Here is a 72,089-nt window from a genome sequence, read left to right as displayed (position 1 = left end):
CTCTACACCAAAGGAGATTCATAAGTCCACGTTGTTATGTGTGGCTTAGTGCCATCAATAATGTACTGATGCGAATGTATGAAGATGCACTTCCATGCCAATTCATGTCTAAGTTTAGGGGAAAAAGCTCCTTTCTTGATCTACCTGTGTTCCTGGGATTTGGGCTAATTAACCCCAAATGACCAACTGAAGTGACTCAGTGCTGACCTGTACTGATGATTGCAATTCCACCTTCTTTCCACACTGGGAACAACAATGCCATTGCTTCACGGAGAGTGCCTGAATGGATGGGGCAACAAATATCATTAGTGGGATTCTGGACAGAGGCACAATCTCTACAAGTCACCCTCTTTTGTCCCAAGGTACTCGCGCTGTCTCACAATTTGTTACATTCATTTATTAGGATGCGCAATTACTGACAAGGCTAGTGTTCATTCCAGTCTCCCCTTGAGAAGGCAATTCCTTTGCTAGTCTGTCCCCTGCTTACTTGCTCATCAATTCCATGTTTAAGTGTATATAGATGCACACTTTAAGAGCTGTGATGTGACGTGAATCGTTACATTTATTTTTATTTTTGTTAATAAGTTACAGATAATTTGTCATGTAAGTTTTGTATAGTTTATGTTAATTTGAGTTTATATAATTTGTCTTGCTTATAATGTATTGTACTACCTAAAGCTAATTTTTCATGGGGTATGCCCATGACAATAAACCTGAGCTTGAATCATTGTTGAATTAGTCACTGATGTGAACTGAGAGCTCCAACAAGGCATATAATAAAATTGCAGTTCTCTCCTTGTTACTTGCGTGACTATACTAGTACCTCAGTTAGAAAGCAGAATGTGTTCCTTCAAATGAGAGACAGATAGAATCAGTTCTAAATGGGTCATTGCAACATTACTGGGCTTCATGAGAACAGACACCAGTCCTTACTGAGAGGGCTAGTGGTGCCACTTCAAGTTCCTGGGCATCAACATCTCATAGGGTCTATCCTGGGCCCAACACATTAACGCAAGCACAAAGGCGGCTTGCCAGCTTCATTAGGAGTTTTTGGAGATTTGGTATGCCACCAAAGGCTGTGGCAGTGCAGACCGTTCAGACTATTTGCATCATTGCTTGGTATGAAGGATCAGAAGAGACTGCAGAGGCTCGTAGGTTTAGCCAGCTCCATCACAAGCATAACCCTCCCCATTATCGAGGATTTCTTCAAAAGGCGGTGCATCAAGAAGACGGCATCCATCATTAAAGATCCTTACCATCTGAGTAAGGCCCTTTTCTCGTTACTACCATTAGGGAGGCGTACCGGAGCCTGAAGACTTAGACCCAACAGCTTAGGAACAGCTTCTTCCTCTCCGCCATCAGATTTATCCGACAGTCCATGAGCACCAGCTTGCCACCTTTTTATTCTGGCGTCTTCCCCTACCCTTCTCAGTCCTGACAGAGGTCTTCCCCTACCCTTCTCAGTCCTGACAGAGGACTTCCCCTACCCTTCTCAGTCCTGACAGAGGTCTTCCCCTACCCTTCTCAGTCCTGACAGAGGACTTCCCCTACCCTTCTCAGTCCTGACAGAGGGTCTCGGACTGAAATGTTGATCTTGAATAAACATTGTTTATTCATTTCTATAGATGCAGCTGAGGTCCTCCAGCATTTTGTGTGTTTTGTTTCGGATTTTCAGCATCTGCAGACTTTCTCAAGTTGATGATCTTACTATTCCTCTTTTATCTATTAAACTGTTATAAATTATCATAATTCTTACTTCTTGTACTATATCACCACTGCAAGACAACAGATTTCGTGATATATGTCGATGATAATGAAACTGATTATGATTATACACTCAGTGGCCACTTTATTAGGTACACCTGAACACCTGCTCGTTAATGCAAATATCTAAACAGCCAATCATATGGCAGCAACTCAATGCATAAAAACATGCAGACGTGGTCAAAGCGTTCAGTTGTTGTTCAGACCAAACATCAGAATGGGGAAGAAATCTGATCTAAGTGACTTTGACCATGGAATGATTGTTGGTGTCAGAAAGGGTGGTTTGAGTATCTCAGACACGGCTGATCTCCTGGGGATTTCACACACAACTATCTCTAGAGTTTGCAGTGAGTGGATAGTCTCTGGGTGAAAATGCCTTGCTAATGAGAGAGTTCAGAGGAAAATGACTGGTTCAAGCTGACAGGAAGGCAACAATAACTCAAGTAAGTATATATTACAACAGTGGTGTGCAGAAAAGCATCTCTGAAGGCACAACACGTCGAACCTTGAGGTGTATGGACTACAGGAGCAGAAGATCACAAACATTTGCTCAGTGGCCACTTTATTAGGTACACTTTATAAAGTGGCCGCTGATCCTATACAGACTGATGCGCCATTGTTAGTGTTGGGAAGTCACTGTAGACCCCGGTCCTTCCCTGTTGTGCGCTGCTATACCTGGTGCGAGAAGTTAAGCAATTTTCTATTCTGCCTGGAATTTGGCACAAGTCCGTCAGTGAATTGCTCCACCCTTGGTGTAGGGAGGCTGCCTGTGAATGCTGGCGTTGGGCAGGCTGTGGCGAACGGTGTGCTAGTTTAGTGCTGAGAAATGGAGCTCAGGACATCACTCCAGCCAACATGGTGATCGCGGGCCACTGCTGGGGAATGGAGCCAGTACACTTCTGTCTGTGGTTGGTTGTCAGGGAAAAGACTGCATCCTTGCTCAGCTGCATAGCTCACTTTGGCTCATACTTCTATCTTTAGTATTAATTTACTTATTTAAAGATACAGTGCAGAATCTTAGCGGCTGCCACCACGGCAACCCCTGACAACCCTGATTTAACTCTAATTACAGGACAATTTTATCATGACCGATTAACCTACCTAGTGTATCTTTGGACTGTGGGAGGAAACTGGAGCACCAGGCATGCATTCCACAGCGACGATGTAGAGAGACGCCTTATAGGCGGCGCCAGAATTGAACTCTGAACTCTGACTCCCCGAGCTGCCTTTGCATTGCGCCAACCGCTACAGTACCATGGAGTAAACGCAGTGGTGGGCACCGGCCCCTGAGGACATTGCCTGGCTGTGAGTGAATGTGGCCAAGTCCATGAGACAGTCAGTACTGGTGGGACAGCTCTGGTTTCATACATTGCGTGTTGGTACCATTCTGTCTGAATGAGTCTAACAAACTGCTCTTTGGTGACCTTCTCTTCTCCTGCACTGGAATGGGTAGAGGTCATGCAGTGAAATGTCTGAGACCCAGCTAATGGCATTGAACTTCACTCTTTCTAGAGGATGTCAGCACAACTCTAACATTGTATAATTATAATGCTGTGCTACTTTGTTGCTGTATCTCGATTAGTCACTTGGATACTGCACATCAAATCAGAATGTCACTGTGGATACACTCTAGCTGCCTTCTAGCAGGCGATAGTTGTATGGGAATAGGGAATTGGAGATGATTCTCCAGCCACAGTTGACGAGATTGTCAGAGCTACTCTTGCTGATGTCTCATTCATGCATGCGCATACCACCTTGAGGTGGAGTGGATGACGAGATCGGGCCCTTCTGGAAAGGGAGGCACAAGCAGATGGTGAGCCAACACTGCCTGAAGAGTGGAGCCACGGTCTAGAGGCTCGGAGGATATTGGAAGCACACATATGGAAGGGTAACAAGGGTAACACACAGGAGTTGCAGGTATGGTGGTGAACGATCAGTACATGGTGGATCTGATGTTGCCCTGCTTGGTGTGTTGCAGGCCACACCACTGGTGTAAATGTTTATACTTTCCATCAGGTGCACCATGAATTCTTCCAGAGAGGGGCAGATGGTTTCCCTTTGCTGGTTGACTTCACCCAGGTGAAGTGTTTGAATTGTGCACCCACACAGAATGGGCCACCAAGACTCTCAAGGAACTGGTATCTGTTAATGGTTCACAATCCTCCACTCCAATGGAATTCAGCACGGTTTAACCTTACCACGGCATTCAATGTCTAATGGGGAAGATGAACACTCTGTCTACAACAAAGGGGTCTGAGCATTGACAGGCATATTCTCTTTCAGCCCCATTCTCCTTTATTCTCTCTGTAACCTTTGACACTTTTACTAATCAAGAACCTTATCAACTTCTGCTTTAAATAGTTCTAATGCCTTGACCTCCATAGCCACTTGTGGCAATGAGTCCCACAGGTTCGCCACCCTTGGACTAAAGAAATTCCTCTTCATCTCTATTATAAGGGGACATCTTTCTATTCTGAGGCTCTGCCCTTTGGTCCTGGATTCTACCACTATTTGAAACATGTCCACTTTATCAATATTCTGTAAGTTTCAATTAGATTCCACCCCCCGCCCCACCCCATTCATCCAGCAAGTACAGGCACAGAGCCATCAAACACTTCTCGTACATTAAACTTTTCATTACTGAGATCACTCTAGTGAGCCTCCTCTGAATACTCTCCAATACCAGAACAGTCTTTTGTAGATATGGAGACCAAAACTGTTCACAATGCCCCGGAAGACTGTCTTGATAGCTGAGGTTAGTGGAGCCCAAGCTAGGAGGACAGATGGAGGGTAAAATAAGGAGCAAGAATGGGTAACACAGGTCAGAACTTCAGGAGAGATTGTTCTGCAGTTGAAGGGAGTGCATAGCGGTACTGGGAGTCAAGGACTGTATGAGGATGATGGGTGAGGATGTTGATGTGCACTTTTTGCTAGGCCTTTTAACAAAGAACCAGAAAAAAATATAGAGTGGATCTGTTTATAAGCATGTTTATTACTTGCAAGAAGAAGAACCCTTCCACTCCTTATGGATGGCAGGAAGGCACTGATTTACAGCTTGCAAAGTTCAATTTTTATACAAGTTTTCAGGCTACTCTTTGGCTGTTATTCATTCTGAGCGTCAACTCCTCCACTTAGCAGTCATAGTACTCAAGGCCACAAGTATATCAACTTCCCCTTAGATATAAAATGACCAATGACCTGGACTTTACATGCTTCCTGCCATCTACACACTTAGCTTATAGTAAAACACTATGGGATTGTACAGGTTCCATTTTGTCACATTACAAGATATAATAAATTTTTAAAATCTCGAAGTTTTAAATATATTTCCACAGTGCCAAAAGCGGTATGTCAACAAATGGCACATACACATGATATCCCCTATCTGCTGCTAAATAGGATTAAGAAAGGCATGAATTTGTATCTGATATTGTTATATATTTAATATTTCAGTAATAGTAGAGTAATATTGTAAATATATTGTTTGATTAAATATTTGTTGTTTTCTTTAATAATACATTATGGGTTATATGTAAAAGTACATGAATGGCAGATGATTTTACACCAACACGTCATAAATGCATGCCTGACTAAAGTACACATGTTTATCCCTGGCTCTATGTTTTTCTTTCAATCAGTTTTATGTTTTAGTGTTAAAAAATTTGACAGTGGAAACAAGAACATTTTAAAATGAACCCAAGATGAGTATTGATGTAGCCATTGAAGCACAACACGTTCTTTCTTCACAATGGGGAGAGTAAGAGACGTTCGAGTTAAAAAGAAGTGCAGCACATTTTTGTTGTTTAGAAGTGCAGCAAGACAATCAAGTTAAAATAAAGGAAGAAAATAGATGAAAATTATGGATTCATAAATATTGTGTACAGGGCGATACTAATAATAAATTTTTTAAAAGTTGAAATGGCAGGCTACATCAGAAAGATAGACACGTTCATTTGCAAGAACGATAACTGGCTTTTGTTTACTGAATGAGTTGAAAAGCATTTTGAAGCAAATGACGTAGGCAGTGAGAAATGAGTGCCTGTTTTGCTAAGTCTAATTGGTGGAAGAGCATACAGTTTGCCTCCCAGTCTGACTGCTCCAATCATACTAGCTGAAATGAGCTTTGCTCATATGGTGAAAGTAATGCAGGAACATTTAGAACCAAAAATCTTGTTGATTGCAAAATGCTTTAGGTTTCATAAGTGGAATCAAAGGGAAGGGAAGTTCATTTCAGCTTACAAGGTTGTATTGAAGAAATTGTCTAGCATTGATGGGCTTAATAATGCACTGAGCGTTCATTTACATCTAGGACCAGAGGGCAAAGCCTCACAATGGAAAGGTGTAAATGAACTGAGATGACTACACAATGTTCTGCACCATTCTTTACTCCTCAGATAGTGAAGCACTTCATACCCAAAGGACCTGGACAATATTCAGGCTTGGGCTGACACGTGGCAAGGTACATTTGAGCCACACAAGTGCCAGGCAATGACCATCTCCAACAAAAGAGGCTCTAACCATCATCCCTTGATATTCAGTGGCATCACCATCACCGAATCCCCTAGTATCAACATCCTGGGGGCTTGCCATTGACAGGCAACTGAACTGGTATAGCCATATAAACACTGTGGCTACCAGAGCAGTCTAAGGCTAGGAATCCTGCGGCGTGTAACTCACTTTCTGACTCCCCAAAGCCTGTCCACCATTTACAAGGCTCAGGTCAGCAGTGTCTTGGAATATTTGGCACTCGCCTGGATGAGTATAGCTCCATCAACACTCAAGAAGCTTGACACCATCCAGTACAAGGCAACCCACTTGATTGGCACCCCTTCACAAGCATCCAAGCCATCCACCATCGATGAACAGTTGTAGCAGTGTGTAGTATCGACAAGATGCACTGCAACAACACACCAAAGTTCCTAAGGCTACACCTTCCAGACCCAGGACCACTATCATCTCAAAGGATGAGAACAGCAGATACCTGGAAACATCACCACTTGGAAACTTCCCCTCCAAGTCAATCACCATCCTGACTTGGAAACATATCACCGGTCCTTCATTGGCGCTGGGTCACATACATGGAATTCCCTCCCTAACTGCACTGTGGGTGTACCTACACCTCAGGGACTTCAGCAGTTCAAGAAGGCAGCTCATCACCACCTCCTCAGGAAGCACTTCACATTTAAATGAGCAGGTGAAATCACTACACCAATGGAAGTGGCAGCCAGAACTGCACAGGAATGAAAGTGAAAATGAACCAAATTACAATATCTAAACAGAAAGCTGCCTGGCCAAACAAATTGTGTTACTGTTGTGGCAGGGGCTCACATACACCAGACCAATGCAAGTTTCATGACGAAGCTTGCAGTAAATGCCACAAAGTAGGACACAGACAAAGAGCAAGTCGGGCAGACAGAAATAAAAAGATGGTATGGGGAAGAGAAAATAAAAAGTCGAGTTGAAGTTTCAATTAGAACATGATAATGATGAAAAACATGATAATGATGAGAGTGACACAGACTAGGTAGCCTTGAGATTTACAATGTGAAAACTAACAAGAGATAAGTAATATGGCTTACACAAGAAGTGAATGGCAAATAAACTAAAATAGAATTGAGACACTCGCTTGGCTGGTTCAGTCTTTTCACAAAGTGATTCTGAACAGCATTTTAAAGATACTGAAGCCTACAAATATCCAACTAAGAATTTATACTGAAATAATATCAGTATATTCCTGTGGGAAATACAACTACCAACAAGCCACATTGGGCTTGTATGTGGAAAAACAGGAGGGCTGGCATTGTGGGCTCATGATTGGCTAAGACAACTACAAATCAATTGGAAATCCTTCAGAATTTGCATGCCACATTCCCTGCAATAGAGTCAGCTGAAAGCAAATTAGGAAAGGTTCTGGATGATTCCACAGAAGTGTTCAAGGACAGCATTGGTGTTCTCAAATATATCGAGGGTATAATAATGTTAAATGAAAATGCCACATCCAAGTCTTACGAAGCCTGCCCATCCATGATAAAGTAGCCAGTGAGCTAGGTTTCATGGGGGCTGAAGGAATTAGTTCAAAGGTGGAGTGGAGCCCATAGGCAACACCAGTGTTCCAATGAAGGATGGGCTTATTTTAGGGTCACCATCAACTCAGTAGATCAATACTGTCTGCCCAGGATAGAGGATATATTTACAAACTTTTCTTAAAAGAAATTGGACTTAGCTGAGGCCTAGCTGCAGATGGAGATGGAAGAAAAGTCCCAAGTGTTTCTTACCATCAACACTCACAAAAGGATTTATCGCTATAATAGGCTTAACTTTGGAGTTGCATCTGCATCTGCATTCTGGCAGAAAGCTATGGATCAGATACAGCAAGGCTGCCCAGATGCTTAGTGTTACCTGGATGACATTACTTTATGGCTAAGGCTGACAAGGAAGATCTCAAAAATCATAAGACAGTGTTAAAAGGATTATAAGGTTATGGACTCAGAGCATGATGCAACATATGTGAATTCTTTAAACCAAGCATCACTTACTGTGATCACACCATTTACACCCAAGGTTTTCACAAGTGTGCTGAGAAAATTCATGCAGTGGTGGATGCCACAAGGGCCAAAGAACATGTCCTAGTTGTGGTCCCTTTTAGGATTTGTCAATTACTATAATAAGTTCCTGTCAAACTTGGCTACTTTGTTACACTCCTTGAACTCATTAGTACAGATCGGGAAGAAACGGCAATGCACAAAGCAGTGTGACATGGCTTTCAAAATGATATGGAAAGGGGTGACGTCAGACATTCACACATTGTCTTCACACATCGTCCAGTGAACCTTGCCTGTGACTCTACACCTATGGTTATAGGTACAGGCATGTCACGTGTTATGAGTGATGGAAGTGAACACCCCATTGCCTTTGCATCACATTCCCTTACCACCACAAAGGAAAATTATGCACAGATAGATAGAGTGGCCTTAAGGTTGATTTGGAGTATTAAGCCTTTCAGTCAGTTCTTGTAGGGGAGAGAGAACCCTCATTACTGATCATCAACCTCTAGTGTCCATTTTCAATCCAGCTGAAGGGTATTCCACCAACAGCAGCAGCACAAATGTAGGGATGGGCTCTGTTTCTTGGACAGCACAATTATAAGATCAAATTCAAGAGGACAATTAATCATGGAAATGCTGAAGGATTGTCTCATTTATTGTTGGAAAAGAAAGTACCTGAAAAAAATTGCAGAAGGAAAAATGTCCTCTTGACATATTCTCCCTATCACAGCAGAAACGATGGAAAAGAAAACTAGAAAAGACCCCACTTTGTGTTACGTCTACATGCAAGTCAAAATGGCTGGAATGTGCAGCAGAAAGTCCAGTTCTCCCATTTTTATCAAGACTGGCTTGATAGGGGTTGCCTTATGTGGAGATTAAGAGCTGCTGTACCATTCAAGCTGAGAGCTGAAGTATTGGAGGAGCTACATATCAGACATCTAGGCATGATCAAAATGAAAGCATTGGCTTGCAGTTTTGTTTGGTGGTTGGGATAGATCAGGAGATTGAGCAGCTTGCCATACACTGTTCAGGAGCCAACGCATCCAGAAGATGCCAAGAGCAGCACCTCTCCATCCCTTGGAATGGCCTGCATCGGGAACACTCTTTGTACAGGGGCACAACTGAGAGCATCCTGACTGGCTGCATCGCTGCCTGGTATGGGAACTGTACTTCCCTCAATTGCAGGACTCTGCAGAGAGTGGTGTGGACAGCCCAGCACATCTGTAGTTGTGAACTTCCCATGATTCAGGAAATTTTTGTAAAGACAGGTGTGAGAAAAGGGCCGGAAGGATCATTGGGGACCCAAGTCACCCCAACCACAATCTATTGCAGCTGGTACCATTCGGGAAATGGTACCACAGCATAAAAGCCAGGACCAACAGGCTCTGGGACAACTTCTTCCACCAGGCCATCAGACTGATTAACTTATGCTGATGTGAGTTTATCTCTGTGTTCCATTGATTGTTCTATTTATTATAAATCATTATAAATTACTATAATTGCACAATGCACATTTAGACAGAGATGTAATGTAAAAACTTTTATACCTCGGGTATGTGAAGGATGTAAGAAATAAAGTCAATTCAATTCATTGCTCTGTCAGAAGTTTCATGTGGATTTTGCTGGACCATTCATGGGCACAAATTTCTTGGCATTAGTGGATGCAGCCACAAAGTGGCCAGGAGTGTTCCCAATAGCCTTCATTACAGCCTTGCACACGATTGATGTGTTGAGAAGCTTCTTCTCAAGAGCTGCCATTCTAGAACACTTAGCTAGTGACAATGGACCACAGTTTGTTGTGGAACGGCTTCAGTCATTCCTGAAATTGAATGGAGTACCTCATATTACATCTGCACTGTACCATCCAGCTACAAATGGCTTGGCGGACAGGTTTGTCCGGAGTCTAAAAATGTACTGCAAGCAATGTCAGCAGAACACACTACACTAACACTTCACCAGAAGATCACCATTTCCCTCCTTGCCTAATACAAGGCAGTACACTCCACAACCAACAACTCACCCACTATGTTGTTCCTGGGTCGTCCATGGCATTCGTGCTCGCATCTCCTCAAACCCAATCTCAGAAGGAGTATGTAGGACAAATATCTGAGACAAAATGAGTGCTCCTCAAACAAGCATGTTCTATGTTCCACTCCTGAGCAAGCAGTTCTAACACAGGACTATAGTGGTGATCAAAAGTGGGTACTTGGAAAGATTGAGGTATAGAACTGGACCACTCTCCTATGCAGTGAAGATTGTGTCTGATGTCATTAAATCGATCATCTAAGGAGAGCAGAATCAATTGTTGAAGAAGCAAGGTTTTCAGACCTGTCAGAACCACTTCCTGCAGTCTCAGAGTCAGTTCCTACAACCACCACAGAGGAGGCCCCCAATATCTGAGATTGTTTCACAGCCACAAGTCTCACCCGCCAAGCAGAGTAACTCATCTTGTCAGGAAAGATGTTATCCCACAAGAGTAAGAAATCCTTCACAATGACTAAATTTTTAGGCCTGAATGGGACAATTTAAAATTTACTGTGCTGTGTAAAAATACGTGAATGACATACATCATTACACCACTGCGTCATAATTGCACGCTTCACTAAAGTAAAAACAAAGCACACAAGTTTATTCCCGGCTCCGTGTTTTGCTCTCAATTAATTTTATACCTAGGAGTTACAAAACATAACCGAAATGGAGTTGATGGACCTCCAGTGCTGTATGAGTTTATGATTGGAAGCTGGTATTTGAAAGTACAGATGCTTAGGATGAGTCTATGCAATAGTCATGGGATTGGTTCCATGGGGAGCAGATGTGGGGCCTGACATAGGCATGGGGGCATAAAAGGCCACAAATCGAGTAGGTGGCAAACAACTTCCAGGAAGTGTAACTGATCAGAACCAAGTGCACTTGGGTGGATTATATTTTGTCAGAGAAAAGCACTTGCAAATCCTCCCTGGAAAATATAGAATCATCACTGACTCACCGGAATCTCTGGCTCAAGACTGTGCAACATGCTGAAGTAGAGAAACATCTCAGAAATCACTTTGTCCTTTTTCAGCCTCTCAGATGAGATCATGTGGAAGGCTGGGGTAAAGGGTGGAATAAGCCCAGTGACTTCTCTCATCAAACTCTATTTATTCCCCTTGTGTCAGAGGCTTTGAATTCCACATAACAGTCATCAGTCACCTCAGAACCTGTGCACCCGTACAGGAGCAAGCCTTCTCTTTTCCAAGAGACGATCTGAGACGACAAAGAAGGACTCTACAAGCCTTTCTTTCTTGTGGACTTTGATTTATTTTTTACACTGCAGAGAATCTGGGCAGTGTTCGGATCAATTAAAGACTTGTATGGGTTAGCTAAACATTTTTGTCTGATCATTTCCTCAGCCGGTAGACATGGAGATTCATAATGGCTCTAACCTCTCACACCTTGAGTCACAGGACGGCCCACCACCATCTCAAAGGGGAGTGAATGGTATCTATTGTGGTCAAATGATCTGGCAATTATAATCCAAAAGGTAAATTAATGGATTAATACTTGTTAAGATTCAATATATTGGCATTGCAAAGGTGGATGAAAGGGTTACATACCTATAGAGATCTTCACATCAGCTTTTCTAGGAGGTGAATGAGAAGTTTCAGATAGGAAGAAACATGCTGATTGAAATCCTGTTGATAAACTGACCTCAGGGATCCAACAAGCAGCCAGACCCCCATTAAAAAAAACAATATTGTCAGGTCCCCTTTTATCTTGGTAAAAGAAGATTTGATATTAAAAATCTAACTTCATGAATGCCTACAGGATTCAATTCACCGGTATTACAAAAGATATACTCACAACAAAAGTGAATACAGCTTCAAAAATTACAGCATTTTATCGGCGACTTGCAAAAGGTTACAAGGCCCAGGTGAATATGTATGTGACTGAAATTCTCATCCCAGCTCACAGAGCACGAAACTAATGCAAAGCTTAACTTCATCTATGCTTGCATACAGGTCTTATGAAGCTATTCTATTTCTGTGTGGCATATGATCTTTGCTGGGAGTAGAGTTTATGGCAATTAGTATGAAAAGGAAGCTACTATCTTGAAATTCAGAGAAACACACACACACGCACGCACGCACGCACACACGCACACACACACACACACACACAATTTAAGAAGAAACGAAAGTCTTGTTGATCTGATTGATGCATGGTCATATTAAGGACTTACTTCTCCTAACAGGAAGTGAAATGTCCTGGTGCAAAGATTTCCTGCTCTGTGAATCTTTGACAAAACAATTTGTCTTTCTGACCTTGGCATTTTTTTATGTCAGTCTCCTCCCTGGAGTAGAGAGAGGAACAGTGCCCTGAGCTGCTTTTCCAGATAGCTGTCAGTTCTCCTTGAATGAGACACAGGTGTATGTGGGGTTGTTAGGCAAGGACAAATTCTGCTTCAGTAATATAGAGTCATAGAGTCATATAATACTACAGCACAGAACAGGCCCTTTGGCCCATCTAGTCCTTGCCAAACTGTTATTCTGCCTAGTCCAATCGCCTTGCACTTGGACCATTGCCCTCCATACCACTCCCATCCATGTACCTAACTTTTAAATGTTGAAATTGATCCCGCATTCACCACTTACACTGGCAGCTCGTTCCACACTGTCACCATGCTCTGAGTGAAGAAGATCTTCCCCCGCCCCCCATGTTCGCCTTAAACATTTCACCTTTCACCCTTAACTCATGACTTCTAGTTCTAGTCTCACCCAACCTCAGTGGAAAAAGCCTGCTTGTGTTTATCCTTCATAAGATAAAATACCTCATGCTCCTACACGCCAATGAATAAAATTGTCTACATCTTAAAGCAGCAAGACATTATTAAAACTCACATGCAATAATCCTGATACAGAGTTTCAACCCAAAATGTCAGCAATTCCTTTCCTCCCACAGATACTGCTTAGTCTCCAGATGGTTTGTTGCCCCATATTCCAGCATCTGCATTCTCTTGTGTCCCACATATAATGATAGCTATTTGCATAATCAATTAAAAATGACCATAATGGAAAGATTAGAATTATTTTCATCAGCAACATTTTGTACTTTTCTGTCCTTCCAGTCTTCCTCTTCTCCAAGGATGTCATAGTGGTGCAAAGTTCAAAATTCAAAGTGAATATATTATCATTGGTATATAATCCAATTATATGCTTGTAGGTCAAATATGATGGCAGAATATAGTATTAATGGTAAGACTCTTGGCAGAGCAGGGTCCAAGTCCATAGGACGCTCAAAGCAGCTGCGCAGGTTGACTCTGTGGTTAAGAAGGCATACGGTGTGTATTGGCCTTCATTAATCATAGGTTTGAGTTTAAGAGCCGAGAGGTAATGTTGCAGCTATATAGGACTGTGGTCAGACCCCACTTGGAGTACTGTGCTCAGTTCTGGTCACCTCATTACAGGAAGGATGTGGAAACGATAGAAAGGGTGCAGAAGAGATTTGGAAGGATGTTGCCTGGATTGGGGAGCATGCCTTATGAGAATAGGTTGAGTGAACTTGGCCTTTTTTCCTTGGAGTGACGGAGGATGAGAGGTGACATCATAGAGGTGTGTAAGATGATGAGAGGCATTGATCGTGTGTATAGTCAGAGGCTTTTTCCCAGGGCTGAAATGGCTAGAGAGGGCACAGTTTTAAGGTGCTTGGAAGCAGGTACAGAGGAAACGTCAGGTGTAAGTTTTTTTATGCAGCAAGTGGTGAGTGCATGGAATGGGCTGCCGGCGACGGTGGTGGATTCAGACACGATAGAGTCTTTTAAGAGACTCCTGGATAGGTACATGGAGCACAGAAAAATAGAGGGCTATGGGTAACCCTAGGCAATTTCTAAGGTAAGGACATGTTCGGCACAGCTTTGTGGGTTGAAGGGCTTGTATTGTGCTGTAGGCTTTCTATGTTTCTAAGAAAGAGACAGATACATTTCTGGGTATAAAATGGATCAGGTAAGTTGAGAGGAGAGAGGTGGATGGTACTGAAATAAAGGATCAGCCATTATCATCCCGTTTGTTCCAACAGGCTCAAGGGGCTGAATCGCCTCGTCCTGTTCCTATTTTATGTAGTTCTATATCTGCACTGAAAAGTTATTGTACCAGGAATTGTAGTCCAAGACCACAATCTTGAAGTTTCAAGAATAATTCAGTAGCCAGTGATTACAGTGACTTTCCAACCCCACTTTAGGAAAAGGTTCAAGTATCTTGCAAAATTACTTAGCTGGATGAAACAATAGAGGCTCGCTAGTTATAATTCCACATTGGACAGGATCAGTTCAGGAATAATCCTGTGTTTGGCAATCCTGTTATATTTGCCCTTCCTGGGGGATTGGCCACACAGCACCAAGCATGCAACCCAGTGAGATACCAGCTTCAGTGATGCTGCCATAGGTAATGTCAGCCAGCATAGCAGGGGGTATGACACCAAGTAAACAGATGGAAGGCCGTGAGGGAACAAAGTTTGGAAAAAGCAGCGAAGGTTGCCTTCAATACTGTGTAATTCTTGGGACAATAGCTAGGGTGCCTAAGACATTTGCACAATACTATATTTGTCAAGGTGGAGTGCTGAGTGAGCTTGTAAATCTGGAAGGAGCACCTTGGGAGCAGTATGGGACAGGTGGCAGAGAAGGAGTGCCAGGGGTGGGGGGGCGGGGGGTGGCACAGGTGCAGACACACCCAGCCCTGAGACACCAGGCAAGGTCATATGATTCCAGGTCACTGAGCATTACCGAGTGTCTCTCTGGTGCTTTCCACTCCCTCCCCTTTCCCTTCCCCTTTTCCCAACCATGATACCCCTCCCCAGTCCCTTTCCCACTCTCAATCATAATAGAGTCCCATATCAGAATCAGTTTTATCATCACTCACATACATCATGAAATGTTTTTTTGTGGCAGCAGAACAAGCATTACGTAAAGTTACTACAATACCGTGCACCCTAACTGAATGTAGTATGTGCCTAAGACATTTGCACAGTACTGCAGTAAGAACAAAAGGATAGCAATGGACAAAGTTATTCCTCTGGAAGATCAGAGTGGTGATCTATGCTTAGAGTTAAAAGAGGTGGGGGAAATCTTAAAATCGCATCTGTCTCAAGAGGAACACAGAGTCTATAGAAGTGAAGTGAAGAAGCCGTGAGGTCATGGACCCTATACGGATTACAGAAGAGGAGATGTTTCCTGTCTTGAGGCAAATTAGGGTCAATAAATCCCCATGGCTGGCTTTATGTTTCCTTGGACCCTGTGGTCCAAGGGAACACTACTGTACCATGCAAAAGTCTTAGGCACCTTAGCTTTATTCAGTGCCTCTAAAAAGTATTCACCTCCCTTGGAAGTTTTCATGTTTTATTGCTTTACAACATTGAATCACAGTGGATTCAATTCGGCGTGTTTGACACTGATCAACAGAAAAGACTCTTTCCTGTCATTGTGAAACCAAATTTCTACAAATTGGTCAAAATTTATTACAGTTATTAAACACAAAATAATCGATTGTATAATTCCTCAACCCCTTCAAGTCAATATTTAGTAGATGCATGTTTGGCAGCAATTACAGCCTTGTGGATAAGTCCCTATCAGCTTTGCACATCTGGACATTGCAATTTTTCCCATTCTTCATTACAAAACTGCTCAAGCTTTGACAGATTGCATGGGGATTGTGAGTGAACAGATTTTTTCAAGTCCAGCCACAAATTCTCAATTGAATTGAGGTCTGGACTCTGGCTTGGACACTCCAGGACATTAACTTTGTTGTTTTTAAGCCATTCCTTTATAGCTTTGGCTTTATACTTGAGGTCGATGTCTTGCTGAAAAACAAATCTTCTCCCAAGTCGTAGTTCTCTTGCAGACTGCATCTGGTTTTCTTCCAGGATTTCCCTGTATTTTGCTAATTCATTTTACCCTCTACCCTCACAAACCTTCCAGTTTCTGGTGCAGTGAAGCATCCCCACAGCATGATGCAGCCACTACTATGCTTTAGGATAGGGATGGTATGTGTTTCATGATGGGCAGTGTTTGGCTTATGCCAAACATAGTGTTTAGTCTGATGGCCAAAAGTTCAATTTTGGGTTCATCATACCATAGAACCTTCTTCCAGCTGACTTCAGAGTCTCCCACATGCCTTTTGGCAAACTCTAGCCGAGATTTCATGTGTGTTTTTTTTCAACAGTGACTTTCTCTTTGCCACTCTCCCATAAAGCTGCGAATGGTGAAGCACCCAGGTAACAGTTGTTGTATGCACAGTCTCTCCCATCTCAGCCACTGAAGCTTGTAACTTCTCCAGAGTTGTCATTGGTCTCTTGGTGGCCTCCCTCCCTCACTAGTCCCCTTCTTGCACGATCACTTCAGTTTTCAATGACATCCTACTCTAGGCAGATTTACAGCGGTGTCATATTCTTTCCATTGCTTGATGATTGACTTAACTGTACTCCAAAGGATATTCAGTGACTTGGAAATTTTCTTGTATCCATCTTCTGGCTTGTGCTTTTCAATAACCTTTTTGCAGAGTTGCTTGGAGTGTTCTTTTGTCATCATGGTGTAGTTTTTTACAGGGTACTGACTCAAAAGCAATTGGACCATCCAGATACAGGTGTACTTTTACTACAATCAATTGAAACACCTTGACTGCACACAGGTGTCCAAAAACAGATCTCTATTTAACTATTTATGTGCCTTCTAAAACCAATTTGCTTCACCAGTGATGATTTGGTGCGTCATATTAAAGGGGGGGGGGTGAATACTTATGCAATCAATTATTTCATGTTTTATATTTGTAATTAATTTAAATCTCTTTGTAGTTTTCTCCTTGACACGAAAAAGTATTTTTCTGTTGATCAGTGTCAAAAAAAGCCAAATTAAATCCACTGTGATTCAATGTTGTGAAACAATAAAACATGATAACCTACAAGGGGGTGGTGAATAATTTTATTGGCACTGTATATGTGCCTAAGACTTTTGCACAGTGCTGTAGATGCCCAAAAATGCATAGGGCATTGCTGTCAGCAGTAACCAGTCCTAATGCTCATTTGTCATATTCATGCCTTTAAAAATTGTCATCTGTTATTTGTCCTTGGACTAGAGAAATCCATGGAAGTGAAGGGGAACAATTCCAGGAGTACCAGGAAGAAAATAGAGGGAATGAGATAATTTTTATAATAATCATTTTTCTCCCATTAGTTTTGACTCCCTCTCTTCCAAGATGTGCATCATCTATTTCATTTCGGGTAGTTCTCTTACATCTTGCCTAAATCTAAGTCTGAAGTTTGATTAATAAGCTATTCAACTCGAAAGTTTTCACAAATAAGTTGGATCAGAGATCTCCCCGCAGAGACAGCAACATACAAAAGTTTATTCCAAAGTTTGCTGGAAAGTGATCAGGGTCTGAAATATTCAAGAGTTTCATAATCCCTCCCATTCTGAGAACTTAGCACTGACCCAAGATAATGACGTTTCAGAAGCGGAGCCCAGCGTTCAATCCTGACATTAGGAGCTGTCTGTGGGGAGTTTCCATGTTCTCCTTGTGACTGTCAATCACCTTGAATCAGAATCAGAACCAAATTTATCAACACTGATATGACATTTGTTGCTTTGCTGCAGCAGTGTAGTGCCAAGACATAAAACTACAATAAACTACAAAAATAGATAAACTGTATAAAAATTAGCTACTGTTCATGGGTTTCAAAATCAGATGATGGAGGGGAAGAGTATCCGTGTTGTGGTTCTTGCACCTCCTTCCTGATGATCACAATGAGAAGAGGGCATTTTCATGATGGTGAGGGTCTTCAGTGATGGATTCCACACTCCTGAGGCACCACCTCTTGATCAAGAAACCCTGTTCTTTTAGAGATATCATATTTAACACCAGAGATTCTAACTGGGTGAATCTGAGCGATACTCAGAAAAAAACCTGAAGTAACAATCAAAAAACTAATGGGGTTCATTTCTAAATCTGTACTGGGTATTTGAGAACTGTGAGGAATTCTATCTGTTATTCTAAAAGATCAGAAACACTGACAAAGCTGCAAGATCAATTTACTCCAATGATACTGGAACTGAGGGCTTGATTTCATCAGGGAAAGTTGGGTAGGCACATGCTCTTTACTAAAGACTTGAGAGATGATCTGATTCAAAATTCAAGTTTCAAGATTGTTTAATGTCATTTCCAGTACACAATTGGTGGCATCCGTTAGTCTCACGAGACCATGGATCTGCGCCTGGAATGGATTCCAGGGCGTAGGCCTGGGCAGGGTTGTACGGAAGACCAGCAGTTGCCCATGCGGCAAGTCTCCCCTCTCCACGACACCAATGTTATCCAAGGGAAGGGCAAGGGCTGATACAGCTTGGCACCAGCGTCGTCGCAGAAGTTGCCAGAATGAGGTTGAAGGCAACGTCGGACTGCCTTAGGGACTCCAGCTCCGGATTTGTCCTCAGGGTTTACTCCCGAAGCCTTTCCCATGACTGGGTATGACCGCAAGGCAGCGGAGGTTTGAAATCAGAGTTTTCCCTCTCTTAGATGGACTGCCTTCCCAGGCTGATGAGCTCCGTCTACCTGAAGTATACAATTGTAAAGAACAAAATAGTTGTTTATTTCAAAATAGAAATAATGTCTTATAAAATTACGAAATAGTTTATTAGGGTAGAAAGCCATTGAAACCAGACCAAAGGTCATACTATAGGCGAATCAGCAACATATCCTTCAGGGAATACAGGAATAAGAACTTAGGAAGTGATTACAATGTAGCACTTGCCACTTAAGTAGGTGACAGAGAGGAGTCAAAAGCTGAATTATTGCAGAGGCTGAAGAAAACCTGCCAGGACATGCATTGAAGATGATGTTGAATGGCTTGGTTTGAACAAAGATGGATGGAAGTTTTGGTCTGAAAAGCTTGTTTTAGGTTTTATACTCCAGATACTTTTACGTTTGATTACATTTTTACTCAGAGCTGCATTTACTTTCCCGGACCATTGGGGGAGCCATGCCCTGCTCTTGCCGCACATGGCTTGGCAGAAGGTATGGCCAACAAAAGTGTTTTTTTGCATCTAGTGACAGTAACGCAGGTGGGGATGAGGTAAAGTTATCTGCTTTATATACAGCCACTCCCTAGTTACATAATTTCCTGCAAAGACATAAAACATAAAATCCACTGACAACAATGAGCCCAAGGGCTTTCAGATTCAAGCCAAAACATAGAGAGAAGAAATCAGAGACACTAGAGACACTCACCTTTTTATTTATCACCGTCCAAATGAAACTCATTTTACATCTTGTGTTATATTTTTCAGCTGAGATGAATTACATATTAAGTCTGTTGCCTGGTAGAGCAGGGACATTTATTTCTTGTCGGTTTTCCAGCTTGGTGGTGTGCTCTCAATGGGTAAGGACTCTGACTAACACTAGGCCTTGCAGTGACTTACTGAAAACTCCCAGTTCACAAACTCTGTGAGTAAGCTGGGAGACAATCATCGTGGAACTCTGAAGGAGGATTTCAGACAGCAAACTCTGTTTCTGCTGGAGACGGGAAAACTTTTTTTCTCTCTCTGACCTTGGAAGTAAAATTGGACAGTTACCATTATTATGCCATTGTCAATTGCGCGTTTGTCATCACACTGATTGTTGTGCTAATGTAAAATAAATCTATCAATAATTGAAAATAAACAATGAGCTGGAGCAGGTGGGTGGAAAGGAAGGAGCTTAACGACTATAACCTTTTGTTCTAATCAGGCACATACAGACACGTTGCACAAATCCTGTGGATAAAATGAATTTTACCTTTGGAAATGGGCAACAGCTGTGACTGACGGAATAGGGAAATGTGGTGTATCATATAGATGGCCGATAGCAGGGACAGAGGAGGAGGAGAAGAGCCAGCAGCCATGGTGGGTGTGGTTTATACCATCGCCAACTCTGTGCATAAATCATGAATGTTAAGGAGGCTGCATTTTGGATCAGAAACAACATTTTAAACACATTAGAACTGTGACTTTGCAATACCAGTCCACCTTGAACTGCTATCCAACCCAGACACAGGGGGCAAAGTAGGCCAATCAGCTAACCAAACATGTGGAACCTACAATGTGATTTTAATTTATTTACCCATAAATTAGAGCACTAAAACAGAGGAAATGGCATTATAACAGGACCTCTGGACACAGGACAGACTCTATATTTTCTTCTGATTGATTATGCAGACACTGGGTTCTTAACGACCTCCTCATTAACAAAAAAAAAGATTCCAGGCATGATTTTGGAGTCCAGTGCATTCCCTGACCAACACTGTAAATTAACGTTTTCTTTTGAAATCCTGGCTTGCCCCTTGTGCTGACCCCAGATGACTGGTGTCTGCCATTGTGACCCTGCCTTCAGTCCGCAGGCCAAGCAGCAGGTTGTTACGGGATGGGAATTCTGATGATTTCAAGCCATCCAAAACCAAGAGCACAGTCTTTGGGGTGCAGACAGCGAGGAGTGGGTGAGCAAGTGGGTTGGAGGAAACAGAGAAGTGGAGAAAACGCCTACAAGGTCAGCTGTGATTTGTGTGTTGCATTTCCCAGAAAGCAACATAGAACATTTTTTATCATGCAAATACGCTGCTGGCAAGATTGCTGCAAATGTTTTGTTCAGCAGATTTATTCACTTTACCTCCTCTTAAATTGGTGACTTCCATTAACTCACCGTTCTGAACAATCATCAACTTAGAACAAACTGTGATGGTTACAATTGAAAATACACTCTTCCCTCTATTAAGATTATATCTGTTTGTCACACGTACATTGAAATACCAAAGCACACGGTGGAATATGTCGTTTGCGTCAACAACCAGCAGAGTCCGAGGATGTGCTGGGGGCAGCCTGCAAGTGTCGCCATGCTTCTGGCGCCAAAGTCGTAGTATTCCCACAATTTATTCCACACATCTTATGGATTAAAATCGTAACTGGGCCTCTTGCAGTTTACTTGGTCGCCGGACCTAAACGCCACTAATCTGGCCCTTAGCAGATTGTGGATCTCGTGGCTCATCTGGGGCATCGGGTTGGGGAAAACTCTGAATGATCTTGTGGGGACCCACTCGTCTACAACTGTCTTTATGAAGTCCATGACAAGTGAGGTGTATTCGTTCAGATCCTCTGATGAACATGGCCAAGTCCACTGACTCAAAGCAATCCTGTAGCTGCTTCTCTGTTGTATTGGCTACATCCTTTCCCATACAGAGTCTTAGTATAACTTCTCATCTAAAATATGGCACCATCAACAACGCAGCATTCTCCAGGACTTCTGAATATATCATCCAGGCCATGCTGTCTCATCAACAATCAGTTGATGTTGTGTACTTGCATTTTCTGAGGGCCTTTGCCAAGGTTGCTCACATGAAACTGTTTAACAAGCCTCGTGGTATTACAGGGAAGATTGTAGCATGGATAAAGCGATGGCTGATTGGCAGGAGGCAAAGAGTGGGAATAAAGGGAGCCTTTTCTGGCTGGCTGCCGGTGACTAATGGTTTTCGACAGGGGTCTGTTGTGGGATTGATTCTTTTTGCCTTATATGCCAATGACTTGGATGATGGAATTGATAGATTTGTTGCAAAGTTTGCAGACAATATGAAGATAGGTGGAGGGGCAGGTAGTTTTGAGGAATTAGAGAGGCTGCAGAAGGACAGACACATTAAGAGAATGGGCAAAGAAATGGCAGATGGAAGACAGCATCAGGAAGTGTATGGTAGAAGTGTATGTACTTTGGTAGAAGAAATAAAAGGGTTGACTATTTTCTAAATGAAGAGAAAATACAAAAAACTAAGGTGCATCAGGGACGTTGTGCAGGATTCCCGAAAGGTTAATTTGCAGTTGGAGTCTGTGGTAAAGAAGGCAAATGTGATGTTAGCATTCATTTCAAGAGGACAAGATATAAAAGCAAGGATGTAATGTTGAGACTTTATAAAGCATTCGTGATGCCTCACTTGGAGTATTGTGAGCAGTTTTGGACCTCATAGAAAGGATATGCAGAAGCTGGAAAGGGCTTAAAGGAGCTTCACAAGAATGATTCCAGGATTGAATGGCTTGTCACGTGAAGAGTGCTTGATAGCTCTGGGGCTGTATTTGCTGGAATTCAGAAGAATAAGGGGTGACCTCATTGAAACCTATCAAATGCTGAAAGGATGCTTCCTATGATGGGAGAGTCTAAGGCCGGAGGACACAGCCTCAGAATAGAGGGGTGTCCTTTTGAAATGGAGGTGAGGAGGAATTTCTTTCGCCGGAGTGTGGTAAAACTGTGGAATTCATTGCCACTGGCAGCTGTGGAGGCCAAGTTTTTCTGCATATTTAAGGCAGAGGTTGATAGATTCTTGATTGATATGACTATGAAGGATATGGGAAGAAGCCAGGAGATTAGGGCGGAGAGGAAAAGTGGATTAGCCATGATGAAATGGTGGAGCAGACTCAATGGGCTAAATGGCCTAATTCTGCTGCTATATCTTTTGATCTTATGGTCTCTTCTCACTGCTGCCATCTGGATGGGAGATACAGGAGCCTTAGGTTCCACACCACCAGGTTCAAGAACAATTATTAGCCTTCATCCATCAGTCTCATGAACTGGCGAGGATAATTTCACTCACCACAACACTGAAATAATTCCACAACTTATCGACTCACTTTCAACTGGTGTTCTCGATATTACTTATTTGCTTACTTTTTTCTATTTGCACAGTTTCTGTACCTTTGTACATTGGTTGCTTGTCGGTCTTTGTGTGTATTTTTTCTTTGATTCTTTTATATTCCTTTATTCTACTGTGAATGCCCACAAGACAATGAATCTGATAGTAGTATATGGTAACATACACAAATGTTGATAATAGATTTATTTTGAACTTTGAACTTCAAATTTCTCAGTCAGGTTTGCTACACATTTTCAATAAAATGTTTGCAGAAATGAGTGCCAATTAGCCTTTTATCCTCATAAAAAGATTATTATTTTGGAATGTCAGCTACCAGGCAGTATTGTAAATCCGCACGCTTCCATTTCTACTTGAAGTAACTCCAAGTGCTGCCCCATGCCTTTTATGCAATATACAGTATATCCATTTGGATTTAGCTCCCTTCAGTTTCAGTTTAAACTGATCCGAAACAGAAATTGAATGGAATATCTTTCTCTGTACTTCTCATCCCCTTAAATGAAAAGACTAAATTCTTGTAAAGGAATGATACAATTTATTGCACAAGATGCTTGGCAGGGAAAGCCTCTTGAGACAACCTGAGAAATGAATGCACTAGTCGGGAATCCGCCTTTTGGTGAAGAGAAAACAGATGCCTTGGATAGATAGTGTTCCCTTCTGACCACCAGGGAAATAGATGCATAAATCAGTCCACAGAAACTGTGCTTCTGAGCTTGGATTATTAGCTTATCTCGGACCCAAAATGACACCCGAAGTACATGAACAACCATGGCACTGTCAGTCCAGTTAGAAGTCCACTGCAGTCCAAGAGAGACAAAGGAGACAATGGAAGCTAATTGTCCAATCAAACGTGGGAAGGTAGGAGAAAGGGAAGAAAATTACCAGTCATATATTAAGCATTTAGAACAGGTGTTCCTTAGACGTAAAGACACCAGACACCACAAGAAATAAAACTGACATGTCCCAGGAAAGCACACGTGAATAATTTCTGTGCCAGTGACTCCTTTTAGGCTGCAGCCAATCTAAGCCAATAAATTGAGGGTACTTGAATGCATCAACACAGCATTACACATCTGTAGAATACACAAGGCAAAAACTTGCTGAGACTGTGCATTCCATTTCCATTTTCTTAAAAGCTGATCCAATCTTCCCAAAATTTCTTATTTGAACATATGAGAGTACTGTTCCAATTTAGACAGTCTATAAATTCACTTCAGATTTTAGCATATATGGACCGTTTTGTTATATTGTTGATTCAAGCAAGTAAAAAGGATAGAACAGCTAATAAAACATCTTTTATTGAAGGCAGTCAACACTCAACTGACAGCAATTGCTGGTACAACAATGCATCAAAGGTCATACCACATGCTATACACTATTCTTAAAGGCGCACTCACATTCATACCACATGATGACTTCCCGAAAATATATATGAAACTCGTGCACTTTTTGCAATTATCAAATGGTTCAACTGGTTCAATTTAATATCAGAGAACGTATATAGTATACAGCCTGAAGCTCTTACTCTTCACAAAGACATTCGTGAAACCAGAAGACCCAAAGAATGAATGATAGTAACATCAGAACTCCAAAGCCACCCCTCCCACTCCCACACACAAACAGCAGTATTAGCATCGACTCCCTCGCCACTTACACCAGCAGAAGCATTGGCCCCCCCCCCACCCCACCACCACCACCCCCCACCATGCAAGCGATAGCGAAAACGTCAACAACTACAGTCCATAACCCAGCACTTTGATAACTCAGGCAGACTCCCTCACCAGTGAGGGAGAAGGAGGCTGCTCCTGCAACAATGAGAGCGGAGACCAGCAACTCACTGTTCCGATGCTGCAACCTTCCATCAAGTAGCTATTTACACAAGAGGAAGTGTATAATAAAGCATCCCTACAAGGGACTTACTTAAACGCAGTCATACTTTACACTCAGTCAAACTTAAACCTTACCCTTTCTTTATTTCTCAACTATAAACTCTGTGTTATAAGCTGACTTAACATCACAGTTGTATCCCACAATAATTCTCACAGATCACTTTTCAAACAAATTTCACACATAACAAAGATTATATTCTGGCTGTAATTGTTACTTAACTTTGTGTAGCCATAAATGCATTGATTATATATGTCTAATTATCTATAATACTAAATATATTTTATAATTTATACATATTTATTTACTAATATGGTGATAATTTCACTCAGTAGCCACTTTATTAAGTTCACCTGTACACCAATCATCACTAAGACAAAGGAGATGGTGATGGACTTTAGGAAGACTAAGCCTGCACTGCTGCCTGTTACTATTGATGGTGAGGACATTGATGTGGTGAGGGCCTATAAGTTCTTGGGGGTGCACCTGGATGACAGAGAGACAGAGGCTGTGTACAAGAAAGGCCAGAGTTGCCTCTACTTCCTGAGGAGACCAGGTCCTTTGCAGTATGCAGGCCTCTTCTTCACGTGTTCTACCAGTCTGTTGTTGCCAGTACAATCTTCTGTGCGGTTGTGTGTTGGGGCAATGGCATTAACATGGGTGATTGGAGGCTGTGGTAGAACAAAAGACCCTACGAAAATTCTGGTAATTCTGAACGATGTTTCTCACCCTCTGCATGCCAACTTGGCCGAAGAGAGGAGCACTTTTAGTAATAGAGTAAGACAACTGTGCTGCCCTAAAGAGCACTACATGAGGTCTTTCTTACCCTCGGTCATTAGGCTCTATAATGAATCAACCTATAGCCAGGAAAGTGATGACCCGCTCGTTAAACTGTTTGAGGGAATTTATTTTCTATTCTTTCTTACTTCTCTTACAATCTTTGTATATCTGACACTGTAATTTCCTTTAGGATCAATAAAGTATCTATCTATCTTTCTAATACAAATATCTAAAAACCCAATCACGTGGCAGCAACTCAATGCATAAGAGCATGCAGAGATGGTCAAGAGGTTCAGTTGTTGTTCAGACCAAACATCCAAATGGGGAAGATATGTGATTTAAGTGACTTTGACTGTGGAATGATTCTTGGTGCCAGATGGGGTGGTTTGAGTATTTCAGAAACTGCTGATCTCCTTGGATTTTCACACACAACGGTCTCTATAGTACACAGAAAATGGTGCAAAAAAACCCACAAAAAAATCCTCAGAGTGGCAGGCCTGTGGGAGAATACTCCTTGTTAACACAAGAGGTCAGAGGAGAATGACCAAAATGGTTCACACTGACAGGAAGGTAATAGTGACTCAACGGCGATGTGCAGAAAAGCATTTCTGAATACACAACATGTCAAATCTTGAAGTGGATGGACTGAAGAAGAAGACCACAACCATACACTCAGTGGCCACACTATTACGATTGGGACTTTATTAAGCACTTAATAAAGTAGTCACTGAGGGTATATGTTGTATTTAGTTTTGTACTAAATGCCATAAACTCAATAATATTAATACTTAATTTTAGCCCTTCTGGGACTTTTCTCTTTGGAGCGTAGAAGAATGAGATGGGACTTGATAGAGGTCTACAAGATTATGAGAGGCATAGATGGGGTGGATAGTCAGTACCTGTTTCCCAGGGCACGAATAGCAAACACCAGAGGGCATATGTAAAAAATTAAGGGAGGGAAGTTTAGGGGAGACATCAGGGGTAAGTTTTTTACGCAGAGGGTTGTGAGTGCCTGGAATGACTTGCCAGGGATGGTAGTGGAGGCTAAAACATTAGGGGTATTTAAGAGCCACTTGGACAGGCACATGGATGAAAGAAAAATGGAGGGTTATGGGGTAATGCAGGTTTAGTATTTTTTTTAAGGATTATATGGGTCGGCACAACATGGAGGGCTGAAGGGTCTGTACTGTGCTGTAGTGTTCTATGGCTCTATGGTTCATGCCTTTGATCACACTCTGGCTTGCATTTTGTTTTCCAGTTTATTTCCCTTTCTTCTTTCACACTGTTCACATTGAACATGGAAAGTCATTGCCTGTGACCATTTCCCTCAGGATCATAGGGACAAAAAAGACTGCAGATGCTGAGAATCTGCAGTAACACATACAAAATACTGGAGGAGCTCAGCATGTCAGGCAGCATCTATAGAGGGAAATGAACAGTTGACTTCTTGGGCCAAGACACTTCATCAAGCCTCCATTTGCTGTAATATTCTGTGTCGGCTTACCATAAGGGATGTTGTCAAAAGCTTTACCAAAGTCCATGTATAGACTATCCACATTCTAACCTCAACATCTTTGACACTTCCTTAAAAAAATCAGTCAAGTTTTGTAAGCCATGAGCTCTTTCGCACAAAGTCGTGGTGACTATCCCTCAAAAGTCCATGCTTTTCCAGACGTGAGTAAATCTTATCCCTAAGAATCTTCCCTTTCATTGATATAAGGCTCACAAGTCTATAATTTCCTGATCTGTCTCTATTACCCTTCTCAAGAAGTGGAACAATATTGACCATTCTCTAGTTCTCTTGGACCTTGACTGTGACAAAATAATGATACAGCAAGCTCTTCTCCTGTATCTCTCCATTAGATTGATTATCTATCTTAATGTTTTTCATGAACCCTAATGCCTCCTCCTTCTTAATGGCAACATGCCATAGAATATTAGCATAACCCTCACTGATCACTGATCCTTAACCTGCCTCTCTATATTTTTTTACTCTCTATCTTTGTCTGCCTCCATCTGTCATTCACCTGTCATTCTCCTGTTCCCCTCCCCTACCTGGCACCAACTACCTGTCTTCTTACACCCTTCCCCAGTCCATCAATCACCTCAGAGATTTTTCTCACCAACCCCCTTCCCCTTAGTCTGGCATTGGGCATATTTAGAGTGAAGGGTGATAGATTCTTGATTAGTAAGGACGTCAAAGATTATGGGGAGAAGCAATACTCCCTCTATTTTCTTTTACAGCTATGTAGACTGAGCAGGAAATTTTTACATGTCTTGAAACTGTGTGGCACTTTAAGTTTTTTTTGTAATCTGCATACTATACTATGAATATTTAGAATTGAAATCGATATATCTCCGACTTCTGATTTTATTTGTTTATTGAAGTACAATGAAATACAGTACAACAAAGAAAATCTTTCATGTTTCATAAACTTTTTCTCATCTGTCTATTGGATGCTTTGACTAGGTGGTGTTGGCGATCAGCGGATTTATTAACAAAGAGCTATAGACATCCATTCTGTGTTCACTGTTACAATTTGTAACAGTGTGGTAACTTGAAACACTGTCAATATAAATACATTGAAGCTTTAAAATGTTTCAAAATAAAGGTTGTCATATGTTTATTATTTAGATAATTTATGGATTATATTTATGAACACAATTAATTACAAGGTATTTTACAACTATATTAACATAGCTCTCAAAATTATATTAACACAATTTTAACATTACTATATTTAAACTATATAAAAGAAAATCCCAGCTGCGCTGTACAAAGGCTATGTGCACTGCACCTCAGCTGCTGCGTGGCCTCGCAAATGCGCGGCTTGGAGTGAGCAGTCAGGAGAAGGCGGGAGAAGGAGAGTGCGATTGATAATAAACAAGCCTTAAACGAATGGCAAAGCAGACTCGATAAGCCGATTGCCCCAATTCCTGCTCCCATGCCTTATGGTCTTATGGTCTCCTCTCCTCTCCACGTTCTGCCCTGAAGCCCTGAGACATTAACAATTCCTTTCCTCCTAGAGCTGCTGCTCAACCCGCCAAGTTCCTCCGGCAGAGTGCTTGTTATTCCAGATGTCAGCATCGACAGTCTCTTGTGACATCGTCCAAACAGTCCGCCATCACTATAACCCCCGATCCAACTTCCTTACAACAGAGCGAGTTCTGATGCGGCCGACCTGACAGAAGCTGTTATTTTCTCCTGAGAGGCTATGCACCTCCAACAGTATCCAAAAGACCTGTGCTGTCTCGTTCACTGCTGCCAGTAACATCTGAATTAATTGAAAAGTCCTTACTGCAACTCCCCGTGCCAAGCTTCTTACCTTTCATTTATCAGTAGATCCTCTCTAGGATACATGAGTCACCCTGAGGCTCAGGTGAACTAGCTGCATCATACTGTTGAAGCAAATCACAGTCTGGTTACTTCCAAAGACTCAAATATTATTGTCAGGTTGAATGAACCAATGTCAGCATCCTTTCCCGGCACTGAAGTTCTCATTACATGCAGTCCATTGGGCAGCATGTAATGAGACAGATGACCGAAGCAGGCTCTCTCTATTTTGTGCCTTGTCAAGGGAAGAGATGACCAGTCAGTCAGAGGAAAAGATCCAAGGGTGTGCTTAAAGCCCCCTTAAAAACCTCATTGACCCTTGGGAATCCCTGGCCCTTGATCACACAGTGTGAAGAAGGCACACTTGGGTTGTAACAGAGAACTTCATATCCACATGTCAGAAGAATGCAACAGCTCAGGCTAAATGGTGGAAGGAGACAAGCAGCCCACCTATTCTGCCCCACTTGTGCAAAATCTATGGATCCCACATTGGTCTCATCGGCCTCCTCATTGGAATGGAAGCAGATCATCCTCGATCCTAAGGTTACACCGTTAACACAATCTGGTGACCACAGAGACCACATTGTCACATGCACTAGAGGTTTATTGTTTCTTTTGTGCAAACTTACTTCTGCACCTGAAATTGAACTGGTAAACAGACACCAAGAGGAAAGCTGCTCCCAAGAATGGGATATGGGAAACCCAGGATATATGTAGTAAGCTGAGAAAGACAGTTAAGGTTAATGAAGGAGACTTATGCTTCATGTTGACAAACCTATAAAACACCCTGACATCAGCATTGCCTCCATGGTCATGAGCATCGCAACTCCCCATCTTCACAAAATCTATGAGCGCAGTATGACTGAAGCTTCCTGCTCCATCAGAACCAGGAGATCCAGATCACTAGCTACCTGCTACTGCTCCACTCAAGTGCCAGCCAACTACTCCACGTGAGAAGAGTCGGAATCAGAATCAGGTTTATTATCACCGGCGTGTGTCATGAAACTTGTTAACTTAGCAGCAGCGGTTCAAGGCAACACGTGATAATGTGGAAAGAAGAGATAAAAGAAAAAGTAAATCAACTATAGTAAGTATATATGTGTAAATTGAATAGATTAGTGCAAAAACAGAAATAATATATATTATTTATAAAGTGAGGTAGTGCTCATGGGTTCAACATCCACTTAGAAATCAGATGGCAGATGGGAAGAAGCTGTTCCTGAATCGTTGAGTGTGTGCCTTCAGGCTCCTGTACCTCCCTCCTGATGGTAACAAGGTGAAGAGGGCATGTCCTGGATGATGGGGGTCCTTATGGAATCTAGTACTGAAAATAGAGCAGACTAATTTTACAACTTTCTGTAGCTTCTTTCAATCCTGGGCAGGAGCAACCCTCCCCCACCCCCCACCACACCAGACAGTGATGCAGCCTGTCAGAATGCTCTCCATGATACATCCATAGAAGTTTTCAAGAGTTTTCTTTAACAAAACAAATCTCTTCAAACTTCTAATGTCATGCCTTCTTTATAGCTGCATCGATATGTTGGAACCAGGTTAGGTCCTCAGAGATCTTGACACCCAGGAGCCTGAAACTGCTCACTTTCTCCACTTCTGAACCCTCTGTGAGGATTGGTTTGTGTTCCCTTGTCTTACCCTTCCTGAAATCCACAATCAGCTCTTTCGTCTTCCTGAAGTTGAGTACTAGGTTGTTGCTGCAACACCACTCCACTAGCCGGCACATCTTGCACCTCTGTGCCCTCCCATCCCCATCTGAGATTCTACCAACAATGGTTGTATCATCAGCAAATTTATAGATGGTATTTGAGCTGTACCGATCCACAAAGTCATGGGTATAGAGGGAGGAGAGCAGTGGGCTAAGCAAACACCCCTGAGGTGCTCCAGTGTTGATTACCAGCAAGGAAGAGATATTATCACCAATCTGCAGAGATCGTGGTCTTCCAGTTAGGAAGTTGAGGATCCAGTTGCAGAGGGAGGTACTGAGGCCCAGGTTCTGTAGCTTATCGATCAGGACTATGGGAATGATGGTGTTAAATGCTGAGTTATAGTCAACGAACAGCATCCTGACATCGGTGTTTGTATTGTCCAGGTGATCTAAGCCCATGTGAAGAGCCATTGAGAAGATGCAGATACAATGAGCAAGTACCAAGACATGACTCATGAAGAAACACGGATGCTTTCTGCAAACTCAGCTTTAAAATCCCTGACTTTCATCTTCCTCTGACAATCCATTTCTGAAAAACATACAGCTTAGCCAGTCAAATAATTGCAAGAAAACATGAAAAATGGTCTTCCAAATGACGAGAGTTTTAAAATGACATGCTAAGCTCAGAATTGTCAGAAGAAAATATTTGAAAGTTGGTGGTATCCTCAATGTGCCTCATGAAATTGAGATAAAACCTCATAAAAATGGCAATTTAAACATGTCAGTGGAGTGGAAATGGATTCACTTCTACTTCTTAAATAAACTCAGGAGCTGCCACGTAGCCCAGTGCTAATATATCTGGCGCCCATATAGGAAACCTGAAATTGAATCCCAGGCTAAACTAAATTTTTCACTCCAATTTCTCAGGACCAGCACTGTTCCAAGCACCTAAGTACCCTGGGTTTGGAGGTGGACGGGACAGGAATTGTATAGAAGGTATATCAGTGACTGTAACATACGTACAGTCATTCAAATTAAGTCTAAGAAGTGTATTGTTTCAAAGTTACTCCGTGGACTCTTGCTCTGAGAGCTTAAATACTATAACTGAGTTTGCCTTCCTGCTAGACAGAGCCACCATGCTGTAGAAAGCACTGATCCCCTCACCACCACTATCCCCAGATTTGTGGATGTGATTTATGCTGAGAACTGCGTGCTACAGCTGTTGTTGTTGTGCTTAAAGTTGGGATTCATCCAATTCTTATAACAGAGCATAATTTTTCTTGTCCAAGCCTCTCTCAGTGAGTTGTCATATTACAGCACCAAAGCAGCCTTGCATCAGACACAGGTGAAAAAAAATACCACAATCTGACGCAAGCCAGAGGAATATATTTATGATTTACCTTCTGCGGGTGACAAACTAGTGCTGATTCAGAACTTTCTGCCAGTAGCAGTCAGTTCCTACTAACGAGCTTGTGACGTTCACAGATAAATACCTTTGCCCAACTGAGGCTAGGCACATTTTCTCTGAGGGTGAGGAAGGAAGAACGAATATAAAACATAAAAAGGTGGGAGCAGAGGGTAATTCAGCCCTTTGTGCACATTCTGCAAACACAAAGTTCATGGCTGATCATTTATCTCAGTACCATTTTTCTATACTAACCCTTAATATCCTCGAATATCTTTTTAATTCTTGGGATTACTTGCTTCCAGCTGAGTGCTGCAGGCTCTGAGGTGAATGATGAGGAACCTCCAGACTCTGCCACTGGTGGGTCAGGAGATGACTTACTGAGGGATGTGGCATTGGATAGTTCTGAGGTGGTGTGTTTCCTTTGCCGCTAATTATGAGCGTCCATGGTTTCCAATGGATTTTAGATTCTTAACATTCCCAGAGCTTCTACTGCACCTTCCCCAGTCATTAGCCGGGGATTCAAAAGCGTCAATGAGAACGCTCTATACTTCCACAGAGACTTGGAGAATCTTCTTGAATCTTCTCCTTTGTCCACCTGGAAATTTCTTCCCATGATAGACTTCGGAATAGAGAGCCCAGCAGAACCAACTGAGTATACACAGGGGCTCGACACCCAGAATGTTGGTCTAGGTATGGACCCTGGCAATGGATCTGGAAGACTGTCTGGAGACAGGATTCATAGTATATCTTCAATGCCTTGAGGTGCCTTCCGCCAGTGGTTCTTACCCTAATCAACTAGGAGATTTGCACCAGGTTTGAGAACTATATCTTCAAATACCCTTTTCCTTATTCACCCACTGAAGGTGATTATCTGCTTGTACTCCTTCTCCTCCCCGCATTCCCAATCTGGCTCCTCCCCCTTCCTTTCCAGTCCTGCGGATGGCTCTCGGCCCAAAACTTTGGCTTTTACTCCTCGCCGTAGAAATGCTGGCCGATCTGTTGAGATGTTTCAGCTTTCTGTGTGCGTTACTCAAGATTTCCAGCATCTGCAAAATCTCTTGTGTTCATTATGCCTGCTTTTGCTGAGAGGTGGCTCCTGAACTATGGGATTGTGACCCTTTCTCGTCAGACCGTGGGGGCAGATTGATTGTGTAAAGCCCGTCCCCTTCAGGCTTGTGGATGAGTTGACTGGGCCTCTAACATGGACAAATGTAAGTGTTGAATGCGGTTTGCATCACAACAGAGATTGAGCTGAACTTGGCTTTGTGTAGGCTTGACATATGCCAGTTGGTTTCTCACTGCCCTGTAGATCAGCTCCAAGCCTGTGGAAAGTGGTTGGGAGGCAGGATGAACGCAAAGGCTGAAGAATATACCAGGGCAATAATACAAATTTGCTTAACACCATTCTGCACTGAGGTAAGATCTGGCGTGGATTCATTGATGAGGATGCTGGCTTGTACATTGCCATAAATCAGATGTCAGGTGGCATACGACCAAGGGGACAGTCAGTGACAGGAACAGGTACTTCCTGAAAATGCTGTGTAGCTGAGCCTGTGCAGAGAACTTCAAACATCAACACCCTCAAAGTAAAGAAATTTCTTCCCATCTTTTTATCAGAGTGTTTCATCTCTTATTTCAAAACAGTGACCCCTCTAGACAGTCCTGGCATGGGAATCATCAACTCTACCATCACTTTGTTAAGCCCCTTAAGAAACTTACCTATTTCAATGAGATCTCTCATTCTTCTGAAGAGCCAGGCTACTTAATCTCCTCTCATATGACAAACTCATTATCTCAGAAATCTATCTGCTGTACTTTTTCTGCACAGTTTAGTTTGAAGCTATATCCTTCCTTAATCCCTGCACACAACATTCAGTTGCATTTTCGCTGGGGCTCGAGATAATGGGGGCAAGATATCTTGGCTCTTACGGTCAAATTCTCCTGCAATATGCAGCAGGCCAACATACTCACAAGAGATTCTGCTGATGCTGGAAAACTTGAACAACGCACACAAAATGCTGGAGGACATCAGTAAGTCAGGCAGCTTTTTTAAAGGGCAATAAATATTTGATGTTTCAGACTAAGACACTTTATCAGGACTACTGAAGGGTCCTGCCTGCTGCAGGGTCTCAACTTGAAATGCTGAGTGCTTATTCCTCACCATAGATGCTGCCAGTCTTGCTGAAATTTTCCAACATTTTGTGTGCGTTGCACAAGGTCAATATACAGTTTACCTTCCTATTTGTCTGTTGTACCTACATCAATGCAAAAACTGCTGGTAGATCTCAGCCGGTCAGGCAGAATCTGCAGAAGGAAATGGACGGTCAACATTTTGGATTGAGATCCTTCCTCTGTTCATCAATAACCAGGCACCTTTGAAGCGTTCTCTTTCACCATTTCAAAGCAATCCATCTTTTCATTTCTACTATTAAGGAGAACAGAAATTGGGCAAGAAATTTGGAAATCTCCCTCCCTTGCTGTGAATGTTTTATTTCAAATGGTTTTTTTTGCAATCTAGAAGTTATTTTCAGGATGACATTTTTTGAATTAGTTTTCAGGCCTCATCTTTTATCCTTTGGCATCTCTCAAAATCAAATTCAGCCTGAGGAAGAACTTAGTTGTTCAGGAGAATACAGAACTTTGGCACGATGATTATTTAGCTGTGGAGAGAGGGACAGTGCAGCAAAATCGTTCATCATGCTAACTTTGTTCAACATGGCCATGTGTACAGCATAACACATGCAAAATGCTGGAGGAACTCAGCAGGGGAGGCAGCATCTAGGGAAAGGAATAAACAGTTGATGTTTCAGGCCGAGACCCTTCATCAGAACTGCGAATTGTTTCTTGGCAGTTCTTTAAACATTCACCATTACTGCTGTTCTCACTGTGCATTGCTGATGGAAGGAAGTGGTTAATAAATCACGGATCATCTTTATTGAATTCCTCCACTTGCATTTTATTCCATATGCAAACAAGATTGTTCTGTAAGTATATAATATTCAGTGAGTGTGTAGTATTCGGTGAGCATATTTATACTTTACCTGCGGTGGTTCAATAACTGTGTGAAGAATCAGATGATTTTGTTACAGTGTAATGGACTATCTTTCAATATTATTTGGTTACACGACAGCTTTAAAATACGTTCCAATTCACCAGAAGGTGAAGGTGAATATTTTCCAATTGGTTGCCCGTCCGCTGGAGATGAAGGCAGCTCTGATTGGTTTGATGTTTGTGCAGTTCAAATCTCCTCTCACGCACGAACATTTTTTTTAAGAAAAATGTCTGTGCGCAAATTTAATCCAATTTAAATTTGCTCCCCTACTGGGAGGCTAATGTAAATTGTGAATAGATCTTGTCTTGTGCTCATTCCTATCTCGAAGCTAACAGAAATTCATCCTTCTCAACTGTCAAAGAAAAATAGCAACAGAGCAAATATCCTAACTGACAACAGATGTAAAAATGGTTTTGCTCAAGTTACATTATACTACATGATTGAGGAGGTTCTACTATAGCATAAGAGCCTTTGAGTTATTTTAAAAACCATAAACTTATTTTAAACTTTGTTCTGTGACAGATTATTGGAAGATTTGTTTTTAAATGCCACCACACCTAATCCAAAATGGCAGCAGCCATAACAAGCCTCCATAATTTTCATAATAGCCCTACTTTTCACCAATTCTATCAATGTGGTTTACATCCCCTCATTAAAACTGAAAACATTTAGGCAATTAGACATTGTGCACTGATAAAGCAGAGATAGCAAGGCATGAATCCACTGGCATTAAATGTAAGCTGTTCTCATGCTCGACATTCCATTGAGTCCCAATGACGGGATTCAGATTTCAGACTGGGAGAGTGCAGTCGAATGCTTCAGAACTTTTTTAGCATGCGGTCTTTAGGAGCCACCCCAGAAGCCCTGCTCTGGTGAGGTGGATCTTGCATTCTCTTTTAGAAATCAGGACAGCAGCACATGTTGACATTAAGCTGGCCCATAGCAGAGATTGTCCCAGCACGATGAGGAGTTAAGAGCCACTATTTTAGAGGGTTTTAGCAACGTTAGGTTCTAAACAACCAGGGGAGGGGATGAAGGAACAAACGCAGAAATTGCTGCTGACGTCCAGCCTGTCCAGCAGTGTCTGTGCAGAAAAGAAATGAGCTCACATTTCAGGTATGGATCCATGGTCAAAACAAAGTAAGCCCCAGAGCCATACCTTTATCCTGCAAACCATTCAGCGGGAGGAGAGAGAACCTGCAGCTCTCCACTGTCTTTTATAACTGAGTTTGCACTGGAGCATCCAGTATCCTAGCAGACATGACAGAAATGATCAGATGATCTGTTTCTAAGAGAATCAGCTGAGGGCTGATCATAGCCCAGATGCAGTCTCTAATGGCTGAGTCTTTAGAGGCTGGAATGATTGGACCAATACCTTCGCTCTGGGTACTCTCTCCCAGCTCAAAGGGCCTGGACCTCTCAGCATGACTCGATGCCGGGTTTTTGGGGTCAAGGTGATCCAGGACTCCCAGGAAGAGATCAGACTGAGTGGAGGTGCATGGATCGGGCTGTTGGGGGCTGGACAGGGGTTGAGAGGAGACTACACCCCTTATTACGTGAATGCCTTTGGGCCAAGCTAGAGGTAAGAGCTGATGGGTCTGCCTAAAATAAGGCTGAAATACCTGCCCTATGTGGCAAAGAGCACAGAGAACTCAGCACTAACCTGGATTGTATAGAGCTTGGCACCTTCGGGCAACACGGCAGCAGGGCAGCATAGCGGGATTACCAGTCAGACTTCAATTTGTGCCATGGTCCATAAGGAGTTCATGTGTTCCAATGGGTTTCCTACAGATGTCCCGGTTAACTCTGACGTTCCAAAGATGTATGGTTAAGCTTAGGGTCAGCAAGTTATGGGCATTCTATGTCAGACCTGGAAGCATGGTGACATTTGCAGGCTGTCCAGCACAATCTTCACTGATTTGACTTGATGCCAGCTACACGTTTCATTGTGGGCTGCACTGTTTCGATATACACCTGACAAACAACTCTAATCCTGCTTTCGATAACGGAATCAGCATCACCTCTCTCACTGCATTGGGAAGCGCAGCATAATGCAAAGATAGAAACACAGAAACATAGAAAACCCACAGCACAATACAGGCCCTTCGGCCCACAAAGCTGTGCTGAACATGTCCTTAACTTAGAAATTACCTAGGGTTACCCAAAGCCCTCTATTTTTCTAAGCTCCACGTACCTATCTAGGAGTCTCTTAAAAGACCCTAGCGTACCCACCTCCACCACTGTCGCCGGCAGCCCATTCCACGCACTCACCACTCTCTGGGTAAAAAAACTTACCCCTGACATCTCCTCTGTACCTGCTCCCCAGCACCTTAAAACTGTGCCCTCTCGTGTCAGCCATTTCATGGGTAGGTGGTGCAAAAGGCGTGGTCTCCAAGGATAGGGTACTGACATGGCTGCCGATGGGGTTTTGGGTCCCGCGATGCATCAGCACCTGCAGTAGTCACTCACTCACTTCTCCTTCACACGGTGCTGTCCCACTGCCCAAGACTGTGGCAACAGCATTGTAGAATATGAAGCCACCGTCAGTACCTCGGCATGCCGTCTATAACTTTGACGGACTTCCATCGATGCACAGTGGAGAATCCTGACTAGTTGCATCAGGGTCAGGTGCTGAAACACCAAAGCCCGAGAACAGAAAGGTCTTTAAAAAGTGGTGGCTATAACCCAGTCCCATCACAGGGAAAGCCATCCCCATAATTATGGACAGCCTCAAGGAGCACTGCCAAAAGAAAGCAGCGTCCATCATCAAGGACCCCCACCATCCAGATCATGCTCTCTTTTCACCAGGCTCCTGAACCACCGTGGAAAACTTCACTCACCTCAACTCTGAACTGATTTCCCAACCTAGGGACTTACTTTCAAGGACCCTACAACTCATGTTCTCAGGATTATTTATTCATTTGTATTTGCACATATTGCCTTCCTTTGCACGTCAGCTCTTTGTTAGTCTTTGTGTGTAGCTTTTCGTTGATTCTATTGTCTTGCTTTGTACTACCACGGGGACCTGCAAGAAAGTGAATCTACGGTGACACATACATTGATAATAAATTTACCTTGAACTTTGAACTGTGAACTTTGACTGCATTCCTGCCTACGTCCCTTGTGTCCCACCAGCTTTATTGCCATTGACAGGTTGTTGCTGCTCAGTCCCACGTGGGAGAACTAGGAAATGAACCAGACAATGTACCTCAAAGGAATAATCCAACAGCTGACATGTGAAAAACATTATGAACCCTTTAAACAGAACTGGTGAGAATCCTTTATAGCATTTAATGTCATATCTAAATGCATGTCTTCATGTGGGTGCAGGCTAGAGTATTGTCTGCAAATTAAATGATTGGCATCAAATCGCGTTTGTACTATGAATGATGTCTTATTCGACCTGTCTGCACATGGCTGGCAGTCCTGAGGCATTCACATGGGGAATCCCATTACCAAGATGGCATCATCCCCTGCACATACCCTTGGAAGTGGCACAGATATCTTTGATCTTATTCTCAGTCTTTGGGTAGTTGTGTGTCAAAGTTACAGCACTCCAGGGACTGGTTTAGCCTTCAATAGAACTCTTGCAATTGAGAGGGCTGTATTTAATCATTGACAAATCAGTAAAGAGCATCTCAATTGGCAAGAGGTCTGAACTACAGCAAAAGGACACACACATGTTAACTTTCTGAATATTATCAGCATTGTCTGTTTCTGTTGTAGTCTTTAATAATTTGCTTTAGTAAAAGCATTTATCATAGTTACAGTACATTTGCATGGTTGCTGTTAGCATGGTGAGATCTGCATTTTGCTTCATGCAATCTTTTGCATAATGCAAAAACTAATATGAGACAGCAAACAAAAATATACCCCAAACTAATTTTCATGAATGAAGACATTTAGTTATTTTGTTTAAAAACAGCTTTAAAAACAATTTGAAAAATTGGAGTAAATCTGCTATCTAATAACCAAGACCTGGAATTTATAATTTACATAGCTGAAGACTGCGGAATAAGACTCATCATTCTGTTGGTGGAACTGAAGACAGAATATACTGCAGAAACCTATTTTATCCACTCATAAATTTGGCAGCATTGGTTTCAATGGGACTGAATTTCAGAGGCAGAGTAGAACATCAGTGCGCTGCCGTGTTACGTGTACTGTGCTGATGAGCGTGGATGTAAAGCCTTAATGGTTGAATTCCTCTTTCTCGGTAAGAAATGGACCAAATGCGACCAATTACAGGGCAGCACTGAACTGAAGACGCTTCCACACGCAACATTTTCATGAGGAGTCTGTCTGAAACCTCTTCCAGGAGATTTGTCAGCACTGAGCAAGCAAGGAGTGCCTGGTGAGCAACCAAAGAGGGCTAATCTTTTACTCTACATGTGACTTCACTAGTGACCCAAGATCTCAATACTTGGCCAATTCCGACTTCTTGCTGATTGCTATGTTTAAACACGTTACCATTATCCTTTCAGCTGCCCTGGTATTCCTTTCTAAACCTCGCCGCCTTTCCTTTACATTGCCATGACATCTCCTTTCTTTTTTCAAAAGCAATTTTCATTCAGTCGTGTTCCTATGACACTCACTGCAATAACTACAATGTTAGAGGTGTGATATAATGGATGATATTGTTGTTAAAGGGACCGGTAGAGAAGGTCTGTTCCTGGATAACTCACACAAGATGCTGGAGGAAAGCAGAAGTTCAGACTGCATCTATGGCAGGAAATAAGCAATCGACTCTTTGGGCTGAGACCCTTTATCAGGACTCTGCCCTAATCATCCTCCTCCGGAGATGCTGCTGAGTTCCTCGAGCATTTTGTGTGTAATACTCAAGATTTCCAGCAACTGCAGAATCTCCTTTGCCTTCCTGTATCACCCAGCAGTCGTGAAACAGAAATGTTCCACCCAGTGTCACATGTTCTGGCACACTTAACATCCACTTCTCCTGATCCGGCCTTCCTGGATTTACCTGAAGCCCGCTGTCAAAATCATTGGAGCTTTAAAAAGTGACCACAAGCTTTGCGAAAGATCCGCCTACAGAGATAAGTACTTGCTGGCTGCAGTGCCGAATCATTGAAATGATGTCCAAGAATCACGGGCCTTGCTGCTCAGCAAAGGGATCGTTCACAGGGGCAGGTCGCACCAACCCAGCAGCAGAAGACTTGAAAACTCCTGCACTCCTGCGCAATCTGTGTCCACAATGCATCAGCCACAGAGACCTGTTATCAAGGATCAAGGATCACAGATCAACTTTATTTACAAGTGTTAGCAATTAACGGTGATGTGTTGGTCAGGGTGTGACATGCAAGATTTAGAGAATAAAAGTAAAGATAGTGGTTAAAGTATGGATATGAATTCATCTGCATAAATCATAAATACCAGCAGGTATTGACAATGTATGCACAGGTTATCTATACTTTGCCCAGATTTTTTGCCGAAGTTTAGAAATGGAATCCATAAAATAGATTCTGATGACCATATCAAAAATAACCTTTCAGTTGAAAAATCCCTTTGACTGCGTGGACTCAGCTTCTCAGTGTTAGAAAGATGACGATCCAATCTCAAGAGCAGGACCACAATGCAAAAACATACTTCCAATCGCCTGGAATTATGCGAGAGCGCCTTCTGATCTTTATCCATGCATCATTGACAAACTCTTCTGCTATTTCAGGCATGAGCAAAGTAGATAATTTATTGAGGCATAAAAGGGCCAGTCCCCTGATAATCCCTCCACTTGCCTCAGGTGAACTCGAATATTTCCCCATGGTCATCCTTCTATTTATCTATTTCGATGAGGAAATTGTTGAGAATATGGTCAAGACGAGAATGGGGAAGAGAGTGAGGAACTCTGCAGTTGTATCCCTCCAGTAGAAATCCACTCCACGAGGGTTAGGGACCATTTCGTTCAGAGTGATTTGTCACCCAGCCACGCTGTAGTGTTCTAAGTTCTATGTTTTGGATGTATTAGAGAACACAGTTCCCTCCAGAACAGCTGATGAGGACTCAGTTCACATCAAGACTAAACCGAGGATTCAGTGCATTATGCTTCACATATTCTGGCACATTTAACATCTTTGGGTTATTACATTTTTTCTGTCACTCAATCTTTGGGGACTTTCTGCTGTTTTGAGGTTGTCTGCAGGGTGTAAGAATTTCAGATTGTAGATTGCATACATTCTTTGACATTAAATGGGACCATTGAACCACTGAACCACAAGAAACCGAGGATTCTGTTCATATACACGTATGCGTCACGACAGCATGTACTTCCAGTGCTCAAGGAAAACTGCTTGGCCATTGGTGACTTCATTCGGGAACCTGATTTACTTAAACCTCTGTAGCTGAGATGCTGTGTGGAAATTGTGTAGATTCAGAAGCATTCCATTCAACATCCTCTTGTCTTCTTTTGCACATTGGCTGCCAGACAGTCTTTGATTCTGTCGTATCTCTTTGTTTCCCTATGAATCCTAACATAGTATATGATGACATTAATGCATTTTAATAATATACTTACTTTGAACATCCACAAGAGAGAGCCTCTAGTGGTCGGCAACTACTGTACCATACTTTTCTCCCGACAATAACTGTTCACGTAGCGTCCCGACTGAGGGCTGAGATGCAGAATTGCTATGAAGCGCGGCACACTAAATACAGTGTTCTGTGGCCACGTCCTTCTGGTGTGAGTAGGACCTCAGCACATAATGGTATTTGGTGTTTAGACAAACAGTCTCAATGAACAGCTTGAGGTAGCAACATGACAAGGCGTCTGTAAGGACAAGAGCATATTGGTTAAATTTTTTGGTGCTTTCTCTGAACATGTAGTTCATGTCCTTACACGTATGATACCTTTTGGATCTGCAAAAGGAAATGGAAATTTGCCGAGGTGACCCTTGCAACACGGGAGCTGCGTATGGACTACATTTTTTCCAAAACTATATCCTATAAATAATAGACACAGTAAAATCAAGAAATGTCATCTTCTGTGTGCCTTGTACCATCAGCAACAATGTGTCAGTGTCACTCATGTTTCATCTTTACATAATGCACTGATGAAGTCTTTGAAAGGCTGGAACAGCTCCTCAGTGTCCATTAGTAGCAGGCTCTGAAACCAAGCCTCTGTAGGGGCTACACTGAGCTTTAGTGCATTCCTTAGCACATACTCATGCATCCTGGAACATGCAGCCAACAGGATTCAATCATGGACATCTCCCTACATCAGAAGATGAACAAGCTTCAGGCAGACAAAAGCGCATCTTTCATCAAGGAGATGGTCTTCCAGCAACAGTTGACTTTGTCACAGCCTGTAGATCAGACATTCCTCTGTAATGCAACAAGCCTCAACAATAGCCCTTACATCCTGCTGGTGAAAGCACAGTCCACCGAGATGAACAATGTTCTCTTCTACACCACAGGCATCTTGAAAGTAGGGTATCAGAATCAGAATCAGATTTAATATCACTGGCATATGTTGAGAAATTTGTTGTTTTGCAGCAGCAGTGCATTGAAATATATAATATTAAAAACTATAAATTATAAGAAGTATATATTAAAGAAAGAAAATTAAAGAGATAGTGGAAAAGGAGAGTGAAAAAAATTCTGAGGTAGTGTTCATGGGTTCCTTGTCCATTCAGAAATCTGACGGTGAAGGGGACAAAGTTGTTCCTGAAGCATTCAGACACCTGTATCTTCTCCTTGATGGCAGAAATGAGAAGTACTAAGTGATGGGGGTCCTTCATGATGAACGCCACTTTCCTGAGGCATCGACTTTCGAAAGTGTCCTGGATGCTGGAGAGGCCAGTGCCTATGATAGAGCTGGCTGAGTTTACAACTTTTTACAGCATTTTCCAATCCTGGACAATGGCTCCTCCAGAGCAAACGGTGATTCAATCAGATAGAATGCTCTCCACAGTACATCTGTAGAAATTTGAGGTGACATAGCAAGCATCTTCAAACTTCTAATGAAATAAAGACAGTATTGTGAATTCTTTGTAACTGCATCAATATGTTGGGCCCAGGACAAATTCTCAGAGATGCTCACACCCAGGAATTCAAAACTGCTCATCCTTTGTACTTCTGATCCTTCGTTGAGGACTGCCGTGTGTTCACTCAACTTCCCCTTGCTGAATTTCACAGTCATTTCCTTACTCTTACTGACTTTGAGTGCAAGGTTGTTGCTGTAACACCACTCAACCAGCTGATCGATCTTGCCCCTGTACGTCTCCTGGTCACCATCTGAAATTCTGCCTACAATAGTCATGTTGCCAACAAACTTATGGATGATGTTTGAGCTGCGCCGAGCCACACAGCCATGGGTGTACAGAGAGTAGGACAGTGGGCAAAGCACACATCCTTAAAATGTGCTAGTGTTAATTGTCAGTGTGGAAGAGATGCTATTTCCCATCTGCACTGACTGTGGTCTCCCACTGAGGAAGTCAAGGATCCAGTTTCAGAGGGAGGAGCAGAGGCCCAGGATTTGGAGCTTGTTGATTAGAACTGAGGCTATGATTGTTTTGAAAGCTAACCTGTAGTCAATAAACAGCAGCCTGATGAAAGTATTACTATTGTCCAGGTGATCCAAAGCTGAGTGGAGAGCCAGTGAGATTGCATCCACTGTAAACCTATTGTGGTTTTAGGCAACTTGCAGCAGGTCCAGAATCCTCAGGCAGGAGTTGATTCTTGCCAAGACTAACCTCTCAAAGCAGGTTCATTATGGAAGATGTGAGTGCTCTTGGATGATAGCCATTGAGGCATCTCACCCTGCTTTTCTTGGGCACGGATATAATTGTCACACTTTTGAAGCAGGTGGGAACTTCTAAGTGAAGCAATGAGAGATCAAAGTGGTCCTTGAACACTTTCGTCAGTTGGTTGGCACAGGTTTTCAGAACCCCAGTACACTATCAGGTCCTAACAGCTTGCAAGGGTTCAGCCTCTTGAAAGTTGGACAGTGAGTTACTGACATTGCAGGAAGGATCTGACAGAGACGGTCTCTTCTCACTGCCAGTCTCGGTGGTTGTCCATGAGTTCCAGTGCTGAAGCATTCTGCCAAATGGCTTTGACAGTCTGACTGAAGAACCATCACAGAGAATTCTTTGCAGCTTTCCCACTCAGGGTCTCCAGGACATTCCGCGTGAATGACTACCTAATAGACTTGTGGCCAAAATTTTTCGGCAAAAACCCTTCTAGTGCAACAAGGTCCAACTTCTTTTTCTTTCAAAAGTAAATAAACTTTATTCATAAAAAATATAAATAACAAAACAAAAAGTGGGGCATGGTCAATTTTATAGTTGGACAGATTGTCCCTAGGTTTTGAACACCTGAATTATGGGCACTCCTACATATGAATGTTCTCTCATAATATTATTGCATTCAAAATTCCAATGTGCATGCATATGTTCATTCCTATGAATAGCAGAACTAGGTTCCTCTCTATTCCAGTACTTTGTCGCAGTTTATTAGCTTATTAATATTTTGATGTGTTTTTTTCTGTGCTTTTCATTACAGTACTGTGGAGGTATGGTGAGCATTAGGAGTGATTTTTGTGTATTTTTCAACTTGTAGACAAAATTGACATATGTAGAAATGGAACATGTTCATTACCCAGGGATGGCCTGTAGCGCTGCTCCAGTCTATACATTCATAGTGTTATCAGATCTATACATTGGCAGTTTTAGTACAATCTATTTACAAGGCACCATTGGCTCAGAATTGGAATCAGAATCAGGTTTAACATCACTGGCATATGTCATTAAATATGTTGTGTTGTAGTAGCAGTACATTACAGTACATAATAAAACTATAAATTACAATAAGAAATATATATATATCACTTTATACAGTAAGTAGTGCAAAAAGAGAGCAAAAAAAAAAGAAAAAGGAAATGAGTAAGTGCACATGGGTTCATTGTCCATTCAGAGATCTGATGGTGGGATGGAGGTGTAGAAGATGTTCCTAAAACATTGAGTTAGGAATGTCTTTAGGCTTCTGTACCTCCTCCTTTATGGTGAAAAACGGCATGTCCTGGGTGATGGGGGTCTTCAATAATGGATGCCATCTTTTGAGTCATCACCTTTTGAAGATGTCCTCAATGCTGAGGAGGACAGTGCCCATGATAGAGCAAGGTAAGTCTACAACTTTTTGCAGAATTTTTCAATCCTGCCCATTGGCCCTTCCATACCAGGTGGTGATGCAACTAGTTAGGATACCAAGTCTCCTCAAACTCCTAATGAAATATGGCTGCTGTCCCATCCTCTTTGTAATTGCATCAATATGTTGGGCCAAGGGTAGATCTTCAGAGATGTTGACACCCAGAACTTGCAACTGATCCCTCAATGAGGACAGATGTGTGTTCCCTCGACTTACCCTTCCGGAAGTCCACAATCAATTCCTTGGTCTTTCTGATATTGAGTGCAAGGTTTTTTGTTGCGGTACCACTCAGTCAGCTGATCTACTCCATTTCTGCTTATGACCATCTGAAGTTTTTCCAGCAATAGTTGTGTCATCGTCAGGATTATAGACGGTGTTTGAGTTGTGCCTAGCCACACAGTCGCGGGTGTAGAAACAGTAGAGCAGCAGAGCATGCATCCCTGAGGAGCACCAGTGTTGATTGTCAATGAGGAGGAGATGGTGATTCCAATCTGCACTGCCTGTAGTCTCCAGAGAGGAAGTCAAGGATCCAGTTGCAGAGGAAGGTACAGAAGCCCAGGTTTTGGAGCTTGTGGATTAGTGCTATGATGGTATGGAACATTGAGCTGTAATCAGTAAACAGATTGACAGTAGGTGTTGCAATTGTCCAGGTGATCCAAGGCCAAATAGAGAGCCAGTGAAATTGCATCTGCTCTAGACCTACTGTGGTGATTGCAGCAAAACCAGGTCCTTACTTAGGCAGGAGTTGATTCTGATCATGACCAACCTCTCGAATCACTTCATCACAGTAGATGTGGTTGCAACTGGCCACCGAAGTGGCTCAGCTTGCTCTTCTTTGGCACTGGTCCGATTTCAGCAGGTGAGAACCTTTGACTGCAGCAGCGAGGGATTGCAGACGTCCTTCAGCACTCCCATCAGCTGGTTGGCGCAGGTTTTCAGTGCGTAAGCACGTGCAGTTCCTGGGCCTGACACCTTGCAGGGGTTCACCGTCAGAAAAGTTGTTCTGACATTGACCTCTGAGGCAGAGGTTGCCAGGCCACCAGAAGCTGCGAGGATTTGTGCAAGTGTAGTTTTATTCTTCCTTTTGAAGTGTGCGTAAAAGGCTTTGGGCTCATCTGGACATGAAGCATCACCGCCATTCATGGTGTTCGGTTTTGCTTTCTAGGAAGTAATGGCTTGCAAACTCTGCCAAAGTTAACGTACATCCAATTCCATCTCTAACCTCAAACAGAATTGTTTTTCATTCTTAGGATAACCTTCTTAGGTTGTAACTGGACTTCTTGTAATGTTTTGAATCACCGATCTTAAGTGCCACAGGCCTAGCCCTTAGCAGACTACAAATCTCTTGGTGCATAGAGAGCTTTGGTTTGGGTACAGTATGTTCTCAAAGGCTCATCCACACAGGTCTTGATAAATGGCAAATATAGCAAACTCATTTAGATCCAAAGGTGAATCCCAGAATATCGTGCAGTCGTCTGACTCAAAGCAGTCCTGTAAGTGCTCTTTTGCCTCCCTTGACCTTACCTTCTTGGTCCTCAACACTGGCGCTGTGGTCTTTAGTCTCTGCCTATATGCCAGGAGTAGAGGTGCAACCAGATGATCGGACTTTCCAAAGTGCAGGCTTGGGATGGCATGGTAACCATTCTTAATGGCAGTATAACAGTGGTCTGGTGTGTTGGCTCCTCTGGGTCCACAGGTGATGTGTTGGTGGTAGTTGTTCAGAGACTTCAAACTCACCTGGTTGAAATCCCCTGGAGCGATAGGGAAGGCGTCAATGTACACTGATTCGTGAATGCTCATCATGACGCTCAGCTCCCCCAAAGCCTGCCCCATGTTGGTAGAATGTACACTGCTACCAAGATGGTGGCAGAAAATACCCTCAGCAGATAAAATGGACAACACTTGACCGCCAGGTATCCCAGGACAGGTGAGCAGGACTGAGAAGACAAAACCATCACATTTCGTGTACTATGATGAGTTAATTATGAAGCATACTCTCCCTCCTCTAAGGCTCATCTGACCTGACTTTGCAGAGAATGGCAAAGTCATCAAGCTGCAGCATTGTATCCAAAATAGCAGGTGTTGAGCCATGTTTCCATGAAGCAAAGTACATGGGAGTCCCTGATGTCACTCTGGTACTGCATACTCTGGTACTCTGAGGTCTTGAGATTCATTTTGTAGGATCTGTGCATTCGCTGGCAAGATAGTCAGGAATGGAGGTCTAAGGTCTCTGTGTTTCAATCATACCTGTAGAGCAGTGCGTGTTCCGTTCTTCTGTTTTCTTAAAGGGGAGCTATACTCATAATCTGAGTCTGCAGTCCAGTGTCCATCGATTCCGAGGATCGATAGACTTTTCAAGCATACTAAAACAATGTTGCATACTGAAGTACCCATGGCTTCTACTGTGGGTTTCAGAAGAAGGAATATTTGATGATTCCCATTGGAACTGCACGAAGAGTCACCATTTATTGGTGCCATCTTGGGGTCGTCATTGACACTCAGGTTGACTCCTTGAATTATACAGACCAAGTTTTTGAGAGGATTTTACATAGGATTTAGCCCCGCAAAGTCTCATGGTAACAGGACCATAGACTGTGTTCCTTGCCCATAATGCCATTATTAGAGCTCCAGTGCATCCATTAGCATGTAACAAGATGTGGCAGGTGGACATCTTGCTGTAATAGGAAAACAACAAGTCTCAACAACGAGGTCAAACTGAGTGGGTGAAGGCATTATGAAGCAGATTACCTGTTCCCAGTGCTGACTTCATGTCAATACAGGAAACCCGTTTGGTTCATTTTAATGTGGTGTATCTTCAGGCTCCTGCTCCTCCTCCCCGATGGCAATAATAAAAAGAGAGCATGTCCTGGATGGTGAGGGTTCCTAATGAAGACACATACTCAATGATTCAGGAACAGGATCCTTCGCTCTGCCTTCAGATTTTTTGAACAGACCATGAACACTTCTTCACTTTTTTCTCTCTTTCAGCACGACTTGATTTTTTTAATTATTTATTTCTTATTGTAACTTATAGTAATGTTTTTATGTACTGCTGCCACAAAACGACAGAATTCACATTTGTCAGTGATAACAAACCTGATTATGAACCCGATTCTGAAGCAGCAGAATTTTGACTCGATATCATTGAGTTAAATTATGCAACATCACACGTTCAATCTGTACTGAATGGTGGTTAAATTCATGAGACTGAGGAGGTGGCATCAAATATTTAGAATCAAATATTTTGAACAGCAAAGACAGCAAATTTGTGCACGGAGAATCTATTCCATTAAATTCAGTACTGGCTGACGTCTCCAGTCTGCATGTTGGTGACTGGGGGAATCAAATTCACATCTGAATGCATGTGCCTTGAATCATCTGTATCTAATTAGGTAAGGCTGAAAAGAAAGATGTGTATTAGCACACTTCACTTCACTGTATCACGAAATGACTCCAAATTTACCAAATCTGCTTCACTTCCATTGTATTGTTTTAATTCAATCGAGCTGTGAATCCTACAGCTGAGGTCTCTACAATCCCCACAGGTTACAAACAATAGTTCGAAACCTGTTGAAACAGGGATTGTTCAGTCATGTCAGAAGTACACTAAATATACCCAGAAAGGAAAGCATTAAGGCTGAAGCAAATAAGAGAATCTGAACAAATCCTGGACAGCAATCAGAAAGCTTTTATGAACCTGCTTTACAAGAGGTATCAATCTAAGAACAGATAAGTTTCCATAATTACCCCACATAAAACACGTAGCATATAAATATACAGATCTATAAATTCCTGCAGCTATGCAAATCAGATCAAAAGAAAATTGCCGATGCATAATCTACACTTGGGGTGGTATCCAATATTCCAGGGCATCAGCGTTCCCTAAAAATAAACCAACCACCCATTCATCACAGCAATGTCACAATGATACCCAGTGTAGAAGCCTGACCATAGCTGAAGAAGATATGCTAATTTTGGCATCTCATTGATGTAATTCACTAAACTTGGTGTGATTGCCTTTGCAAATCTAAATACTGCTTAAAAATAAGGATGTTTATGTTCTCTCATGTTTCAGAATTTTGGGAATTAGGAGAAAAACAGCCAAGAGTACAATTTACTTAGAAAACGGCAGTGCAAATATAGACATGCTTAATACTCAAGTCATTGGCTGCACAAATAAATGAATAACAGCGGTAGATAGTTAAAAACATTTGATTCATTACGCATCACACTTTGTGTTATTCAGCCAGTATCTGACTCTGCCCCCAGGGCAGGAACATATACATCACATTTTTCTTGCTATACAAATAATAACAGCAATAATAACAAAACAAAACACATTGGTTCAGGCAAGGACCGAGAGGACTTTGAAATAAGAGCATTAAGAGACAATTTAGCACATCTATCAGCTCCAGGGGAAGATGTAACAGAACCAGTAAAGTCCCGTGAATCTAAAGAAACCAACTATTGAAGATAATTTGAGGAAAAGAGTAGATTCTAAGCAGAAGTGAAGAAGAAGCTTATCAGGTTTACTGTAAGGCACTCCTTCCCCTATTGAAACTTCCCTGTTGAATCACATATAGGAACATTGAAAGTGTTGAACATCTGCCAGTCAAGTATTGGCCGTTTTATTTTCTGAGGGAGGAATGTTTTCTTTGAAGTTTTGCACTGTACTGCTGCCACAAAACAACAAATTTCACGACAGATGTCAATGATAATAAATCTGATTCTGAAACTCAGTTTTACTAAGAATTATCTTGGTATCCAGTCTTCTACATGGCTGAGCTCCACTGAAATGCTCCTGTGGGGTCAGAGCAATCACAGGGTATTGCCAAAAGATAATTTCAGTTCATGGGCCACGGTGAAAGTAGATGATGAGCTCTATTAACTGAATGCCTTTCTCCTTCAGGGAAATAACTCTAAAATGTTCAACTTCAACAATGCATCGAGAAGGAGACACCTCCATTTTGACTCGATTGATCAAAGGTGCTTGCAGATGGCTTCACTGTGGGATCTCAGTGCCACCCCCAGGCTGGCATTCCTGGTCACAAGTGCAGATTGGTCAGCTGCCCTCAGTCCCAAAGTTAATTTCACCTGGATCGGCCATGCACGTTCGTGTTGGCCTCAGATTGCCCCACATTTTAAAGCCAAGTCTGAGACAAGCTGGAGGTCAAATGTTGACACATCTTGTTTGGCATTCTGTTAGTAAACTCAATAACTCTATTTATTTGAGTGAGTTTAACAACCCTGTGAAAAAGTAATGAGTGAAGGCAAATGATATAATTATTTTGCTTTATTTTAATATTTTAAAATATTTGCTATCATTAATTATTTTTGACTCTTTAAAAAATGATTTAAGTGCATTAGAACAGATTGTATAAACATTTGCGACTATCTAAAAAGGGCTCCAACATCCTGTGCTGGTAATAAGGAGTATTGATTCTACTCGATTTTGCTGGTGCAGAGGGCAGGGTGTTGGCTCGGGCAGACCTTCCTATCCAGAACAGATTAACACAGCTAAGCAGCCTCTGCAGGAAGCAAGTTCAGTCCGTGAGCTGATTCAGGATGGGCCATGCTACTGCCCCTATTCACTGTTGATGAACAGGAATTATAAATAAAGAATGAACTATGTGGCTCCTGGATATTTCACAGTGAGCGATGTAACCTATGCAACACTGACAAATTGGAAGCTAAGGGAGTACAATCATTGCCTTGTACAATAGGGTGTCCATGCCAGAATCTACAAGCAATCCATATTAAACTTCTGCTGTCTATTGATCTCCTTTAAGAAGTGAATGAAGCATAGAAGAATTCACCATGAGATCCTCAATTAGCTCCTATACACACTGTGGTATTGTGCTCTCTGCACTTCCAATATAATCAACTCCAGGAGTTGGGAGAACCTGTGGTGAAAAGATTCAGTACAGCTTTAAAAAACTGCCCAAGCCTGATCTCTGGATGAGGACGGGAGGAGAACATGACCAAAATTTCAAACATACTTCTCCCATTGCTAGACAAGAATTCCTAATCTGGGAACATCTGGAAAGATTACATAACCATCAGAATGTCATCTGAAAGAAGAGATAAATTCAAAAACTGGAGAAAATTTAATACATTTTTATTCTTCGTCCTCTGGGAATAGGGGTATGATGGTGCTGTTCCTCCTTACAATAAAATCATGAACAATTTCATTATGTGTGCAGTTCTTAGTTTGCCATCAACAGTAAATGGCAGACACCCCTCAACCCTGGTTAATTTCTGCATGAATGGGGGTATTATGCCCATCATTCCTAGAATGCCTCTTCTCAAATAAAAAAGGTTCACCATTGGAGCATTCCACAACCATTCCAAACTATTATTTTTGATTGTTTTTCCCCTAAGCAACAGCTCAATAAATCCAGTTTTCAATGTGATTGATATTTGAGATCTAATCAAAGTCTTGTACAAACTGATCTTGTGCAAAATAAGTTTTCCATTTACTGAAAGAACAGGCAGTATATCTGCAGGCATAGAGAATTTACCTCACTATCCTTGAGATGCATCATACTGTGCTGTGTAGTTAATATTTTGGTAATATTTGAGTAATATTGTAGATATAGTACTAGAATGAGCATTTTATGTTGTTTGTCCAATTCAGTACAGATTATATGTAAAAGTATGTGAATGACATACGTCATCATGCCACTACATCATACTGTATGTGTGTGTCATTATGCTACCACATCATAATTGGGTGCTTTACTAAAGTAAAACAAAACTAGAGTACCAAAGTTATTCCAAGCTCTGTTTTTTTTCTGATTAGTTTTATGTTTCGGAGTTACAAAACATAACATTGGCATAAGGGATTTTTAAACAAACCCAAAACAACTACCTACCTGTTGAAGCGCAGTGAGACATTCCAGCTAAAAAAAAAGAGAGCAGCATGTGCTTCTTCAGAAAGGGACTGGGTTAAAAAAAAAGGCAGTAAATGGACAAATTTCATGGGTTCATAAACAATGAGAACTTGGTGATAATAAACACAGATAAAAATAGTAAGTAGAAATAGCTAGCTACATTGCAAACATAGATGTGTTCAATTGCACAAAAGATAACTGGATATTTATACTGAGCAAATTGAACAATGTTTTGAAGCAAAGAAATAGCCAAGGAGAAGCAAGTGCCAGCTTTGCTGAGTGCATTGGGTGGAAAGGCATATTTGCTTAGAAGATTGACTGCTCCAACCAAACCAGACAAAATGAGCTTGCTGGTATTGCACAAATAATGCAGGAAAATTGAGAACTGAAAACATTGATTACAGAATGCTTTAGGTTTCACACACGGAATCAAAAGGAAGGGGAGACCATTTCAGTTCACATGACTGAATTGAAGAGATTATCCAAACATTGTCAGTTCAGTGATGGGCTTAATGAGGCACTGAAAGATTGTTTAGTTTGTGGATTCTTACAAAACAGCATTCAAAACTAACTGAAGCACAACTCACATTTAAAAGGTCAGTTGAAGTTGCTGTATCAATGGAAACAGCAGAGAGAGATGCAAGACAGTGCAGCCTGGAATAAAAGTGAGCGTGAACAAAATTGCAGCATCTGGACAGAGGCCTGCCTGGCCAGTCAAATTGTGTTATCATTGTGGCAGGTGCTCACATGCTGCAGACCAATGCAGGTTTAAAGACAAAGCTTGCAGAAAATGCAACAAAGTAGGAAGAGCGTGTCAGGCAGATAAAAATAAATGGACTGCACAGAGAAGAGAAAAAGATAAAAAGTCAAGTTGTAGTTTCAAAAAGAGCACTAATCTGCATACTGTTGATGAAAAATCTGATAATGATGAGAGTGACACAGGACTGCATAGCTTTGAGATTTACAATGTGAAAACTAACAACGGACAAGCAATATGGCTTACACCAAAAGTGAACGGCAAATTAATTAAAATGGAATTGGACACGAGCTCAGCTGCTTCAGTCATTCAACAAAATGAGTTTCAAAGGCATTTCAAAGATACTGAACTGAAGCTTGTAGATATCCAACTAAGAACAGATACTGGAGAAAACATTACTCCTGTGAGAATGACATTCGTAACAATGAAGTACAACAACCAATAAGCCTCATTTTGCTTATATGTGATAAAAATAGGAGGGCCACTATTGTGGGGATGTGATTGGCTGAGACAATCACAACTTGATTGAAGACCTAAGCACCACTGATATGCCACATACCCTGCAAAAAAGTCAACAAAAAGTGAATTAAGAAAGGTATTGGATGATGCCTTGAGGGAAACACTACAGCAAAGAGGACTTGGCCGAGGCCTACTTACAGATGAAGATTGGAGATGAACCAAATTGTTTCTCACCATAAACACACACAATGGGCTTAACCATTTTAATAGGCTTATTACTGGAGTAGTATCTGCACCTGTACTCTGGCAGAAAGCTATGGACCAGGTGCAGCAAGGTTGCCCAGGCTCTCAGTGTTTCTTGGATAACAACAATGTTACCAATGAGGATGACAAGGAACATCTCCAAAATCTCAAAACAGTGTTAAAAGGATTAAATTACAGGCTTAGGGCTCAACGCAACAAATGTGAATTATTTAACCTAGCATCCGTTACTGTGGTCACACTATTGATGCACAAGGGTTTACAGAAGTGTGCTGAGAAAATTCAAGCAGAGGTGAATGCACCAAGGCCAAAGGCCATTTCACAGTTGCAGTCCTTTTTAGGATTTGTCACACTCCTGCCAAACCTTGCTACTGTGCTCCGTCCCTTGAACTTATTACTGAAAATTCGAAAGAAATGGCCATGGAGAAAGCAGAGTGGGGTGGCTTTCCAAAAGATAAAGGAAATGGTGACGTCAGACACTGTACTCACACTTTATCACCCAGAGAAGCTTGCCTGTGATGCCACACTTTACAGTGCAGGTGCAGTCACGTCACATGTTCTGAGTGATGGAATTAAACACCCCATGCACTTTACATCATGTTCCCTTACCACTGCACAGATTGATAGAGAGTTCTTGAATCTAGTTTTGGATGTAGAATGCTTCAGCCAATATAGTATGGGGGAGAGTTTACCCTCATTACTGATCAGTAACTGTCCATTTTCTTTCCACAGAAGGGTGTTCCACTAACAGCAGCAGCTCAAGTGCAGGGATGGGCTCTGTTTCTTAGACGACACATTTACAAGATCAAATTCAAGAGGATGATTAAGCATGGAAATGCTGACGGATTGTCCTGTCTACCCTTGGAAAAGGACATATCTGAAAAAGATACAAAAGAGGACGCTCCTCTTGATGCATTCTCCTTCATGCAAATCCAAAATCTCCCTATTGCAGCAGGGAAACTAGAAAATAACCCACACTGTCTCAGATCTACAAGGCCACCCACAATTGCTGGAAAGTGCAGTAGATATCTCAAGTTTCACCATTTTTTTTTTTTGCCAGTGCTGTGATGAACTGGCCCATGACGGGGTTTGCCTTAGGTGGGGATTAAGAGTTGTTGTACCGTCCAAGCTGAGAGCTATAGCATCGCAGGAACCACATGCTGATCATCTAGGTGTGGTCAAAATGGAAGCGTTGGCTCAAAGCTTTGTCTGGTGGCCTGGGACAGATCAGCAGATCGAGCAACTGATCCTGCACCGTTTGGGATATCAACACTTCGAGAAGATGCCAAAAGCAGCTCTCTCCATCCCTGGGAATGCCAGAGGATTGATGTGGATTTTCCTGGACCATACCTGGCACAGATTTTGTTGGTTGTGGTGGATACAGCTACGGAATGGCCAGAGGTGATTCCAATAGTCTCCACTACTGCGTCACACACTGCTGATTTTTTTGAGAAGCCACTTCTGTTCCAGAACACTTAGTTAGTAACAATGGACCACAACTTGTTGCAGAACTGTTGCAATCTATTCTGAAAATGAATGGAATAAGACATATTACATCTGCACTGTGTCGCCAAGCTACAAATGGCTTGGTGAGAATGTTAGTCACGAGTCTACAGAACGCACAACGAGCAGTGTTAGCAGAGAACCAAATCAGAATAACTGAATCACTGACATAGAGCCAGAAGTTTGCCAATTTCCTCCTTGCATATCACAATGCAGCGCACTCCACAACCAACAAGTCACCAGCTGTGCTGTTACTGGCCCATCTTTGCGTGCACGCTTGGAGCTGCTCATACCCAAACTCAGGAGTATGCAGGACAAGCAGATGTGACAAATTGTGGGCTCCTCAAACAAGGAGGTTCAATGTTTCACTCCCAGAAAACAGTCACGGCGAGGGACTACAGCGGCGATCAAAAGTGGGTACTTAGAAAGATTAAGGACAGAACTGGACCACTCTCCTACACATTGGAGATTACATCAGATATCATCTGGGGACCACACATCGATTAGTTGAGGAGAGTAGAGTGGATTGTTAGAGAAAAAAAGTGGTCAGAGCTGTCAGAACCACTTCCTATAGTCCCAGATTCAATTCCTCTGACCACCACGGAGGAGACCCAAACCCAAGATTGTTTCACAGCCTCAAGTCTCTCCTGCCCAGCAGAGAGACCCACCCTGCCCCTCCCACATGTCGGGAAAGACAAAAGACAATATCACACAACAGTAAGAAATCCTCCACAGCGATTAAATGGTTGGGCCTGAATAGGACAATTTAAAATTTACTAACTCTGGGTGTCTATATAGTAGCTGTAGACAAGATGACTAGCGACCAATACGTTACATATACGAGTTGAGATGAAGTCTGTATTGAGTTAGAGTTCATAGCTAAGCAGGGAGGAGAGTACTGTATTGAATATTTCAGTAATATTGTAAATATATCATCTGATTAAGCATGCTTTTTTTACATAACTCATTATGGGTTACATGTAAAAGTACATGAATGGCATATGTTATTACACCACCACATCATGTGTGGGTGCTTCACTGAAGTAAAAATAAAACTAGAATTCACACATTATTCCCGGCACTGTGCTTTTCTTTCAAATAGTTTTATATATTTAGAGTTAAAAACATACCTGTGCATTATACTGTTGTTCTTAGCTTTGCTATTACATTTTTCTAACTTAATAAAAATAAATGTTGAATGTCATCATTTTAACAACATTCTGGCTACATCTTTCATAAAGGTTCTGAAGACAGTAATGGAGGATGTTGTTTATTCATAGTATGGAGAATTATTTTATTGTTTTTCAATTCACAAGCCAAGAACTGGAACAAGAGCATTTCACTTTGCTATCATTTCCACCTCCCCCCTCCCCCAGAAAAACATTCAGACTGAAACAAAAACAAAATCACCATGAAATGAGTAAGTCATATTTTACAGGAACAACCACTGCCATTTTGTCGAGCATTTGATTATACTGTTTAGTGGGAGCTGTGAACACTTGTACCTAACTAGTTAGCCTGCAGGAGAGTTAAACAGCAAAATAAATTCAGACATGTGCATAAATACATTAAAGGAAATTACATCCTCTCAAATCAGTATTATGTGATTTGTGTGCTTCAGACTTTCATTTGTAAACACTGTTTCCTCACAGGTATGGTCAGTCCCTGAACAATCATTAATGTACAATAATTTATGGTACGGTTCTGTCTCTTTGTTCTTGGTTGCCCTGAAAAAAATTACAAAACCGGTGAAGACTGGAATTAATAATAAAGGATTAAAGGAAAACTGCTGGAAAAATTATCAAGAGGAATTAGCTACAAAATGACTGAGATAGCAACATTGGGTTTTAAACACAAGACATTCTGCAGATGCTGGAAATCCAAAGCAACACACACAAGATGCTGGAGGAACCTGGAAATCCAATGCAACAATGCAACATGCACAAACATCGGGGTTCACTACACTTCTGACCTACGCCTGTCTCTGTTATAAATGGTTATAACCAAATTAGAATTCGAAACTGGCAAAAAATGATTGTTTAAGTAAGGCAGGAAATAAACATTATGAACAACAAACAGGTTTGTGTGTGTGTGTGTGTGTGTGGGAATTCGTGTGTGGGGTTTGTGTGTATACATTACATGTTACAGTATGCGAGTGTATACTGTATATGTCTGTGGTGTGTATGCGTGTTTGTGCGGTTATAGTCTGTGCTCTGTTGGTGCATGGTGCATATATTTGGCATAAAGTTACACAACACAAAACAGCCCGATTTCATGACAACCATCAAGCACCCATGTACGTAAATCCTATGCTTATACTAATCACTTTTCGGTCTTCACCTATTCCTAGCAACTTCCCCTGGGTTCGAGCACTCACTGATACATTAATACTAATTTACATCGGCCAATTAATCTACCAATCTGCATGTCAGGGTGATGTTGGAGGAAGCTGGAGCACCACAGGGAACCCACAGCATCACATGGAGAACAGGCTAACTTTCACACAGGTGGCATCGGAGGTCAGGGTCAAACTTAGGTAGCTGGTGCTATGAGGGAATGGTTCCACTAGTTACACTTCTGGTGTGTGTGTGTGTGTGTGTGTGTGTGTGTGTGTGTGTGTGTGTGTGTGTGTGTGTGTGTGTGTGTGTGTGTGTGTGTGTGTGTGTGTGTGTGTGTGTGTGTGTGTGTGTGTGTGTGAGATGTAGTTACAAAGTTTGTACATTGTGACTGGAAGTTTGTGTGAGTGTGTGCACGTGTGTACACACATCACTTTTGCAATCCCTTGTTTTAATATCATCAGATGTCAGTGAGCCATGCAAGGTGATGTTTGGCGTCATGTAGTTTGAACTGCAAAATCAAAATTTACATCACCTTTCTCCACAAAACATACCTTAAAACATAACACTGTCATTAGAAAATTATATTATAGAGCCAACTTGACAAAAAAGTTCACCAAACCAGGATGCAAAGCAGTGATTATGGTAAAAGGGAGACTAGGCAGCAGCTTTTGATCCAAAACTTGCAGACATGAACTTACAAGTGCTGAAACAAGCTGATGAAAGGGGGAAAATGAAGAAAGATCAAAGAATTTATTTAGAGTCTAGAATGTACCTCATGATGGATTCCTTCACATTCAGCCCCGGCTGCAATGTATGGATTGACTCCTAAAGTTTAACCCCTCCCCCCTTCCTTGGTACAGAGCTGGGGTCCATGGACACCTTGCTTAATAGTATTGGTCCATGACATTAAAAGGTTCAGGACCCTTGCTACAGAGTAACACTACAAAGAATCCACAGTTCCCACCACCTCTCACTCTTTAGGCACCACTGTTGCCCTTTCCAAGTTTCCATGGTCAGCAATAGCTGGGACAATGAGTATTCATCACATCAAACATCAGCAACTTTTGGAGAATGATTGTTCAATTCTCATATCAATAATGATGCAAGTATTTCAATCCTAACAACTGAAAGGTAGAAAATAATCTGTAAGATGTTCTAGTCTCCTTTCCTTCAGCATTAATGTGTACCTGACTGACCTGGCTGTTTCTTCATGTTGAGGGCCCAAGTTTCAGTTTGAGGAACCAACAATATCGTCATGGTAGGAAGCTTACGCCGTCATTTAATGCTAAATTTGCATCTGATTTGAGGAGAGACAAGAGAGGGCAGGTGCTGGAACCTAGAGGTAAAACACAAACTTCAGTAGGTCAAGAGGCATTTGTGGAGGGATAGGAATGGTCAACGTTACAGATAGAGAGCCTGTATCAAGAGTGAGAGGGAGATGCTCAGTTTATAGAGGTGAGAGGGGAAGCTGAAACAGAGACTGATAAGTGATAGGTTGAACCAGACAAGGGGAGGGCAGAAGAAATGAGGAGTAGATGGAGACAGATGGGGGAGGGGAGGGCAGAGGAGGAGATAAAGGGAGTGCTTCAAAGGTGACAAATTAAAACAGAGGTGGGAGGTCATAAAAGAAAATAAGCAAGATGAAAATGTGTGAGAAAAAGTAGAGACAGAAGCTGGTGGGAACCAGATAAGGAAGGATGATGGGCAGATGGAATGATATGGGGAGGACGAAAGGTATCATGTGCAGACCCTCAAGAGGGTCCAGAGGATGAATGATCCCAGGAATGAAAGGCTTAATGTATGAGGAGTGTTTGATGTCTCTGGGCCTGTACTCGGAGCTCAAAAGGATGAGGTGGATCTCATTGGAACTTACTGGACCCTGAAAGGCCTGGCTTGGGTCTATATGGAGAAGATATTTCCATTGGTAGAAGTGTCTAGGATCATAATAATAGGCTGTCTCTTTAAAGCTGAGTTGAGGATGAATGTCTCCAGCCGGAGGACAGTGAGTCTGTGGAATTTGCTGCCACAAAGGGACCTGGAGTCAGTCATTGGGTGTATTGAAGGAGAGATCATAGGTTCTTGACTGGTAAGGGATTTTAAGTTTTACAGTTGTAAGGGATTTTAAAGGTTACGGTGGTAATGGATTTTAAGGAACATGGGGTCAAGTTGAGACAACGAGGCTGAAAAAAAATCAGCCATGATCGAATAGTGGGGCAGAGCTGATGGGCCAAATGGCCTAATTCTGCTCCTGTGCCTTATTGTCTTATGGTAGGCCGATGGAGAAAAGTCCCTGGTGGATAGATGACTGGGTGATGGGCAGATGGATCTAGCTGATGTCAGGAAGATGAGGGAGAGTATAACAAGTCATGGAATGGAGTGGGGAATGAAAAGATGAACACAGAGGGGAGGAAATCTGAGCAGATTGGTTAGTATTGTAATAGGGTATCTGGGCTACCTGAAATCTAGTTTGTGGAATTCTGTTCTTATACCAAGTTCTTGGGTGATAAATCCAACATCTATCATTACGTTTGAGAATCTCCAAATGGGGATTTGCATGGTTTTAAATGACAAGTTTGCAGGTTACCAGGTCTGCTAATTGAGGAGTAACCCCTTCCTGTTATTTTACTGATGATGTAAACTGACATATGGGGTCACCTGAAGTTGACAGTAAAAACGTGCATGCACAATGGTAGGATAACTTCTGCAGTCTCCACTAGTGAGCAGGTCTTGCTTGTCGGTACTCAACAGCTCTCTGATCTGGTTGGTTCAGGAAACTGGCCTTTTGATTTTGCCCATTTTTTCAATCTTCCATCCATGGAAATGTCCATCACCTGGAAGTTCCCTTGGGCCAGAGTGACGTTGTGAGGCTGACCAAGTGATATACAAGGGTTGGGATCAATGAAGGAAGTGAGTTGACAAAGTGAATGGCAAAGGTTGACTTGGGCTCTTACTGGGTCACAGAGTCACAAATTCAACCTTAAACCATGATCGATTTCATTCTCTCTGTCTGTCTGGTGTTAGGTTCTAGATGGGGGGGCAGAGAGGGGATATTATGGGATGGTAATGGGGAGACAGAGAGTGCAGTGGAGATGGGGAGATGGAAGGACAGTGAGGATGAGAGGTGGGGAGGGTCCTAGAGGTGGAAGATAGGGAGGGGAGGTGGGAGGGTGATGGCAATGGGGATGGGGGGGAAGGTGTGAGGATAGGGAAGCGTGGGATGGGAGGTGGGAGGGTGGGAGGGGTGGGGAGGTGAGTGTGCAGAGCTTGGGTAGTCATGTATTTGAAGCTAGGATGTCACTGAGTCATTTCCCAGTTTCAGAAAGCCCCTTCCCCTTTTTGTAAGTGTCTGTTGATACGGGGGGGTGAGGAGATTGGTGGGGATGTCTTTTTCCTCCAAAACTTGCTTTGTCTTTTGTGTCGAAATGATCACTTACGGATGTAACCCATAATAAATTCATCGTTCTGATGCTCTTGCCTTTCATTGAGTATTGTCTACGCTGCATTTTCATCCTCCATTCTGTTTTCATTTAGCCTAGTTATGCTCGTTTCTCTCTCTCTCTTTCTCTTCCTTTACATATACACACACAAACACACACTCTCTCTCAACCGTGCACACAGAGTTGTAATATATTTGGCATTAATGAGTAAAGGCAGGGCCGAGTATTAGCTTCATTACCTTCCATTCGTCATACTCTCTGCTAATGGAGGAACCTTCATGCTGAGATTCTAATGGTTACATTAAATTAGAAACCTCTCGGCTCCTTTTCCTCTGTAAAAGAAAAATCTATTTTGACGCAGGCAATTTCTCCTTCAGATGATTAATCATAAAACAGACGCTGCCTCGCAGAATGCTCTAATTCCTCTGTCAGGTTCAAAATAGGGAGAACTTCTTTTAGGAAGCAAGAAACAAACTTGTATGCTAATTACATATTTGAACAGAGTTAAATGGTATTGCCTGAATGGGGGGCAAATTACAGAAACAAAGTTAGTGAATTAAGAGGAAGGCCATTAAAGATTACCAGAGGGGAAGTGAATGCAGTCGATAATTTCAAACTTGCATTGTACCAGCAATTGTAAATCCCTCTAGACTCTAATCCACTTGACAGTAAAATTCAGCTGCATGCTGATTCCCAGCTTTTTATTCTTCATTGTCCTGGACTTGTGTTTAATTTTGTTTGCCTCCATATAATGGCAGAATTGCATTCTTCAACAGTAGTTCCCAGATCGAAATAGTTGTATGTTTTGATAATGCCCTCCTGGAGGGTGCACCACCCTAGCAGGTCCATTTATACCATAATCGTGATGGAGCTGCAAAGCAGTTTTGCTATTCTTGGATAGTAACTCATTATCAGGGTTTGCTTGAGTCTGAGGCAAAATGAAGAGACTTCCTTGGCTGAAGCAAACAAAATTCGCTCTAAAATCAGCTGTGCACTCTCAATTTACAGCACCAAGATTTTTCACCGGAAAAAACAGAGATCTGATCTTCTTTGCTGTTGTCTGATGCATTATCTTCATATGTGGGGCCATAGACAAACAATTTTTGGCGCCGGATGCAGAGAGGGACAAGCCATCACTGGCCTTGCCTTGCCCGAGTGGCCATTCGCAGGTGTACTGTGCCTGTCCTTGCGAACTATCTGCCCCATTGTCAAGGTTACATGGATGCCAGGATAGCCCTGTGATGGCAAGCTGGAGGCTTTCCTGGATTGGTGGGGTCCGCAGGGTTAGAATGCATTTTATACCAGGAGGATAGCATGTTTAGTTAACAGCTTGAAATTGTAAATAAAATTATCTTAAAATTAAGCCTTAACGATGGAAAACCTCCATCCTTGTTCCAGAGCGGTCAACATGTCTGAAATGTTGAGGTTTAGGTTGACAAGTTACATTCCTCAGTTTTCCATAGTTACTGGTGAGTTTAAAGGGAGCAAATTAATCAGCATCCGGTGAGTCATTTGTTGAACTGTTGGGATTTCCAAACAGTTGGACAATGGATTGTCAGAGTTTTACTGAAGTCTTACAGAAAAAGGTGTTAATGTACCAGTAAAGCACACAGAGTGCTGGAGGAACTCAGCAAGTCAGGAAACATCAATGGAGGGGATGTTTCTGGCTGAGACCCTTCATCAGGACTGGAAAAGAAGGGGACAGAAGCCAGAATAAGAAGTTTGGAGGATGTGGTAGGAACTAATGAAGTGTCTCCGCCCAAACTGTTTAGATACTGCCTGAGTTGCCGAGTTCCTCCAGCACGCTTTTGTGAGTTGCTCTATATTTCCTTCATCTGCTAAAACTCTTCTGTTTATGATAATGTGTTTTTGATGGTAAGAGATGCTTGTGCTGGGAAACTGTGCTCTCCAGTTTGAAAACTCAGCATGAACACGAACAAAAAATAATTTGGACTACCGTAACAGAGTCAAATACAAGGTCCAGATTCTCCTCTCTCCTTTACTTCAGCTCCAGTCTCACAGGAATTTTGGTTTTTAACAATGGTGGCTTTTTGAATTGGTTATCCTGCTTCGCGTTCATGTCAATTTTTATCTGTTCATGCAGTAGTGTATTTTGATCTTTTTGGAATTCTGAGCACAAATAAAGCAGTGTCAACCAGTTTCTTTAAACAAAAACACAGAATAAAAAGTGGAGTAAAGCTGAGGTAAGTTTATAATATGGCTCTATTCCCAACAATAATGAATTAAACATGGATTCCAGCCATGTAAATCTCCTCCAGTAAGCAGACCAGCCAATAAACTTTGTCTAGTCTGAAATCATTTATAAGGAAGTTACAAAGAAAGATTGAATAGGTTAGGATTTTATCCCTTAGAACGTAGAAGATTCAGAGGAGATTTAAAAGAGGTACACAAAATTCAGAGGGTATAGATAGGGTAAATGCAAGCAGGCTTTTATCACTGAGGTTGGGTGGGACTACAACCAGAGGTCATGGGTTAAGGGTGAAAAGTGAAAATCTTAAGTGGAACATGAGGTGAAACTTTTTCACTCAGAGGGCTGTGAGAGTGTGGAATGAGCTGCCAGTACAAGTGGTGCACGAGAGCTCGATTTCAATGCTTAAGCAAAGTTTGAATAGGTTGATGGGAATTGGTCGTTTAAATAGTTTTGGCATGGACTAGATGGACTGAAGGGCCTGTTTCTGTGATGTACTTTTTTATGACTCTGAGTGTCCACTGACCAGTATGTCAACCCACTTACTTTCATTCATTTTGTCATTAAGCAATTGTGCATCAATAATTTTGTCTAAGATGTTTTTTTACCAAGCAGAACTTGACACTTCAACATCTGGGCTGGACAATATCTGGAAGGTGTGATGGGAGAATTGCCATGGCTCTCATGTAATGCTCCAAAGGTTCAAATCACCAAGTATCCTGTCCCTAACGTGTGGACATCCGGTAAGGATGAGATCCAGCTTTCCTGGCACTCATTCATAACTCAACATTGCTTGCACGTATCACATGTCATGGAAGAAAATGGACCTTTTGTGTGACACGTTCCCCTCTGCCGATAAGGAAATATGCGAGGAGATGGCACCTTCGAAGGGAAGGACAATAAGGCAGAAAACTAGTGAAAAGAGGGTGGTAAAACTTTGCAAAGATACAAGGTACCGCTTCCATCACACATGCATATCTGCGACAAAGTCTTCCTGGATATCCTTTTACAAACAACTCAAGGATCTTGTGAGGCGGGTACACAGCGAGGAGTCAGAGTGCCTGGCTGCAGGTGGTCCTGGAAGAGCTTCAGGGATTCGGTACCTGAAATACCTGGTGATTCCAAGGCTGGAGTTCAACAGTGAGCTGCACTGGGGGAAAGTGACACAAAACTTGCCATTTCTTTAAGCTCCTCTTTCCATGCACTCTATGGGCATTCGACACATCTCTGTACAACTTTGCTCTGAAATCTGATTTGCACAAAAGCTGATGTTGTTTTTCTGTCGCTACAATTAAACAGAGGGAGCCCCAGACGATGGTGTCCTCGGGAGAACATATGCTTTCAGTTTTGGTTCTAACGTGTGCACTGCTCGTCATTGGAGCTTTTCACCAGCAGTGTGTGACAGACAGCTTTGTGGCTGAAGTTGATATAGCTATATTAGTGAAATGGCAGTGACGTGCTGATGTAATTTATGATCATCAGCGTGGCTCATTTGTGGGCTGATTCCCAAATGCTCTAAACAGCGATCTTTCCCTCCTATTTCCACGTACCTTATTGCCTGTGAATAATCCGTTTTCAGGAACAACTACCACTGCCATCGCAAATTACGGGTCAGTTTGACATCCATTATCCGGCCTCTCATTATGAGGTTAATATGCTCTCGATAACACTAGCAATCAATACAATTGAAATAATGTGGATTCTAGGCACACTTGCTTGCATTTTGATCGTTCAAAAACACTTGCTGACAACAGCAAAACACATTTTCTACAAGTCCATTAATTGAAGAAAACACTCTAGGTCATAGACAGAAACAATGCACAAAATTTGTTAGTGCTGGGGCATATTCTGGAGTTGGGGTGTATGGCAAATATTAACTTCAGCAACCAATCTTTAGACGTGAATGTGGATGAGGATGAAACTTAAAATGCAGCCCTGGGCAATAGTTTCCTATTGCTGTTGGCACCAGTTAATTGACAACCAGACAATGCTGATTAACATTCATTTTGGGTGTCTGGAGTATGGATGTGAAGAAGGAGGAGTGAAAATTATATGTAATTCAAAGGAAGCATTGTAAATATATTGGAACTATAGAATTGTCCTGCTGCTGCCTTTGATGTTCAGCATATAAAATGTCATGTAATATTGGGAGAAACAGGCCTCTTCCTCCAAGACTCTTCCATTCTGTTGAATAAAACACTTCTGTAATCATTAGCTTCAGTGTCTCTCCAATGACTTTGTTCATGTTACAACACCAAGGATTGAAATATCAGGATGAGTTAAAAAAAAAATCAGCAGAACTGCAGATAGTTGAAATACTCAGTGGGTCAGGCTGCATCTAACCTCCAGTTTGAGGACTGTCCAAACGTGCGGGTGGGAAAGAGGAAAGGGGATTGCTTTGTTGCTTGGTGTGCTCCATTTTGTTGTGTTCTGTGTTGTTCTGCCAAGCATTGTGGGAATGCTTTGTTGGCGCTGGAAAGTGTGGCAACACTTACAGGCTGGCTCCAGCACTTCCTTTGGTTGAGTTGGTTGTTAACGTTTCACTATGGACTTTGATATCCAATGGGATAAATAAATGGACCTGAATCGGAACATGAGTTGTTAGACTTGTAATGGATGTTTGTAGAGAGCCTGTCTCCTGAGATGAAGACAGAGAAGCCCAGGAAAGGAGAAACCAAGCGCAGATTGGTTGACTGCCTTGAAGAGCACTTGTATTCAATCCTCAGAGGGAACCGTGAGCCTTCCATTGCCTGCAACACTCATCACCCTCCCAATCTGACATGTTGATCCGTGGCCTTAACGCAAATTTCAGGAACAGCAGTTCATTTCTGATCTGGGTACATTGCAGCTTTCTAGACTCAATATAGAATTCTACAAGTTGGGAGGACTTGGCATTTCAATCAGGGTCAGCCAGTTTGGTTTCTTTGTTCCCTTCCACTGATGTTGTCTGACTTGCTGAGATTGCCCCAGCATTTTAAGTGTGTTACTCAAGATTTCCGGTAACTGCAGAATCTCTTGCATTTTTGTTTTTTTTTTCCTTTTTTTCTCTGGGAATGAAGGATCTGCCCAGCTGGACCTGCCAGGCATGTCTTCTTATTCAGCATTTTACAATTCCTTACAGATTTCTTACTGCCTAGAGGATCATCGGGGTCCCCTCACCCCTGTTTGTAACATTTACCAGGAGCATTGCATAAAAAAGGCCCAAAGCACTGTTGAGGATCCCTACCACCCATTCAACAATTTCCTTGACCCACTGCCACCAGGAAAGAGGCACAGGAGCATGAGGACTAGGACTGTCAGACTGGGTAACAGCTTCTTCCCCCAGGCTGTGAAACTAATGAATACCCTACCCCCACTGAGATCTCATCACCAGAACAGCGAGCTGTTTTCTGTTTACTGTACAGTTCAATGTTTACCTGTGCTGCACAATTCACATGCATTTTGAATTATTTTATATTAACTTATTTGTGGGTGATATATGTATTGTGTGTGCACTTTGGTCTGGAGGAACATTGTATGGTTTTGTTGAATATACAGGCAGTTGACAACAAACTTGAACCTGGACTTGAACTTGAGATTTTTGTCTATGTTCTCGCTATCTAAATTCCCTCCATTCAGTCTTGTTTACATCTGATCACTATGGTCACACACCTATCGTCTGCCCCACCCTCGCTGCAGTTGTAACAAGCTTCTTTTCTCTCCTTCCCAGATCAGCTGATGGCTCTTCAACTGAAACATTAACTCTTGTTTCCCTTCCCACCGGTACGGCCTAACTTGCAGAATATTTCCAGCGTTTTCTGGTTTTACTTAAGATATCAAAAGGGTTCAAAGCTTGGTCAAGGACATCGAGAGTATTAGAAGGAGGAAGGAGAGGTGGAGAGAGTTCAGAAAGAAATTGCAGAGCTTAGGATTTCAATCATTTCAGGAAAGATTGCCATTAAACAGCAGCTCTCTTTGGCAAAGGTGGTTTGTCATGGTTTGTCATTTTCTATATTCTATAATGTTCCTTCTTGAAAAAGAAGTTACATGTATTTTTAGTCAGAAGACCATAAGGCCATTTGGCCCATTAAGTTTGTTCTGCCATTCCATCAAGGCAGATTTATTATTGATCTAAACTCTATTCTCCTGCCTTCTCCCTGTAACCTTTGACACCCTTATCAATTAAGAACCTATCAACAACTGCTTTAAATATACCCAATGACTTGGCCTCCTCAGTTGTCTGTGGCACTGAATTCCACAAATTCATCACCCTCTAACTAAAGAAATTCCTCCTCATCTCTATTCTAAAGGGGCATCCCTCTATTCTGAGGCTGTGTCCTCTAGTCCTAGACTTTCCCATTATAGGCAACATTCTTTTCACTTCCACTCTATCCAGGCCTTTCAATATTCGATAGGTTTCAATAAGATTGTCCCTCATTCTTTTAAATTCCACTGTGAGCAGATCCAAAGCCCTCAAACATTCCTCGTATGTTAATCCTTTCATTCTCATGAACCTCCTTTGGATCCTCTCCACTGGCAACACATCCTTTCTTAGGTAAGGGGCCCAAATCTGCTCACAATACTCCAAGTGCAATCTGACCAGTGCTATATAAAGCCTCTTCATTACATCCTTGCTTTTGAATACTAATTTAAGGTCCAAGGTATTAATCTTTAAATATTATCCTGACTGTTGCTTCTGCTTGGGTCAGGACATCCTTTATGAACTTCTTCTCCACTGTTGATTCTAGAAAGATTTCTGATTACAGGCAAGCTTTACAATCAGAAGGTAAAGGGCATTGGTGGGCTTGTGGACATGAACTGTGCCTTGATGAATCTCTCGGGCATCAGCCAGGATGTAGATTACATTCCTGCAAAGTGGATGACACTTCTGATTACCTTTCCCATTCATATTCCTCCTTTACAGCTGCCTGTGTTTGCTAATAATCTTAGACCAGCATCGCGTACTTTCTGAGCTGTAATTCAACCATTACACCCAACGCAAAGGTCAGGCAGAGCGGCGGGGGAGGGGAACTGAAGAAGAGAGGCTTTTCTGCAGAACTCAAAAATCTTATCATATCCCTCTCTGAGCATATGCATAGACCAATTTATCTTTTGCAAAACATTTATATAATTAATATCACATCCTGTGTGATGCATCACATACAGATCCCACATGCAAAAGAGAACAATCAGACTGTGAGACAGGGACAGGATATCCTTCAGGAATTAAATAGATAGCAGGTATTAACTCAAATGAGACCCAGTCTTCAAGAAACCTGCTCAAACTATAAGTAGCGATTAGTTTTGAAATTTTAAGGACAGCAGTGTTAGCAGAGAGTATTGTCTGCACAGCACAGAGTATTGGCCCACAGCAGCAGATTGCTCGGCACACATGTATGATTGGTAAACCGACACGACCATGAGACTTTCTCCAATACATTCACCAACACTAGACAATGGAGCCTCATTCATTCGTCTATATCAAACCAAGCATCAGGCATCTTCAGCTAGGTTACTTCACAGGGGTAAAGGCAGGTTCTAGACCAAATGTGCCACAAGCATATTTTCTCCATCAAAAAAATGGCCATTTTTGTGTATCCTCAGAATTACTCTCACAACATTAACTTGGGACATCCAGGGTTTCTGTCCCCAGAAGCTTTTAGACTAGCTATGTGAAATAATTTTACCCAACAAAGCTGTTCTGAATATAACGGTCTCTTGTCAGTTAACATGCAAATTTAGTGAATTGATTTGTCTGCACCCAAACCTTGAAGTAAACTATGGCATTGGCTCTACTGATAACTGAATTGAAACACCTTTGGTTATTTCTTTCTTAAGAGGATAAAATCTTTATTTTATTTTTATCTTATTGAGATACAGCACAGAACAGGCCCTTCCAGCCCTTTGAGCCATGCACCCAGCAATCTCCAATTTAACCCTAGCCTAATCACGGGACAACTTACAATGACCAATCAACCTACCAGCAGATACGTCTTTGGACTTTGGGAGGAAACTGGAGCACCTGGAGGAAACCCAGACAGTCATGGGGAGAACATGCAAACTCCCTCAGACAGTGCTTTGATTTTACAGAGATTCTCTTGACTTTCTCCAGAGTGTCACCAAAAGAGGTGCGTAGCCCAGATTGCCTGTTGTACTGAATAAAGACCACTTAAATTGCTTAAACCCTTTAATTGCTGTCTCTGGGTTAAGAAACAGCAGGGGTAAAAAGACACTGAAGGGAGTTACATACAGGCCTCCGAACTGTAGCCAGGATGCAGAGTACAAGTTATAGAAGCACGTAAAAAGAGCAACGTTATGATTTCAATATGCAGGTAGATTGGGAAAATATGGTTGGTGCTGTATCCCAAGAGATGGAATTTGTAGAATGTTTTCAAAATGGCTTTTTACAACACCTTTGGTTGAGCCCACTAGGGGAAAAGCAATTTTGGATTGGGTGTTATGTAGTGAACGAGATTTGATCAGGAAGCTGAAGGTAAAGGAACCCTTAGGAGGCAGTGGTCATAATATGATAGAATTCACTCTGCAGTTTGAAAGGGAGAAGCTAAACTCAGATGTATCAGTATTACAGTAGAGTAAAGGGCATTATAGAGGCATGAGAGAGGAGCTGGCCAAAGTTGATTAGAAGAGGACACTAGCAGGGATGACAGCAGAACAGACAATGGCTGGAGTTCAGAGAGCAATTCTGAAGGAACAGGATAGATACCTCCCAAAGATAACACATTCTAAAGGGAGGAGGATGTACCCATGGCTAAAAAGGGAAGCTTAAAAGCAAAAGAGAGGGCATATAATATAGCAAAAATTAATGGGAAGTTAGAGGATTGGGAAGCATTTAAAAACCAACAGAAGGCCACTTAAAAAGTCATAAGGCGGAAAAAGATGAAAGATGAAGGTAAGCTAGCCAATAAAATAAAAGAGGATAGAACATAGAACACAGCTCAGCAACAGACCCTTCATCCACAATGTTGTGCCAAACAATTAAATTAGTAATCATGTGGCTAACTAAACTAATTTCTTCTGCCTACCCAATCTCCATGTCCTTCAACTTTCCTCACATTCACATGCTAATTGAAACTTCTCTTACAAGTCTCGAATGTTTTTGTCTCTACCACCATCTAGACACCCACCATTCCCTTGGTGGAAAAGCTTGCTCCTCACATCTCCTTTGAAATTACCCCCCTCACATTAAATGCAAGCCCTCTGGTATTAGACATTCATTCCTGGAAAAAGATATTGTCTGTCTACTCTATCTACTCTTCTGGTTTAAGATGGCACTGCTGAAGATGGGTGACTACTTACTGATGGTTCCCAAAGCAAGAAATACAACTAAATACTTTATTGATAGCACATTTTCTGTAAAAAAAAATTATGATAAATGATCACCATGTACAATGATGAGGCATGCGGAGGCAAGGCTGGGTCAAGGGTCAAAACTCCGCCGGTGCAGGACGGAGTCAGAGGTAGGACAAGGCATGCTTGAGACAGAGTCAGAGCAAGGTTGGCGTATGTTTGAGGTGCAGATGAGGCTTGCAAAGTAGAAAAAAGCAGAAGAAACCTGGAGTGAGGTTTGATCAATCTAAGAGCTGGGCCAATTTAGAAAGGTCAGGAACAGGCCAGAACAAGTTGCCCGGAGCATATTGAAGTGACAGGACCCTGGTCCTAGCACGAAGACCAACCCAATGTTCAGACAATTTAAACGCCAGGCCAGATAGATTGAAAAGGCAGAGTGTTGGGACCAGAGGCAAGGGTGGAAGTGGTTCTGCTCACAGCTCCGCAATGTTTACTCCCCTCTTTGTTGCACTGAGGCTGAGGCTGTGGGCCTGCTGCAGCTGCTCCAGGTTCCATGTCTGTGGACTCTGCTATGTGCAGAATTGTGGCTGAAGCTGTGGGCCTGCTCCAGGCTTCGTGTCTGAGGTCTCAATTTCATTCTAAATGCTATTTGCTTACTTTTATTGTTTGCCTGATTTGTTTTTTCTCTCCCCCTCCCTTTCCCCCTCCTCCCCTCTCTCTCTCTTCTCCCTTCTCCCTCTCTCCCCCTCCCTTCTCCTCTCTCCCCTCCCCCTCTTCTCCCCCCTCCCTCTCCCCCTCCCCTCTCCCTCTCCCCCTTTTCTCTCTCCCACTCCCTCCCCTTCTCTCTCTCCCCCTCAGCTGGAGATGTAGTAATGGGGGACAAAGAAATGCCAGACAAACTTAATAAGTACCTTGTGTCAGACTTCACTGTGGAAGACATTAGCAGTAAGCCAGAAATTTGAGAGTGTCAAAAGGCAGAAGTGAGTGTAGTTGTTAATACTAAGGAGAAGGTGCATTGGAAGCTGGACCAAATGGACACCAGGGTTCTGAAAGAGGTATCTGAAGAAATTGTAGAGGTATTAGTAATGATCTTTCAAGATTATTAGGTTCTGGAATGGTTCAGGGGAAATGGAAAATTGCAAATATCACTCCACTCCTCAAGAAGGGAGGAAGGCAGAAGAGAGAAAATTGTAGGCTAAAGTGATTGGGAAGATGTTGAAGTCCATTATTAAGATCGGTGAACTTGGAGGCACATGATAAACTATGCCAAAGACAGCATCTGTTGGAATTTGCCTCTCAGACAGCGACAGGAACTGAACCATGATCAGTAATCACTGGTGCTGTAAAGCCACTGTGCTAACCACTAAACTACAGTGTCATCCATACCATACCATGGAGTTGCACAAATACAAAGACTAGTAGTACCTTTGTATTGCAAGAAAATAAATAAATGACAGATCTCAAAATCTAAAATAAAAACAAAAAATAATTGCTGGAAACAATTAGCATGTCTGTCAGCATCTGTAGAAAGAGAAACAGCTGATACTTGATGTCTGGGGCTCTTCATCACAATTGTGTTGTATTTGTACCACAAGTTGGTGTTGGCTGGTAGTGTGATTTCACATACTGTGGAACCAACCTAAATTAGAGTTAAAGAAAATCTTCCTGGCACTTCATTTTGGTCGG

This window comes from Hemitrygon akajei, chromosome 22 (assembly GCF_048418815.1).
Source record: "Hemitrygon akajei chromosome 22, sHemAka1.3, whole genome shotgun sequence".
Lineage (NCBI taxonomy): Eukaryota > Metazoa > Chordata > Chondrichthyes > Myliobatiformes > Dasyatidae > Hemitrygon > Hemitrygon akajei.
Note: the sequence above shows the minus strand (reverse complement) of the source record.